Genomic DNA, 72,089 nt, shown 5'->3' on the forward strand with positions numbered 1-72,089 from the left:
GTGTAATCCCGTAGATACAGAAATGAAATTAAATGAAAGGTGATTTCCCGGTAAGGCACTTTCCTGTTTTTTGAATTATAGCAGTATAGCAACTCCACTTTGCCCACCCAGATGGGACCAAACATATTCTGGGTCTTGCCCCATGAACAAAGAGTGAAACACTTCCAATGGAGACAGTTTCATAAGCTAATATGGTTCTTAAACAGACCAGGCTCTGGTCCCATTAACTGTCATCTTGGGACCCTTTAGTTTGTATTAATTTGATAGACTGACAATTTCATTATTATTATTAATATTAATATTATTATTATTACATATAACAAATGCTTGCTGCTGTAATTAAAATGTCCATGCTGATTTCTCTTTGCAGCTATACCTCCCCTACATACAGTACGTCTGACTTGGAACCTGCAAGGCAGGAGGAAGAGAGGAAGGCCTAGAGCCCCACCTGGAGAAGAACCACAGAGCAGGAGGCGCAAGGATTGTCATGGCAACAACTGGAGCAGAGGGCATAAGACCGAAGGGGGTGGAGGAGTTTCATCAATGGCCTATGTTCCTCAGGGAATTCAAAGGCCTAAATATAGCTACGTCTAACGTGACGTGAGGTCAAACACAGAGAGATGTGAGCTCCTCAGCATTCACTGACCACAGTCTGAAGAAGACACTTCTCTGGCTGACATCACTTCAACACATTGATACAGGTACCTTTTCTGTTGTTATCTACACAGTTTATAGCAACGATTGATTGAATACTTTATTAACAGTTTCCAAAAAAGGGTCAGTGGTACGATTATACAAATGGTGCTAAAAGGACAACACAAACAAGAGGGCTTGCTATGGGAGTATAGAGCTATTGAGCACTTTTTTATCATAAATATATCACTCACACTCTAGTAAGACCTATTGTTATGGGTTTATATTTTTTCTCTTTTCCCTACATTTAGAAAATATGTATTTTAAAAGATTTTCACAAAACATTGTAAAATAAATCTCGATCAAAACTTTTAAAAGATAAACAAAATTTCCATCAATAAACAAAAATCTAATAAATCCCATGAATAAAAAAAAGAAACATGTTAAGAAGTATAGAAAATTGCAGATCTACAAGCTCACAACGTATCATGATGTGATACGTTGTGAGCTTGTAGATCTGCTATTTTCACTTTGGATCACAAGCTAAATTTTAACAAAAAAAAATCACCTCCTGCACAAACAGATGTAACTGTATAAGATAATTAAGAAATCATAACAAAGCACATACCTTTGTTTTCTTATTTTATGTTTTAGGATGATGGAGATGATGATCACAACTGCTGATCACAACTGCTATTACAATAAAGAGATGGATCTGTCTGTTGTAAACGGCTCTTTCTGGGAGGACAATGAGGAGTACAGGGATAAACACACTGAAGGTGACGAGGATGAACTCTACACATCCCTCAAGATCGTGTCCCTCACCATTTACAGCCTGGTCTTTGTGCTCGGCGTGCTGGGGAACGGTGTTGTCATCTGGGTGACAGGCTTCAAAATGAAGAAAACCATCAACACTGTTTGGTATCTCAACCTCGCTGTGGCCAACTTCCTCTTCACAACTTCTCTGCCCCTGAGAATCACAAAAACAGCTATAGATTACCACTGGCCCTTTGGCAAATCTATGTGCAAACTGAACCCTGCTGTTCTCTATGTGAACATGTATGTCAGCCTCTTCATTCTGATGGTCATCAGTGTTGACAGATGTGTTTGTGTGGTGTGGCCAGTGTGGGCCAAGAACCACCGCAGTGTCAGAAAGGTGTTTTGTGTGAGTCTGGGTGTCTGGGTTATGGCCTTAGCTCTCAGCTCCCCTTACTTCATCTTTATGGACACAGTGCCCTCCTTCCGTGATAAGGACATCATCTGGTGCGTTTACAGAATAATTTCACTCAATCAGGTTGCGGCCCTGATCATCACTCGCTTCCTCATGGGATTCGTGGTCCCTTTCACCGTCATCGTCTCCTGCTATTCTGTCATCATCTACCGGCGCAGGAGAAATCGCTCGCTGGCCAGCCACTCAGGTCGCCCCTTCAAAATCATAGCAGCTGTTATCACCACATTTTTTATGTGCTGGGCCCCCTTTCACATCATGCAACTAATTGTGTTGGTAAATATCTTGGTGGGATATCACAGTGAAACGGTGGATAACGTGTACGTCATTGGGTTTTCCATAGCATTCTGCCTGGCATTTCTCAACAGCTGCCTGAACCCGCTGTTGTACGTGTTCATGGGTCAGGATTTCAAGGATGTATTTCGCAGGTCTATCCTGAAAGTGTTGGAGAAAGCCTTTAATGAAGAGCTGCCTCAGACCAACACTTCCACAAACCCAGGGACCACCAGTCATAGCAAAGAGAATTCCTTTTCTAAGGCACAGGTGTAGGCAGTGGTGGACGAAGTACTGAACCCTTACTTGAGTCAAAGTATAGATACTGCAGATCAAATATTACTCCCCTACAAGTGAAAAGTTGCTCAGTTAAATTTGTACTTGAGTTAAAGTTCTGGAGTTCATACTTTAAAAAATACTTAAGTATTTCAAAGCACAAATTACAAAGTACATTTTCTTTACAATATCAATTAAATTGATATTGAAATTTAGACATTTTTCAAAAAACATCCTAAGATTTTCAATAAATCGATTTGAGGCATTTTGTTCCTGTTGCTAAATTAGACCTGCTGGTGGCGCTATAACAGGCCAATGTGAAAGGGGTGGCATTTCTTCCTCAGCCTAGTGGGAATGTGCGTGTAAAATTTCACGTAAATCGCAAGCTGAGAACGTGTGAGCACGTTTTAGCAGTCATCTGCATGACAACACATTATCACAAGGATGTAAGCATAGCACAGCTACTCTACCACTTCTAGGCAGATATTTAACATCTTTCTATTCTACTCCAGTAGCCACTCCTAGCCTCCAGTAGTAGTGTATAAGAACAGGCAATTGTTTTGGTTTATTTTTGTCTTCTTCTCCTACTTAAAAAAGTAAAGACGAATGTCACAGTTATGGAATGAAAACCTTAAAACGCTGGCATATCAACTGAATATAAATAATATAGGTATTGTTGATAAGGCTTATGCCTTTAGAATGATATGATTGCAGCACACCACTGAGTGGCGCTGTTTGACTGTGAAATGTGTGGTTTTTATAGATGTTTCTGGACATCCACTGACCAACTTCCAACTTGCCACAGATGATTGTGACTTAGTTATAGCGGAGTATGAGAAAAATGGACACAGACTTAGAAAAGCTCCCTATAGGTACAATGTAGCTACAATGTAAAAACACCAAGATAAACTATTTCATAACTACAGTGTTAGTTTTATCACTTTGTTTTTTATTGTCTCCATATTAAATCACAAACCAAAAAATAAAAAAGGCTAGATGGATATAATGTTCGGTGCCTCACACGCACACGCACACGCACACGCACACACACACACACACACACACACACACACACACACACACACACATACGCGCGCACACACACAAGCGCACACACACAAGCGCGTGCACACACACACACACACACACACACACACACACACACACACACACACACACACACACACACACACACACACAGCACACCGCAAGAGCTATAAGGCAGTAGTTCTACTGTACAAGTGATGATTAAAGCAGTTATGCAAGGGAAGGGATAATTGACGGCCAGCCAGGTCATTGTTGAGAAATAAAACCCGACAGGGGGATTAGGCACCGAAGCGTAGCTTATTACACGGTTACTTAATAAATGAATTAATACATTTTCCCAAAAAATATACCCTATACAATATGTCATGGTATATAGAACAGTGGGGGGGGGGGAGATTTTCTTAAATGGCTAAGAACTACGGTGAAAAAATACAAAAAGGAATCTCCTTTAATGCAGAAGAAAACACAAAAATGATGCTAATCAACAGTACACAGTCCAATAAGTTCTTTAGACATTTAGAGACATTTAGAAAATAAAACAATGTTACCAGAAATGTAGCCAGCCAACCCTAATGTTCCAGTAACCAAAATATGTACCTATACACCATACAGTAAACCAGGAGTTTTCAACTGATTGTGAACCAGGGACCACCGCACTGACTAAGAATCAACCTGGGGACCACTGTTGTGTTGGGTGGGGATATGGACTAAGATAAGTGGTCTAGACTACTAGTGGTCCATGGCATAATTAGGCCTGCAGGTGGTCCATGGGAAAATGTTCTAAAATGTAAATACATAACAAAAAAATACCTTTGTTAAATGTATTAAAATAATATTGAATAAGTCCATTAATGTAAGAAAACATTTGAATTAATAGGTGTGGTGTGGGAGAAAAAGCTTACAATTAAATAATGACTGTTAAGGGCTTGATTTAGTTTGTTATACTGATTTATATCTTATGTATGAGTGAGCAGACAAATGCGATTATATGGGCACATTTCCTAATAATGATGACTCAATCAGGCAATCCGGTACACTTCCCCTTCTTGAGATTTTCTGTGGAATTTCTTGACCTCCGACTTCCCAGTAACTGACAACATTGGCACATCATCATAGGTCACCTCAGGTCATTTAGTGTACTGTTCCGTGGAATAAAATATCCACTTTTACTTTCTTACATAACTAGATGCATGGTCAGGGACCACATGCAATACCTTCACGGACCACCAGTGGTCCACGGACCACCTGTTGAAAACCCCTCCAGTAAACCACTGTTTCTCAACAGCTGGTCTGGGGACCACCAGGGGTTCAAATGGACACTTACAGGTCTGTAACTTAAAGAGTATTCAAATGGAACCAAATGGATCCTTATTGGTCCATGTCCGGACGGCTGCACCCCATTACTGACACGGCCCTAGGTAGACAACCCAGAGATCTGCACTCCAAGGAGCGCACTTTTCTAGTATTTATAGGCATTATAAATATGATCACCAATTTTGTAGTTACAAGTAAATAGCTAATAATGTTTTATCATCATCATATTCCTGCCAAATACAAAATCAATGGCCAAAACAAACAAACATTTAAAATAGGTTTTGTGACTGTGCATGATTACAAAAAACTCTAAGTTCAACATATTCTTTTGGATATTTTTCATCATCATTTCGATCTTGGAGAATGAGGGGGAAAAGCTGTTTACAATTGTGCTCTTTAAAATCTATTAAAATATAACCCTATACCTGTGCCTCAGAAACATTATTATCTTTGCTATGACTGGTGATCCCTGCGTTTGTGGAAGTGTTGGTCTGAGGCAGCTCTTCAGTGAAGACTTTCTCCATCACTTTCAGGATAGAATTGCGGAATACATCCTTGAATTCCTGACCCATGAAAACGTACAACAGCGGGTTCAGGCAGCTGTTGAGAAATGCCAGGCAGACAGCTATGGGAAACCCAATGTTGACCACATTATCCAGTGTTTCACTGTGCTCTTTGAAATTCACCAACATAATCTGTCCTATGATGTGATAAGGCACCCAGCACAGGAACAAGGTGGTGATAACAGCTGCTATGATTTTGAAGGGGCGACCTGAATGGCTGTCCAGCGAGCGATACCCCCTGAGTCGGTAGATGATGACAGAATAGCAGGAGACGATGACGGTGAAAGGGACCACGAATCCCATGACGAACTGAGTGTTGATCATGGCCCCAAGTCGAAACTTCCACAACTGAAACTCTGCGGATGTACTGTAGTCATCTGTGAGTGCATAGTTGTCGAAGCAGATGGTGATGTCCTTATCACGGAATGAGGGCCGTGTGGTCTTAAAAATGAAGTAAGGTGAGCTGAAAACTAAGGCCAGTACCCAGACACCCAGACTCACACAAGATGCTTTTTTGACACTGCGATGTTTCTGGGCCCACACGGGCCACACCACACATACACATCTGTCAACACTGATGAGCATCAGAATGTAGACGCTGGCAAACATGTTCGTGAGGAGAACGATATAGTTCAGTTTGCACATGAATTTGCCAAAAGGCCAGTGGAAGTCCAGAGCTGTTTCTGTCATGGTCAGGGGCAGGAATGCTGTAACGAGAAAGTCGGCCACAGCGAGGTTGAGATACCAAACAGCGTTGATGGTTTTCTTCATTTTGAAGCCTGTCACCCAGATGACAACACCGTTCCCCAACACGCCGAGCACAAAGACCAGGCTGAAAATGACGAGTGACACGATCTTGAGGGATTTTTCCATCGCCATCGTCCTAAAACAACAAAACAAAGGGAGGCCATAACCATTTATAATGGCCTAAATAATGTTGATGAATCATTTCACCACATCAATATTTACAACTCTTAATTAAAGATAAGTGATATATTTATGTTAAAGTAAGTGTTAAATAGCTGGGTCATTCCTAGTATTCAGTGCCATTTGTGTCCCCATGATGTAATACAGCATATCTTGTGTAAAATAAGCAATAAAACAAATTCCAAAAAGCTTATCTTATACTTTTAAAGTCTCTCTACCATAGAACACAATGTACCTCAGGGTGAATTAAAATAATTACTTTATTTGAGTAGAGGTAAGCTAAAATGCCATGTCCCCAATCATGTTTACTCAGCTTCAGTTACAAATATGTAATAACATTCAAACAAAATAAAAACATTGTCATTGTTATTATAATATTAGTTCTAATGTTACTCACCAAATGGTATTAGTTGTGATAAATGTATTTTTAATGCTTAACATCTTGAAATCAATGTGTGTCCCTGTGTTGACTGTCCCCCCTGTTACATTGATGCAAATCCACCTGTACCCTGTCCCCTGACTATTCCTCTAGTCACATGACATCAGAAAGTAGCATATATTTTGATAGGAAACCTTATACCAGAAGAAGTATAAGTATCACTATTGAATTTGCCTTTTTATCAATGTTTTAGGTTGTATTACTGATGTGGTAAAGCATAACATGTCCACCCTGTTATGCTTAACTATAGAGGAAAATTGATACTTTCATTATTCTGAAAATATGGTTCATACATATATAAAAGTCCTTACTCAGTGTCCACAATGTGCTACCATTACCTATGTGCTATTATTACATGAGGAGTAATGGCCATCTTTAGCATAAAATGTTGCCCCCTGTTATTGTCCAAAAACATAACAGGGTGGACACATTGTTACATTGGGTGGACAAAAAGAGTTAATTATTAATGGAAAGGATCTTTGCATTCTTTGTTCAGATTAATGTTTATAATAATTGTATAAGCTTAATTGAATTTAATCAAATGTTTTAGGTTTTTCCTTGCTTATTGGTTTAATGTCCACCCTGTTATGTACTGTCCACCCTGTTATCCGTCCACCCTGTTACAGTGCAGTGTTTTTCCGTCACAATTCAATGAACTCAACAAATAGTATGCATATTATTTTGGTAATATGCAGGGAAGCGATTGGTAACACGATTAAAAGATTGAAATTACATTATGCCTTAATAAAAATATGTCCTTTATAAGATAATAATTGTTTATAATTACTTTGATAAAAACTACATTAGCATGGCAAAGGAAGGGACATCTGATCTCTTTGAAAATGTAAACATTATAATAATTATGCATTGAAAACACTATTTAATAGATATACATGTCCTGCAACAAGGGGGACATTTGTCCCACTTCATGTGATGAATTTTGTCATAATTATTAGGGAATAATTAATTAAGCTGGACAAATATGTTTTTCTGACAGCTGAACATGCCGTCTTTCAGAAAAATGTTAAAATCCTGTAAAATTGTATTACTCTTTGAAGAAAGTTACTAGGCTGAAATGGCACCGAATAGTAGGAATGACCCAGCTCTATATTACAATAGCAATCATACAAAAAGAAAAAATATACATACCTGTATTCAATGTGTTGAAGTTATGTCAGCCAGAGAAGTGTCTTCTTTAAACTGTGGTCAGTGAATGCTGAGGAGCTTACATCTCTATGAAGGTCTGATGAAATGTCTGACGTCACGTCAGACGTATGCAAGGGAAGGCTTGGAAGACTACTCAACATGCACACAGAAATCATCCTCGGAATTACAGCAGCACCCATTAGTTCTTTATTAAAAATAATAATAATAATAATAATAAATAACCCTAACCGAAAATAAATAATACAAGTAACAATACGTAACAATAACTAACGGTTTTTCATTCTGTTGGAGGAAACCGATGACAAAAACATAAAAGAGAGAAGTATGTCAATTTTACCATCAACTTCCTTTTGTGTTCCTTAAGTAGATCATATCACGTGTACAAAAAAAGTGACAAAATAATCATCAGTATCAGTAGTAACACGAAATAATGAATTAAATAATGAATAAAATGTAACTAAGAAGGAATGATTTCAAATGTCTCAACAAGGTGAAGGTCCGGAGGGCACTTGCCTGGAGTGTCTTTTCTGGGATGAAGAGAGTGTGGAAATCTGACATGGGAGAAGACTTCAAGAGGTGGGTGTTTGTGGCTACAGTAGAATGTGCAGTACAACCACAACTAATGACATCAGTACAATGAGTTTGTTAACCGGCGCTGTGAGACTAAAGATATACAATATCTTCTACTATAATGTTTCTGTTACTTGGGATGGGAAATGTATTCGTTATCAGCAACAACTATGCAGCAAGGGTGAATATAGGGAACTTAAAGGTAGGGTAAGTGATTTGCGTTGGTTAAAATAATTGTCAAATAGCTCTATATTCTGATAGTACTCATTGCTATAGGGTGTTTGTTTAGTATTAGGAGTCTCCTTGTCTCTCCACCTCTTTATTAAACAGAAAATGCATTTTCGTTTCAGTTTCAGTTTCATTTCCAATTTTATCCAACCAGGACAGAGAACTCAATCAGGATACAGATTAAACAAGTGAAATTGGAAGTGATGACACTAAGAAATGAGCAGACAAAATTGGAACTGGAACACTATATAAATTAAGCTTAAAAATGAGTACTTTCTCCTGATTGGCTGAGATTTTGACTACCGAAAAATGTATTTTCTGTTTATTAAAGAGCTGGAGAGACAGGGAGACATCTGTTACTGAAAAAACACTCTATAGCAATGATTACTATCAGAATATAGTATTTTAACCTTTTAACAAAATACTTTTTGTTTTAACCAAAAAATATCACTTACCCTACCTTTAAGGGGTTAAATACTTTTTGTTAACCCCTCCTCAAGTAACTTGTTTTTTTGCTTACCTGCCAAGTTACTTGGTACTGTAAGACACTTTGTGACAAACCACAAATCATTTAACTTCAGAGAAAAAGAAGGAACTGAAATCTCTGCCACATATAGACGTATAAGTGTAGGCCGCAAATGAAACAGGACACAGGATCAACTGCTGTCAGCAATATGTATTTTAAGTATTTGTCTCGTCAACAACATGCACCGTGATGGTGAAAGAGGGGAACTTGAAAAGACACTTTCAGACAAACCACAGATCATTTGACTACATTTGTCCAGCCAAAAGTGAACTGAGAAAAATAAATAAGGAAATGAAATCTCAACCATACATGGAAACGGATTATGTTATCAGTATCTGGAAGGTGCTGTAAGGGATATGTTTTTGTTTAATTCTTCATTATAAAAAAAAAGAGATCAGTTTCAGAGTTAATAATATTCCATATAATTATTCCATATTATTGTAACCTGTCTATATTTCAGTGGTTCTCAAAGTGGGGTCCGGGATCCCCTGGGGTCCTTGAGGCTTTCCAGGTGGTCCCCAATGTGAAAGAAAAACCCATTTTGGAACATTTTTGAAACATTTTAAAAATACAAATACGATAGCTCAGGCAAGCACAGCAGGCAGTGTACACCCCATTAACAAAAATTCAAATGCATCTTATGCCCTTGAAGGCTTCAATGTTAATGCAATAACTCTGTGTATGCTCTGCTTCTGGGGGGTTAGTGATCTCAGATTCTGTGTTATGCTTGCACGGATAATCTGTAGTATCATAGGAGCAGAGCCACAACACCAAACTGAATGCAATAGCATTGCAATAAATGGTAAATGGTTAGCCGTAAACACTGCATTCTCTCTGTTCAATAAAATCTATTGTTAAAAAGTTAAAGCTCTACATTCTGCTAGTAACTAAAAATGAAATAACTTCAACTGAAACTTGGGCCTGTCTGATCACTGTGACCTTAAACCGGGTTTATCCCTAATCCAGGTTTCATGAAATAGACCCCAGCAGGACAGGTGAGGAGGCAAACAGCAGGACATACACATGCAGGTACACACAGTAATATCAATTTAGGTCTGGCAGTGTGTATGTATGTAGCGTGAGACCACATAAATATAGGCTACAGGCTGATTACTGAAGTGGCCACAGGTGAGCAGTAGTCAGGGAGCTGATGAGCTGATGAGGTAGTGGAGACAGGTGTGTAACTGGGAATGAGGTGAGATTGCAATGTGGGAGTGGTCGGCGTACAAAGACAGAAAGCAGGCAGAGACACAGATAGGTGTAGACACAGAATGTGACAGATACTTCACGTCTTTCTTCTCTACAGGGAGAAGTGTAGAAGCCTACACTCAATTAGACTACTCCAGTATGTAGGCCTACGTATAAGAACAGGGAGATTTTGACATTGTTCTGCCACTTCAAAAAGTAAAGACAAATGGCACAGTTATGGAATGAAAGCCTTAAAACACAGAATATTATGAAGGATATAGGTCAATGACTTGTTGAAAAGGCTTACTTATTCCTTTAGAATGACATGGTTGCAGGACACCACTGAGTGGTGCTGTTGGACTGTGAGATGAAGGTTTTATAGATGTTTCTGGACATCTGCTGGTGCGACCACTTTCACACTCGCCACAGACGGTCCTGAGTATACTGTAGGTGGATTATGAGACAAATGGGCCCTTCGGCACAGACTTAGAAAAGCACCCCATACCATGTAGGCTAATGACTTTATTGTCTTCATATTAAATAGACCGTCTCAGAAACCTCAAAGATAAATGCTGGATATAATGATGTTTGGTGTCTCACATGCCCGCACGCAGGCACACACACACACACACACACACACACACACACACACACACACACACACACACACACACACACACACACACACACACACACACACACACACACACACACACAAACACACAGAGAAGAATAAGCTGGACGGTTGCCAACCGTCCCTTGAAATATGGAATCGGCCCTTATTTGGAAACTAAAAGACTTGTCTCTTATTGAACAGATAAGGGACACACTTTATTCCTTATTTTTTGGGGAACCAATCAATGACACACACAGAGTTCAGTGACAGATCAAAAATGACAGATCTACAACGTGTTGCATTGAGAGCTTGTAGATCTATTTCTGGCTAATGTTCCCCGTAGAATGTGGATGCTGGGACCCCAATAGACACTGTAAAATACTATGTGTAAATTTTACTCTGAGAGTGTACACTCTCAGAATTACAGTCCCGTAAGGGTCCATTAGGACCCCTGGTGGACCCCGGACCCTACGTTGAGAACCAGTGAAGTAAACCCAACCTGTAATAGAACAGGATCACATTCACCAGGTGTCAGATGAATATTTAATCATAATAATAATAATGATAAGGGTAATAATAATAATAGTTATTATTATTGTCATTATTATTATAAAATCTCAGATCGATATAACGCTTTTCTAAGTACTCAAACTCATTTTAGGGAGGAGTGGGGTTGAATAGAATCAACTTTTTTAAGGAAGAAAACACTATTATATTCCAAAATGAAAGTTCATGTTAATAAGTGATCATGATAACAGCCAATCAGAATCATCTTTATTGTCACATCACAGGTTTACAGGTGTACAGAAGTGGCTGAAATTATTTTCTTCATACAAGCTCCAACAAAATCGTTTTCATTCTATTCATGCTACTCTTACTGCATGTTCAATGATACATGTTCTTAAAGGATTGGGATGTCAAAGTAGCCTACCCATTTTGTGAAATGGCCATTGTGTCTATATTATAATATCATGTGAAATATTTTCTATTGTCCACATTGTAATGTGTACATAATATGTGCAAGAAAATCACGTTTTTGCGACAAACAGTGACATCCTGTGGGTTAAAGTGACTACACCATGAATGTTAACTTTTTCTTCTTTTTTGTGTGTTTTTGGTCTCCCCTACCTCTCTTCTATCCCAAAAAATACCCCAGTTTGAGCACTCTGGCTTTCACAGCATATCTGGGGTTTTATGTAAATTGGTCTCAAAACAGGTCAACCTGATTTGCCCCCGAAAGTGACGTCACTAGCAGTACAATCCCTCCCGTTTTTCAGTTCCAACATAAAAATAAAAATAAAATAATGTGTTAAATATGTTTTTTAAATTAATGGTGTAGATCCTTTAAGTGAAATTGTTCTGTGTTGTTCAGAGGTCCCTCAATTGTGTGATTACAATTTGGGCTAGATCGGACAATGTGATCGTGATTATGTTAGCGATTTTTGTGAATTTTGTGAATTTTGGACATGATCTGTAGGCTACCGAAAAGTGTGTTTTTGAAGAAAAATCTTGTTAGGCAGAAATGAACGTGTCCTATGGGCAGTTGTTTCATTATCCCAGGAATCCAGGGAATATACACTTTTGATTCTACTCATACCTGTGCCTCAGACAAGGCAATCTCTTGATTGGTGGTCCCTGGATTTGTGGAAGTGTTGGTCTGAGACAGCTCTTCAGTGAAGGCTTTCTCCATCACTTTCAGGATAGACTTGCGAAATACATCCTTGAAATCCTGACCCATGAACACGTACAACAGCGGGTTCAGGCAGCTGTTGAGAGATGCCAGGCAGAGTGCTATGGGTAACCCAATGTTGATCACATTATACACCATTTCACTGTAATTTCCCATCAAGATATTCACCAACTGAATCTGATCTATGATGTGAATGGGGGCCCAGCAAAGGAAAAAAGTGGTGATAACAGCTGCTATGATTTTGAAGGGGCGACCTGAGTGGCTGGCCAAGGAGCGATTCCTCCTCAGCCGGTAGATGATGACAGAATAGCAGGAGACGATGACGGTGAAAGGGACCACGAATCCCATGAGGAAGCGAGTGTTGATCATGGCCCCACGTCGAAACGTCCACAACTGCATCACTGTGGATGTACTGTAGTCTTCGGTCAGTACAAAGTTGTCGAAGCACATGGTAATGTTCTCATCATGGAAGGTAAATGTGTCATAAGAGATGAAGTAAGGGGAGCTGAGAGCCAAGGCCAGAACCCAGACACCCAGAATCACACAAGACGCCTTTCTGACACTGCGGTGTTTCTGGGCCCACACTGGCCACACCACACATACACATCTGTCAACACTGATGACCATCAGAATGTAGACGCTGGCAAACAAGTTCAGGAAGAGAACGGTATAGTTCAGTTTGCACATGAATTTACCAAAAAGCCAGTGGCCGTCCATAGCTGTTGTTGTGATTCTCAGGGGCAGAGAAGCTGTGAAGAGGAAGTCGGCCACAGCGAGGTTGAGATACCAAACGGTGTTGATGGTTTTCTTCATTTTGAAGCCCGTCACCCAGATGACAACTCCGTTCCCCAACACACCGAGCACAAAGACCAGGCTGAGAATGGTGAGGAACACTATCTTGGGGGATTTGTTGAGTTCATCCATGTAACCTTGATTATCTTCATACTCGTAATATTCATACTCAAAGTAAGAGTCATTTCTCTCTTTATTGTGATAGACAGCAGTTGTGGTCATAATCTCCATCTTCCTAAAAACCTAAAATAACAAAACAAAGGGAGGTTACATGCTTTGTTTTATCACACGTAGGGCTAAGTAAGACTCCATAACCCTTTACAACGGCCTACATAATGTTGATGAATAATTTCACCACATACATTTTTACAACTCTTAAAGGTAGGGTAAGTGATATTTTTTGGTTAAAACAAAAAGTATTTTGTTAAAAGGTTAAAGCACTATATTCTGATAGTAATCATTGCTATAGAGTGTTTGTTCAGTAACAGGAGTCTCCCCGTCTCTCCAGCTCTTTAATAAACAGAAAATACATTTTCCGGTAGGTGTCAAAATCTCAGCCAATCAGGAGAAAGTACCCATTTTTAAGCTTCATTTTAATAGTGTTCCAGTTCCAATTTGCCTGCTTATTTCTTAGTGTCATCACTTCCAATTTCACTTGTTTAATCTATATCCCGATTGAGTTCTCTATCCTGATTGAATAAAATTGGAAATGAAACTGAAAGGAAAATGCATTTTCTGTTTTATAAAGAGCTGGAGAGACAAGGAGACTCCTTTTACTGAACAAACACAATGAGTACTATCAGAATATAGAACTATTTAACACTTATTTTAACCAAAGACGTCTACTCAGGCTTTTGTGAGCACCCCAGACGGTTTTTAAGTTACTTGATTCAGTATTTAGATATTTTATATTATTTTGACCCTTATTCAGACCCTTCCTATACAAACCCTGATCAAATTAATATCAAATATCTAAATACTGAATCAAGCAACTTCAAAACTGTCTGGGGTGCTCACAAAAGCCTGAGTAGACATAAAAAAAAAAATAGATACCTGTTTCAATGTGTTGAAGTGATGTGAGCCAGAGAAGTGTCTTCTTCAAACTGTGGTCAGTGACTGCTGAGCTCTTATTTATGAAGGTCTGATTAAATAAATACAAAGAAATGACCCTCTAAAGAAGTGACCGCACACTCCTCAGATAAAGGATGACTTGCACATTGCGTTCCGCTTATGCTTCCTCATAGCACTTGTCTGGATAAAAATGTGTCATTTTCTTACCATGTATATTGTCTTTGCCTGCCTGCCAGTTACTTGGTAAGACACTTTGGGTGCGTTCGGAAATAGGGGAAATACAGCACTGAGCGCACTGGCCAATACAAACTAACTTCACCAGAAGCCATATACGTATACATTTACTGTAAATGCTATATACTACGTAATATGTAATATTTTTGTGGTCCAGAAACGTCATTGAACCTTTCTGGACAAATGTACAGTCACAACGTTTCCTCTGGGGATTGGGTTGCAGCTAGTATGTATCAGTGGTGGAAAGTAACTACAGTATGTGAATGTACTCAAGTTCTCTACTTGAGTACACTTTTTTTTTTCCTTCTTCTGTTTCACCTTGCTGGAGTATTTCTAATTGTCTATACTTTTACTTCTACTCCACTACATCTCAGAGGCAAATATTGTACTTTTACTCCTCTACAATTATTTGAAAACTTTTTTTATTATGATTTTATTAATGATTTTTATTCTTATTACAAAACATATTAACCACTTCAGCCCTATATACTTAGGCTATTTGAAAAAACAACAAATTAATTATAATTGTTAAAAATATGAGCACTTCTTCTAGCAATGGTATGTATTTGCCTCATCAGCAACAACCTGCACCATGATGGTGAAAAAAGGGGGAGGCATGCGTTAATCCGACAGACCTTTTCTCCGACTATGTGGCATCCGCGTGCGGTTAGGGTTAGGGTGCGGGTTTGGTTCGGGTTTACTGTTTAATGTCTGTCGGACTAACGTATTGCACCCGAAAAAAGGTAACTTGGAAAGACATGACAAACCAGAAAGCATTTGACAAGACTTCACCAGAAGAGAAAAACGCTGACGTTGACAGACATTTCAGACAAACCACAAATCATTACTACATTTTTCCAGCCAACAGTGAACTGAGAACAAGAATAAGAAAGCATATCACACATATATCTTTTATTTTTGTCCTGTATTGAAAAGGTTTTGGGAGACAGTGCAGGTAAATATTACAAATACATTGTGCTTAAAGAAACCGATCCACAGACTGATCACCTCCATGTGCATAAACTAACATACTTTTAAGATGGTCAACATTTCTGTTATAAATCTTTTTTTTTGAGAGGTCTCATGTAATATTCTAATATTTTTAGATTAGGATTTGTTTTATTTTCATGAGCTGTATTCTATAACCATCAAGGTCAAAACAAAAAAAGGTTTTAAATATTTCGATGTATTATTTTAAATATGTGCTATGAATCTAGAATATATGAAAGTTTCACTTTTTGAATTATATTACGGAAGAAGATTTATTTTTCCACGATATACACAGGATTTTTGAGAAGGATCTGTATACAACATTAATTCATTCATTCATTCATTCGTTTCATTCATCCATTCATTTATTTAGGAAAATATATACGTACATGTGGTTTACAAGTCACTTTTGTTTTTGCCCCGCCACATCACTCACCATGTTCCTCTTTTACCACGGATTTGAACCCGATTTCCTGCAAGTGCTGACCATCAGGTCAAAATTTATGTCAGAACCTGTGTCTAGGTGAGACATGACCTTTGGCACAATCTAAATCTCTCAATAGAAGAGCAGGGAGACAAACTGCAACCGCCCACATTGTGTAAGTTATATTGTATTAACATACTCCACTCTAAAAAGTTACATAGTGGGGCATTAATGTAATTAGTGAAAAGAATAAAATTCAGATCAACGGTCAACTATACACAGCGAAGAAAAAGTTAAAAAAGTTAAACAAAACACACATGGCATCAATGAGTCCCTTTTAAAAGCGTCAACGGACTGTGGCGCTCTCAGATGGTCAGGGAGGGCATTCCACAGCCGAGGAGCAGCTGAGCAGAAGGCCCGGTCCTCCATGGTGCGGAGCTTCGTCTTGTGGGGTTTGAGTGTGTTTGATTTTCCTGAGCCGGTGGAGGTCGGGGGTTCAAGGAGTTCCTTAAGACAGGAGGGGGCATTGCTGTGGATGCACTGATGGGTAAGGAGGGAGACCATGTACTCTATCCTAAAGGAGACGGGAAGAGAGTGTATAGCAAATGGAGTATGGGAGTGATATGTTCATATTTCCGCACTCTCATCAGGATCCTAGCCTAGTCTTCTACTGTTGGTCAGTGGGAGCTAACCAGTACAACCAATTTCCATGAGGTCGGTCATGGTTTGAGTTGTTTGCTCATGTGCACCTCGACGTTTGACTTTACCAGCTGGTGCAAGGATTTCAACTGGCAACCTTCTATACACGTCTTGGTTATGAAAAACGGTTTCCTAAGCAAAATGCACAACCACAACTAATGACATCACTAGAATACATTTGTTAACGGACGCTGTGAGACAAAAAAATGTACAATATATTTTATTTGCTATAATGTTTCTGTCATGTGGAATGGGAAATGTATTCGTTATCAGCAACAACTATGCAGCAATGGTGAATTTTGCTTACCTGCCAAGTTACTTGGTACTGTAACACACTTTGTGACAAACCACAAATCATTTCAGAGGAAAAGAATAATAAGGAACTGAAATCTCTGCCACATATAGACGTACGTATAAGTGTAGGCCGCAAATGAAAAAGGACACAGGATCAACTGCTGTCAGCAATATGTATTTTAAGTATTTGTCTCGTCAGCAACATGCACAGTGATGGTGAGACTGGAACTTGAAAAGACACTTTCAGACAAACCACAGATCATTTGACTACATTTGTCCAGCCAAAAGTGAACTGAGAAAAATAAATAAATAAATAAAATCTCAACCATTCATGGAAACGGGTTATCAGTATCTTGAAGGTGCTGTAAGTGATATGTTTTTGTTTAAATCTTCATTGTAAAAAAAAAGGTCAGTTTCAGAGTTAATAATATCCTCCTATAATTTGACAAACCTCTGTGGTCGAGTGTGTGTGTGTGTGTGTGTGTGTGTGTGTGTGTGTGTGTGTGTGTGTGTGTGTGTGTGTGTTGGCGACGAGGGACGGGTGTTTGTGTGTGTTCTGTGCCTCCACGGCGCGGCGACGGGATGTCCGTGTGTGTACACAATACAGAGTACAAACTCACTTTCCATTCCTGATAAACTGTCTGTTCACAGCGCATAAGCCAAACTGCACACTTTGGGTGTTCATATCCCCCTACGGGTATGGTCTAGTTCCATAATTATACCATATTATTGTAACCTGTCTATATTTCAGTGGTTCTCAAAGTGGGGTCCGGTACCCCCTGGGGTCCTTGAGGGTTTTCCAGGTGGTCCCCAATGTGAAAAAAAACACACATTTTGGAATATTTTTGAAACATTTGAAAAACACAAATATTGTATGGGGGTCGCTGGCACAAAATTATTTTCAGATGGGGGTCCGTGGCCAAATACATATCAATCAATTTGGGATTGCCATGAAAATTCTTGAGAACCACTACTTTCAGCTGTCAGGGTAGAGACATGAGCAAAATTCATCAAGCGCAGCAATAGCTCAGGTAGGCACAGCAGGCAGGATGTTTACACGCCATAAAACATTTTTTTAAATGCATATTATGCCCTTGAAGGCTTCAATGTTAAAGGGGCTACACCATGAATTTCATTTTTTTTTTAGGTTTTTTGTATTTTTTGGGCTCCCCAGTGTCTCTTGTACCCAAATTTTTTTTTTTTTTTAACATTCAGTCATTCATGCTCATTTCATGGATTTCCTGAATGGGCGTGTCTGAACAGGCCATTTCAGAATGGCAGGGCAAGTGATGTCACTTGCCCTGATTTTGCATTGATGATGGCCAGACAGAATTGCTCAGTAGCTCCCCCCTGCCCAATAGGACGTTTTGGTATTGCAGCTGAAAAAGCTTGGAATGACAGACAGTCAGATTGTGAGAAAAAATATCTGGATGTTTTTTTAGGCTTACAACCTGTTTAAAACGTATTAGGGGGCAATATTTATATATAATATTTTTTTTTTTAATTCATGGTGTAGCCCCTTTAATGCAATGACTCTGTGTATTATGCTCTGCTTCTTGGGGTTAGTGATCTCAGATTCGGTGTCATGCTTGCACGGATAATCTGTAGTATCATAGGAGCAGAGCCACAACACCAAACTGAATGCAATACCATTGCAATAAAATGGTTAATGGTTACCGTAATCCTGACCAAAGTGTCTAACTGAATTATTGATTTGTGTCTGATTGTCCCTGGCAGTAAACGCTGCATTCTCTGTTCAATAAAATCTATTGTTAAAAAGTTAAAGCTCTATATTCTACTAGTAACTAAAAATGAGATAACTTTGATGCCATTTTCTAGGTTTCATAAAGACAAGACTTTCCACTAGAGTGTGAACACATACTGTAGTTTTAGCAGTTTTAGCTTGACTTTGTGACTTTGTCATAAAAGCACAGCTATTCTACCACTTCTAGGCAGATACTATAACGGTGCACGTCAGGTGAGAGGACCCAGAGGCAGAACAAGGCAGGCAGGCAGGTCAAATCCAGTATTTATTAAACAGTGAACACACAACAGATTTACATCAGTGAGGAGGCGCACAGCAGGACATATACATGCAGGTACACACAGTATCATCAACTTCTAACAGTAAGTGTGTGTGTGTGTGTGTGTGTGTGTGTGTGTGTGTGTAGAGTGAGACCACTATAGCCTACAGGCTGATTACTGAAGTGGGCACAGGTGAGCAGTAGTCAGGGAGCTGATGAGCTGATGAGGTAGTGGAGACAGGTGTGTAACTGGGAATGAAGCGATATTGCAATGTGGGAGTGGCCGGAGTAGAAAGACAGAAAGCAGGCAGAGACAAGTTAGACAACTCCAGTATGTACGTATAAGAACAGGGAGATTTTGTCATTGTTCTGCCACTTAAAAAAGTAAACACAAATGTCACGGTTATGGAATGAAAGCCTTAAAACACCGAATATTATGAAGGATATAGGTCAGTGACTTGTTGAAAAGGCTTACTTATTCCTTTAGAATGACATGGTTGCAGGACACCACTGAGTGGTGCTGTTGGACTGTGAGATGAAGGTTTTATAGATGTTTCTGGACATCTGCTGGTGCGACCAATTTCAAACTCACCACAGACGGTTCTGTTGTAGAGTTATGACTTAGTTATGAGTATAGGTGGATTATGAGACAAATGGGCCCCTGGGCACAGACTTAGAAAAGCAATCCATACCATGTAGGCTAATGACTTTATTGTCTTCATATTAAATAAACAGAAACCTCAAAGATAAATGCTGGATATAATGATGTTTGGTGTCTCACACGCACGCACGCAGGCACACACACACACACACACACACACACACACACACACACACACACACACACACACACACACACACACACACACACACACACACACACACACACACACACACACACAGATAAGGGACACACTTTATTCCGTAATTTTTTGGTAACCAATCAATGACACACATCTTTCAAGTTCAAACAGCTCATATACATATCCTATAATGCAGGTTGTCAATAACTGGACCTGAGTTGTCAAAAATGACAGATCTACAACGTGTTGCATTGCGAGCTTGTAGATCTATTTCTGGCAAATGATCCCCATAGAATGTGGATGCTGGGACCCCAATAGACACTGTAAAATACTATGTGTACATTTTACTCTGAGTGTGAGAGTGCACACTCTCAGAATTACAGTCCCGTATGGGTCCATTAGGACCTCTGGTGGTCCCCGGACCCTACGTTGAGAACCAGTGAAGTAGCCTAAACCCAACCTGTAATAGAACAGGATCACATTCACCAGGTATTATTGTCATTATTATTATAAAATCTTAGATGGATATAACGCTTTTCTAGGTACTCAAACTCATTTTAGGGGAAAGTGGGGTTGAAAATAATCAAATTGTTTAAGGAAGAAAACACTATTATATCCCAAAATGAATGTTCATGTTAATAAGTTATTGGTCATGATAACACTCAATCATCTTTATTGTCACATCACAGGTTTACAGGTGTAAAGGAGTGGATGAAATGATTTTCTTAATACAAGCTCCAACAAAAACATTTTTATTCTAGTGTTTGCTACTTTTAAGGCATGTTCGGTGCTAAATGTTCTTAATGCATTTGGATGTCAAAGTAGCCTACACATTTTTTGACATGGGCATTGCGTCTATATTATAACATCATGTGAAACATTTTCCATTGTCCACACTGTAATTTGTACATAATATGGGCAAGAAAATCATGTTTTTCCGAACAAACAATGACATCCTGTGGGTTTAAGTGAAGTTGATGTGTTGTTCAGAGGCCCCTCAATGTGTGATTACAATTAGGGCTAGATCGGACAATGTGATTGTGATTTTTGTAGCAATTTGTGTGAGTTTTGGACAAAATCTGAAGGTTAGCGAAAAGTATGTTTTTTAAGAAAAATCAAGTTATCCAATAATCCAGGGAAAGTACACTTTTGATTCTGTGCCTCAGGCAAAGCAGTCTCTTGACTGGTGGTCCCTGGGTTTGTGGAAGTGTTGGTCTCAGGCAGCTCTTCAGAGAAGGCTTTCTCCAACACTTTCAAAATAGAATTGCGAGCTACATCCTTGAAATCCTGACCCATGAACACATACAACACTGGGTTCAGGCAGCTGTTGATAACTGCCAGGCTGGAAGCTAAGGGTAACCCAATGTTGACCACATTTTGTATTATTTCTTTGTTTATCTCCTCTATGAGATTCACAAAAATAATTTGTTCCATGATGTGAAAGGGGACCCAGCACAGGAAAAATGCAGTGATAACAGCGGCTATGATTTTGAAGGGGCGACCTGAGTGGCTGGCCAGTGAGCGATTCCTTCTGAGCCGGTAGATGATGACAGAATAGCAGAAGACGATGACGGTGAAAGGGACCACGAATCCCATGAGGAAGCGAGTGATGATCATGGCCCCACGTCGAAACTTCCACAACTGCCACACTGCAGGTGTGTAGTCAACAGTGAGTACAAAGTTGTCGAGGCACCCAATGATGTCCTTATCACGAAATGAGGGCCGTACGTCCTTAAAGATGAAGTAAGGGGAGCTGAAAACTAAGGCCAGAACCCAGACACACAGACTCACACAAGATGCTTTTCTGACACTGCGGTGGTTCTGGGCCCACACTGGCCACACCACACATACATATCTGTCAACACTGATGACCATCAGAATGTAGACGCTGGCAAACGTGTTCATGAGGAGAGTGATAATGTTCAGTTTGCACAATAATTCTCCAAAAGGCCAGCGGTAGTCCAGAGCTCTTTCTGTGATGGTCAGGGGCAGGAACGCTGCAACGAGGAAGTCGGCGACAGCGAGGTTGAGATACCAAACAGTGTTGATGGTTTTCTTCATTTTGAAGCCCGTCACCCAGATGACAACACCGTTCCCCAACACGCCGAGTACAAAGACCAGGCTGAAAATGACGAGGGACACGACCTTGAGGGATTTGTAGAGTTCATCCTCATAGAAAGAGCCGTTTCCACCAGACACCATGGTTTCATTGTGATGGACAGCAGGCATGTTCATAATCTCCATTGTCCTGAAAAGTACAATAACAAAACAAAGGTGCATGCCTTGTTTCATCACACCATTTCTCAATTGTCTTAATTTCATCCTACATATGGCTCAGTAAGAATCCATAAGCATTTGTCACTGTCGGGCAGAAACCAGCTATCTCCATCTGTCAACTCTTTTATTGTATAATAAATCTTTGCTATTGAACAACCTATACGTCTGTGTGTGGGTTTTACAAATATTGAACCAATGAAAAGTATCAAAAAAGCACTTCTGACTAAACCTCCTAACTCCATTGGATCCTCAAACTGTCGGGAAAAAAACACCTATTCTCCAACTTGTGGAGATAGGTGGTTTGTCCCCCATTGATTAGAATGACAAAGTCAGACGGAAAAAAACTATCTCCACATTAATGGTCAGAAACCTTCTAACTCCACTTGAGCTTTATTTTGGTAAAGTGACGATAATATAAGGACACATTCAAGTATCTGAGAATCTATAAAGTCACCGTACCAACTTTGACAAGGCAGTATTGAGGTTTTTTCTTTTTTCATTTCCTGAAAAGTTAATATTTTGGACATAGCCACAGTTTTTTTTTGGACAGTTTCTGCCTGACAGCAGAGATTTATAATGTCCTAAATACAATTGATGAATAATTTCACACATCGACACATGTATAACCCTTAATTATAGGGTAAGCGACATATATGTTAAAATAAGTGTTCTATATTCCCATAATCAATGGTCTTAAACTGTCTAGATAAATAAAAAAAGAAGAATAGATACCTGTTTCAATGTGTTGAAGTGATGTCAGCCAGAGAAGTGTCTTCTTCAAACTGTGGTCAGTGAATGCTGAGGAGATCTTATCTCTATGAAGGTCTGATGACATGTCTGACCTTGCTGTAGCCTACTGCACAAGATTATGACACTCATGGCAGTTTTTTCATTCTGTGGGGGGAAACTGATTACAAACAGATAAAAGAGAGAAGTATAACTCTGTTACACAAGCTGTCAATTTGATCATCAATGTCCTGTTTAAATGTGTTGTCCAGTAGATCATATCACGTGACGTGGACAAAAAGTGTCAATATAATTATCCAAGCAATTACACAAGATAATGAATAAAATGTAACTAAGGTGTACAAAATAATGCATGCTTGAGAATGTCTCACATGAAAAGGAAAAAGACCAAAAAAAAACAATGTTTAAGTGGATTGACTGGATTCTCATAATAACATCTTTGAGCTTTCATTTTATTCATGTGACAGCCATGATGGGGCAGGCGACAGAGACAAGCTACAGTTGGACTCCAGCCAAGGTTCTTATGGTGAGACAAAAAAGTATGAGATCCTCGCGGGCGTCCTACAGGGTGACATCCTGGCCCCCTTCCTGTTTATTGGACCTATGGACCATGCCCTGAGACATGCACATAATCAGTGGCAGGGAGGAAACACTGGGGTTGACGCTGGTAGAGGAAGACTAAGGGCTCGTACACACTGTAGAATATTTGCTCTGATTATGCTGTCGGTGACCTTTTTTGGCGCTCGCCGACAAAACCCCCCGATCTGACGCAAGCTTTGATCGCCAAGGTTTTGCTCGCTGTGTGTGAAAGGCTCGGGCCGCGATAATAGTGCTCGGCGATGCCTTTCCAGGTTTGATATTTGGCTCTGTCGCTGACTGGAAATCATACAGTATTCATGGAGTTCTGATCACTCTGCGAGAAGATCCGTGCCAAAGCCAATGAAAGCACAGTATAGGGAGGGTCGCTGCGTGCAGAGAGACAGAGAGAGAGAGAGAGGGGGAGAGAGAGAGGGGGAGAGGGAGAGAGAGACTCTGCTTGCTGTAACCGAGTAGGGGAAATGATATTCTCCTCTGATTGAATGTAGACACTTTCATATGTTGAAGCACGGCGCAGGATTTTGTGGGGCCTTTTCCCGACCACAATGATATATGACAGCCGATTTCAAGAATGAGTAGTGTAGTGTGAAATGCTTAACGATCAGATGACTCCCCGATCACTTTAAAAGTCCTACAGTGTGTACCTGTCCGAAGCGAGTACAGCCCATCACGTTTACCGACCTCGACTATGCAGATGACATTGACCTGGTCTCGGACACAGTAGAGAAAGGAATAGAGCTACTGACAGTGCAAATTTAGTGCAGGAAAATCGGCCTCAAGATCAATGCCAAGAAGTGAGGAGGACGCATACCACTGATGTTGATACACTGGGGCGCGACAGCGGAGCTAACAACGCTGCAAAGCTCAAGATGACGCTAGACAATTCACACAAAGGCTCTGGCCATGCCTGAGCACTTGGGTAATAAACCGTTTTTCCATCTATTGATTTCACTGATGGTAATTCTATACAGTATTATGAATAAAATCCTCCCTATTTCTGTGGACTTGTTTCATTCGATGGCCTTGCTGCCCTGGCATTTAGCCTTTGTGCACCAAAGACCACGATCATGGCCTCTGCCCCTGCCCTGTGTGCATGATATTTTTATACAACTAGATTCTGACAAGTCTGACAGGAAAAGATGTGCTGTGATTGGCCAGTAGTCACTTTGAGTGGCAGTTGGGGCAAACGCTCACCCCAAAACATGATTTACGATTCTGTGCGTATCGGTACATAACTCAGACAGCACTGCGTCGGCTCAAGCAAACTTCGCAACGTTCGGCACGGCGACTCGCTCGCTTTAGCTCGCTCGGCGGTGCCTCTCGTGGCTCGAGTTCGCTTGAGACTGCGCCCCTCCGTCGCAGTCAAAAATGATACTTTATCGGGCAAAAATAATTGGCTGCGGTCGTTGGAAAAAGACTGTCGGCAGCTAGATTCGATCACGGGAGGTTGGGGTTGGACGTCCAACCATTCTCTCTGTTCAGTGTGTGTTGGTACAGAGACCTGCATAGATGACGCAGAGAGACAGGAAGTTGTTTGCAAGGCACAGTTATTTCTCATCACTGAACATGATGTACAGTACAGCCTCTGCTGTGACCACATTCTCTGCTCTAGTGCCGTTCTCTCAACTTACAAAATTAATTAAATTATGAATGAACAACCTAGTAAGCTCTATTTATATAGCTTACAGTGAAGCTTATAGTGAAAATAGCTTATCTACAAGCTCACAGCAGGTTTTATATATATATATATATATATATATATATATATATATATATATATATATATATATATATTCTCTTAAATTATGTCGGGAAAATATATTTCAAAACATCAAAGTGTTGACTGTTAAACCATGTAACCTCCCACAGTTTTTTTTTTTTTAGACGTCTGAGTTGACATCTGACGGAGTCTGACCTTAGGATATAGATACCTGTACAGTATTTCAATCAGAAACACTCACGTCAAAGTAGATTTAACCATTTATTGCAACAAATGGAATACAGTTAAGCTTGGCGTTAAAGCTCAGCTCTTGGGAGATATTCCCTGAATTTAGTCGAAGCAGCCTGCTAAGCATATATTCAGGGAATGCTAAGCAAATCCCCCATAGGGATACAATGTCAACAATAAGCAGTACATTGACATATTAGTTTGAAATAGCAGATATACATGATAATCCCAAGTATTTGAGCCTATACCAGACTCTAATCAAAAGGTGGAGGCTGGGGTGGAGGAGGAGCTAGCAGAATGCATTGGTCAGCAACCAAGTCCAAGACGGAAATAGCAAGAGTCGCATTCTCCGGTTTATTTCCCGTTTCTGCGTGACGTAGGTGGACGCCTTTTTAGGAGACAGGAAGCAGCTTGGAGTCTATTGATTCCAATGGAAGAGTGAAAGTGAACACAGCTTCTGAACCATTCTTTAGCTCCATGGCCACTGAACAAATTATTGGACCCAATCGTCACAAGACACACAATATGTACAAGATTTTCATACTAAAATGGCTTTTTTTAGAGACACAAATTAGGAGGAAATCAACTTTGTTATCGACCTTTCTCTATCCCAGCAACACACTCTTGCGAGATTTGGGAAGATATCTGAAGGGTCCATCTGCAGTCTGACGGACGAGACATAGAGGGCTCTGTCCCTTATATTATATTTTATCATTGTATAATTGTAATATAATTATAATCATATAATTAAAATGTAATTTTCTGAAACAGTTTTCTCTACCATGAGTCATTTAATGAACAACAACTTTAAAAATAGCTGAATCATTTTAATTAGTTTCTCTGACACAGTGGAAAATTTAGATTTGATTTAAAATATAACATCACACACAGGTCTGGTAAGAGATCTATCCTGCTTTCAGAGCTCCTTGAAGCATGGCAGTTTCCCAGCTTTGTGGATGTAGAGCAAAGGATGAACATGACATCATGGCTATTGTATATGTGATGTAAAAAGCAACTGGGCTGAGATTGATTAGTGAAGATAGAAGATAAATGATACAGCACACTGTAGTCAGTAACATTACTATCAAGCTGATCAGAATATGTCTAAAAGCTCTTCTCTTCATGTTGTTTCCCTCCCCACTGTCCCTCTGTCCTTCTCCTGGTCCAGGCTGTTTCAGAGCTCTGAGGACCGAAAAGCAGCAGAAAGACACCACAGAAATGCACACTATGGCAAAGCCCAGAAAGATGTATGACAACACTGTTTCTGACGAAAAATATAACGAGCTGAATGCAAAAACCATCAGCCAGACAACGCAGCAACAGCCCACCCTGTACCGAAGAGCTTTGTACCTGAGAAATAATACAGGGTGAACCACCGCTATGTACTGTAACGCTCCACACAGATACAACACTGGAACAATGGAACAGAGAACCAGCAAAAAAAAAACAGCAAAGGAATCAACCATTTGATAAATTAAGTTGCCTGTGAAGCGCCATGCAAAGTAAAAGACATGCAGAGGCCAGTGAAACGATGATCATAGATGCAGTCAGGTTGAGATAAAAGAACTCTGAGGCTATTGTCCCACCAACTCCACTGAGTATCAGCCACACAACGTAGCTGTTAGTGGGGAGACTCAGGATGAGGTAGATATAGTTGATAGCAGTTAGCCAAGAGCAAGACATATATGTTTTTTAGTGCAGTTGACTGAATATAACAATGTCACAACCAAACATTTTAAACAACTCTTCTCAATGTTGTTCTGAAACATGTGTTAATGCCCATGGTGCGGGTAACTTCCCCATCTGTGATGTAAAATAAATGCTGATGGGTACATACAGTATAGGTTTTGGAGCAACATCTGCTGCCTCCAGACAAGGTCTTTTTCAGGGACGTCCCTGCTTATTTCAGCAAGACAATGCCGAGCCACATTCTGCACTGTTACAATAGCATGATCTCGTCGTAAAAGAGTGCAGGTACTAGATTGTCCTGACTGCAGTCCAGACCCGTCCCCCATTCACAGCGTCCTGACTTTTTTGGAACTATATTTTCAGGCCGATATGCAGCCCTCTAATCCAGTCCTATATTGTGCTGATCAGAGCAATGGTTGCAGTGTTATGGCCTTTTGAACTGTTATACTACTGTAACACTGCAGTACCGCTTCATATGTGTGCAATGTAGTCTTTTTTGGTGTGACTGTTCTCATACTGTAGCAGCAGATAAATACATAAGAAGAATAGATACCTGTTTCAAAGTGTTGAAGTGATGTACGCCAGAGAAGTGTCTTCTTCAAACTGTGATCAGTGAATGTTGAGGCGTTCTTATCTCTGTGAAGGTCTGATGACATGTCTGACGTCTATATTCATGTCTGTGTACTGCACAGGATTATGATGCTATCTTTAATGGCAGTTGTTCGTTCTGTGGGAGGAAACTGATTACAAACAGATACAAGAAAGAAGTACTGTATAACTATGTCACACAAGCTGTCAATTTGATCATCAATTTTAAATTGATGATCAAATTGACAGCAAGTTTAAATTGACTAAAAGTAGCAATATAACTATCCAAAGTAATTACACAAAATAATGAATTAAATGTAACTAAAGTGTACACTAATGCATGCTTGAGAATGTCTCACAGAAAAAAACATTCAAGTGGATTGACTGGATTCTCATCATAACATTTTATTTATGTCTCACCCATGATGGTGCAAGTGACAGTAACAAGCTACTTCATACTGTTGGACTCGAGCTATGGTGAGACTAAAGACTATGAGTGTGTGTGACTGAGTGTGTGACTGTGTGTGCGTTTTAGGATTAAGGTTTAGGATTAAGGTTAGGTTTAGACTTACACACACACACACACACACACACACACACACACACAGGTGCACGCCCGCATGCACGCACACACAAATCATTTTTACACAGAGAGATAAACAGGGCGATAACACACCCAAGGCCCAAAGGGAGCTCTAAGGTTGAGAGCTAAGGCAGTAGGCCGACTGTACAAGTGAAGAAAAGCAGTTATTACCGTATATAATATGTCATGGTAAATGAATGCAAAAAAACACATAGGCCTAATGATGCTAATCAACAGTACACAGTCCAATAAGTACTGTACTCTAAAATATGTGACCACCACAAGGTTTATCAACATGCATGCAACTACAGGCAACAGTCTCAGACAAGAGTCCATAAAGAGGACAGACAAATGATGACAAGAAATGTATAAAATGAAACAATGTAGCCAGCAGTGTAGCCAGACAACCAGTAACCAAAATACATACCTAGACCGATACACAAAACCACTGTTTCTCAACATCTGGTCTGTAGTACGGTCTAAAGGAAGCTCACCAGACATGGGTGTGTGTATGTGTGTGCACGTAGGTGTGCACGTGGGTGACTCTTTGAAAGTTAAGAAAGTCAGTGTGTGTGTACAGTGTATGTGTGTGCACGCAAGGTGATTCTTAGAAGTCAGACGCCTATAGGTGATTCTTAGAAGTCAGTGTGTCTGTATGTGTGTGCGTGTGTATGTGTGGCTTTTCCAACAGCCACCCACACACACAAAAAAGCTTACTTTGCACCTTGCACCGACATTATCAGCATGGCCATATATGGGCATACTGGGGGGTTAAATTTCCCCCAAGTCTTCTGTCTTATACTTGAGCATAATTCAGTAAATGCAATTATACTGCATATTATCAGCAATTATCCATGAGTATTATACATCAAATCATTAATAACATCAGGTCAAATAAATGAGAAAATCAAATGATTCACGTTTGCATTAAATCTATCAAATCTTGGGTACTCTCTGATCTCACTGATCAGTCATATATGCAGGCTGTAGGTCACGTACGCAGCGGGTGCAGCTCACATACAGGAAATGCAAAACCACAAGGCCTCTGCCTGCTGCAAACCTTCGAGTGCACCCCAGCAGTCATTTGAACCAGTCAATATCATATTCTTTCTTTAGGCAAATCAAGTGATAAAAAAATGTGAAGCCTATATCCTAAAGTGAGCTGTTCAACATAAATTACGTTCTAATACATTTCCATATGTTCAACACTATGCTTAAACCTAACCTCAACCTCACATATGCCTAACCGTAACCTCAAACTAATATAAGGTTTGTCAGGAAACATTTTGGAAGGGGGAAAAAAATATCATCTGAATGTAGTTGCATTCCAGTAATACGCATGCCAGACTTCAAAGTATTCCCGTTTTGGTGCATGGATTTCCCCTAGTGCCCACTCTTCCAAGCTGCCCAGTTTTCCCTACTTGCCCAGAATTCTTTGGTGCACATCCTTCCTGTTACCCTCAGGGAGCATACAAATGGAATCAAATGGAGCCTTATTGGTCCATGTCCTGACGGCTGCACACAGGCCTGGGTAGACAACCCAGCCTGGCAGAGATCTGCACTCCAAGGAGCGCACTTTTCTAAGAATATACAATAGGCATTATAAACATTAATCTTCTTTATTATTCTTTATTCTTTATTAGGATCCCCATTAGCTTCTACGAAGTGGTCGCTAGTCTTTCTGGGGTCCACACAAAAATATGAATACAATAAAAACAGACAATAGTTAAAATTGTGCAATATAAGTATAACTAAAACAAAAAAGGCAAAACAGACAAAATATATAATGAGCAAAATAGTGAAGTGAAGTCGCTCTGCATATAAAACAGAGATGACAATAAGTCAGTCACAAATACAGTGTTAAAAAAATACACAGATTTATTTTTATGAATACGGTACAAAAATAGTGAAAAACACAATTACATCTATAAAGGACTCATCAATTTATGTTAAAGTAACTTTTTAAAAGAAAATCTACAGCTGGTGTTTAACATATTCTCTTGGATATTTTTCGTCATCGTTTCAATCTTTGAGAATGTACTGAGAAAAAAGATCTGTTTACAATTGTGCTAAAATAGATACAAAGATAAACCTACACCTGTGCCTCAGAAAAGGAATTCTCTTTGCTATGACTGGTGGTCCCTGGGTTTGTGTAAGTTTTGGTCTGAGGCAGCTCTATCAGAGAAGGTTTTCTCCAACACTTTCAAAATAGAATTGCGAGCTACATCCTTGAAATCCTTACCCATGAACACGTACAACACTGGGTTCAGGCAGCTGTTGATAACTGCCAGGCTGGAAGCTACGGGTAACCCAACGTTGACCACATTCTTTATTATTTCTTTGTTTATCTTCTGTATGACATTCACAAAAATAATTTGTTCCATGATGTGAAAGGGGACCCAGCAAATGAAGAAAGTGGTGATAACAGCTGCTATGATTTTGAAGGGGCGACCTGAGTGGCTGGCCAGAGACCGATTCCTCCTGAGCCGGTAGATGATGACAGAATAGCAGGAGACGATGACGGTGAAAGGGACCACGAATCCCATGAGGAAGCGAGTGATGATCATGGCCCCACGTCGAAACTTCCACAACTGCCACACTGCAGGTGTGTAGTCATCAGTGAGTACAAAGTTGTCGAGGCACCCAATGATGTCCTTATCACGAAATGAGGGCCGTACGTCCTTAAAGATGAAGTAAGGGGAGCTGAAAACTAAGGCCAGGACCCAGACACCCAGACTCACACAAGATGCTTTTCTGACACTGCGGTGGTTCTGGGCCCACACTGGCCACACCACACATACACATCTGTCAACACTGATGATCATCAGAATGTAGACGCTGGCAAACATGTTCGTGAGGAGAGTGATAATGTTCAGTTTGCACATGAATTTGCCAAAAGGCCAGCCGGAGTCCAGAGCTCTTTCTGTGATGGTCAGGGGCAGGAACGCTGCAACGAGGAAGTCGGCCACAGCGAGGTTGAGATACCAAACGGTGTTGATGGTTTTCTTCATTTTGAAGCCCGTCACCCAGATGACAACACCGTTCCCCAACACGCCGAGTACAAAGACCAGGCTGAAAATGATGAGGGACACGATCTTGAGGGATTTGTAGAGTTCATCCTCATAGAAAGAGCCGTTTCCACCAGACACCGTGGTTTCATTGTGATGGACAGCAGTTGTGTTCATAATCTCCATTGTCCTGAAAAGTATAATAACAAAACAAAGGTGCATGCCTTGTTTCATCACACCATTTCTCAATTGTCTTAATTTCATCCTGCATATGGCTCAGTAAGACTCCATAAGAATTGTGTCACTGTCGGGCAGAAACCATCTCCATTTTTCAACTTTTTTATTTTATTTTACTCAGGGGATATTAAAAAAATCTTGGAATAAATTCCTTACCAAAAAAAATCTTCACCAATGTGTTTGTAAAGGTGTCTAGTAACACATCTCACAAAGACTGAAATGCAGTCCCCCTAGGAGAATTTTTGACAGCTCCTTAAAGTTGGGGTACCCACCATAACCTTGGTTTTAAAAAAATCCCCCCAAAAATCTAAATTTAATTCTGTTTTAAGTAGCATGTGAGGTGTCAAACTAGGGTGTTTTTATGATTCTGAATCCATTGCAAGCATTTGTTTTGCACCAAAACCACTCCTTGGGCTAAAAACGGCCCAATCTCAATGGGCTTTTTACACAAAAAGTATACCTGGAAAAGGATGGCTATGGCCGTTTTTAGCCCAAGGAGTGGTTTTGGTATTTCTTGAAAAGTTAATATTTTGGACATAGCTGGTTTCTGCACGACAGCAGAGATTTATAATGTCCTAAATACAATTGATGAATATCATGGGCATTTACAAGCCTTAATTATAGGGCAAGTGACATATTTATGTTAAAATAAGTGTTCTATATTCCCAGAGCAATCAATGGCTTAAACTGTCTACCGGTAGATACATAAAAAAAAGAAATAGATACCTGTTTCAATGTGTTGAAGTGATGTCAGCCAGAGAAGTGTCTTCTTCAAACTGTGGTCAGTGAATGCTGAAGAGCTATTATATCTATGAAGGTCTGATGAAATGTCTGACGTCAATATTTATGTACGTACTGCACACTATTATGACACTATCTCATATTGATAAACCATGCTGTACTGCACAGGATTATGACACTACTGGAAGTTTTTCATTTTGTGGGAGGAAACTGATTACAAACAGATAAAAGAGAGAAGTATAACTATGTTACACAAGCTGTCAATTTGATCATCAACGTCCTGTTTAAATGTGTTGTCCAGTAGGAAAAAAAGTGTCAATATAATTATCCAAGCGATTACACAAATGAATGAATTAAATGTAACTAAGGTGTGCAAAATAATGCATGCTTGAGAATGTCTCACATGAAAAGGAAAAAGACCAAAAAAAAACATGTGACAGCCATGATGGGGCAGGCGACAGAGACAAGCTACAGTTGGATTCCAGCCAAGGTTCTTATGGTGAGACTAAAGTATGAGATCCTCGCGGGCGTTCTGCAGGGTGATATCCTGGCCCCCTTCCTGTTTATTGGACCTATGGACCATGCCCTGAGACATGCACGTAATCAGTGGCAGGGAGGAAACACTGGGGTCGACGCTGGTAGAGGAAAACTAAGGGCTAGTACACACTGTAGGATATTTGCTCCGATTATGCTGTAGGGGACCTTTTTTGGCATTGGTCTGACGCAGCTTTGGTCGCTGTGTGTGAAAGGCTCGGGCCGCGATAATAGTGGTCGCGATGCCTTCCCAAGCATTTCTAGATATCTAGCAGGTTTGATATTTGGCTCTGTCGCCGACTGGACATCATACAGTATTCGTGGAGCTGTGATCACTCTGCGAGGAGATCCGTGCCGATGCCAATGAAAGCACAGTATAGGGAGGAGAGAGGGGGAGAGAGAAAGGGGGAGAGAGAAAGGGGGAGAGAGAGAGAGAAAGAGAGACTCAGCTCGCTGTACCCAGTAGGGGAAAGGATGTTCTCCTCTGATTGAATGTAGACATAATATTCATATCTTGAAGCACGGTGCAGGATTTTGTGGGGCCTTTTCCCGACCACCAATGGCCTATTTAATACTGCCCGTGCCCACAAGATGTTGGAACGTGCAGGATCCTGCTGCCGTTGCAGGGCTCAACTCTTGGCATTGTGCTGTGAAATATCCTGCAGTTTGTGATCTCTTGTCGGCGATCAATCGTATAGTGTGAAAACCACAACGATATACAGTATGACAGCCGATTTCAAGAGAGAGACTCCTGTAGTGTGAAATGCTTAACGGTCAGATGACTCCCCGATCACTTTAAAAGTCCTACAGTGTGTACCTGTCCTAAGCACATCCTATCACGTTGACCGACGACTATGCAGATGACATTGACCTGGTCTCGGACACAGTAGAGAAATGGAATAGAGCTACTGACAGTAGCCTACAAATTTAGTGCAGGATGATGCTAGACATGAGGGTGTGGAGGGCAGCGGTTCAGGAGTCCGTTGTTGGCTTGTTGCACCTATAAACTACAGTAGGGCATTAGCTTTTCTATGAGCAGGCTTGAACACCTTATTCCTGGCCACGCCCAGGAAGTAGGTAGAAAGTAGGGGGGGGTGGGGAGCATAGATATAGAAACCTAGATACCTCATTGGCCTCTACAGTTCGTTGGAGCGACCTGTATTGCGGCCGCCATTTTAGAGGAGGCACGCTGCCATTTAAAGTGACTACTGGCCAATCACAGCGTGTTGACCACTGACCAATCACAGCGCGCCTAACTGCCTAGTTGCTGCGCGGCTGTCTCTTAAAGGGTTAAGGGCTGGGTTACGAAAAGACCCGCCACCTGCCTCTGATTGGCCTACCGAACGCCCCCTTCTGTGACACACGCGGAAGCTTGCCTCTTCTAAAATGGTGCCCGAGATACAGATGCCTCACAGCCAGAGGAGGCGTCTCATAGACATATAAAGGTAGACGCCTCCTCCGGCTCTGAGGCGTCTGTATCTCGGGCGCGCACCAGCTTCCGCCCTCAGTCGCGTGCGTCACAGAAGGGGACGTTCGGTAGGCCAATCAGAGGCCTATACTGAACTCCCCTTCTGTGACGCATGCGACTGAGGGCGGAAGCAATACATACATACAGATGTGCCATTTCAAAACTTCAAATGTCCTGCCATCGGCAAGACAGTACATTTTCAGGGGATTCCCAGGGCAATAAGAGGGACAAAGAAGGGCATTTAAAATGCTGAATTATTTTGATGATCACTGCTTTTATGATGCAAATTTTACAGCCTCACAGCTAGAACGTCCTGGGTTCGATTCCTGCCCGGGGACGCTGTGGGCGCTGGGGGCGTGTTCTCTCCTCTGCGTCATCAGTGCCCATACCCTACAGTAGGTGGGGTTGGCGAAAGGGCCTTTCTGTGTGGAGTTTGCATGTTCTCCCCGTGTCCCCTAGGGTAGGTACCCTCACAAAAAAACATGCTGTAATCCTGGTCTCTATACTGCCTCCCCCTGGTCAACCGGGGTACCTGATGGAGGGGGAAAGAACTGGTTGGAATAACGTGTTCTTTCCATGCGCTACGTCCTACCGGGGAAACTCCCCCCTGTCAGGTGATAAGTGGCCTGCTCACTCCTCATGCATTGCAGGAGGCATGAGCTCAGTTCTGGCCTCTCCCCAGGTTGGCAGTGGCCAGTGGGAGAGTAGCGCTCAGGATTACATAGGCAATTGGCACTGGGAGAAAAAATCGGTTACAAAATAGTGGGATAAATAGAAAAAAAGGAAGTTGTAAAACTTAGCCTAGTCGCTTTTTTGAGGGCTTGTTTTCATAGACCTGGCCACTTGTTTCTCTTGCAAAATCTGGCAACACACTGATTACCTGCATTACACCTGTAGCCTACTAGGGAGGAAGAGGACAGATATTGATATGAAGCAGCAGAAAAGGGCAATGGCGCCACTCGGAAAAGGGCCAAGAATAAGGTGAATAGATGCTTACGTGCCATATTTTGAGCTAAAATGATATTTTTCTCCTACTTCAAAGAGTAAATACAAATGTCACATTCATGGAATGAAAACCTTAAAACACTGACATATCAACAGAATATTATACATTAAGAATGACAGGATTGAAGCACACAACTGAGTGGTTTTATAGACATTTCTGGACACATAACAGACGGCTCTCGAGTTATGAGCATAATATTGTGCCACAGGTACACTGACTTGCAGTCACCACCACTATATTCAGTGTGTGTTGGTACAGAGACCTGCATAGATGACGCAGAGAGACAGGATGTTGTTTGCAAGGCACAGTTATTTCTCATCACTGAACATGATGTACAGTACAGCCTCTAATGTGACCACATCCTCTGCTCTAATATATTCTCTCAACTTACAAAATGTATGAAATTTTGAATTAACCACTTAGTAAGCTCTATTTATATAGCTTACAGTGAAGCTTATAGTGAAAATAGCCGATCTACACGCTCACAACATGTTTCATATATACACACACACACACACACACACACACACACACACACACACACACACACACACACACACACACACACACACACACACACACACACACACACACACACACAGAGTCTGACGGACATTAGGATATAGATAAACCTGTTTATGCCTGATTAAATCATGTTTGTTTAGAAATCTGATGGAATTTGTTATCAATACACATGGTTAGTTTTTTTCAATTATTTTCTGGCAGAGTGCAAGTTTGTAAAACAAAGGAAACCAGAACAAAACATTGTATAAATATATGTAATTCATATATATATATACATTCTTTAAGATTATAGTTTCACCAAACTTTTTTTTTATTAGTGTGTTAATAAATGATCATTTGAAATGTTTTGGTAGGACATGATTTGTCCCAATTCTCAAGAATGGGTGATATATACTATTTTTAAAAACAATTACACATTATTTGATAGACAGTAGACTGATGTGCTTTAATAATAATATCTTAGGTTCTGATGTGCTTTAATAATAATATCTTAGGTTTTTGCGCTTTTCTAAGTAGTCTTGTCACTTTACAGGAGAGAGAGAGAGAGAGAGAGAGAGAGAGAGAGAGAGAGAGAGAGAGAGAAGAATCAACTTTATTGGGAAAAAATAAGTGATTAGTCTTGATAACAATCACAATCAGCTTTATTGTCACATCACAGGTTTACAGGTTCACCTTAAATATTCTATTTACGCTGCTTTTACTGTTCAATGAGACATGTTGTTAAAGCAATGGGATGTCAAAGAACCCATTTTGTGACGGGACATTGCGTCTATATCGGCGGTTCCTAGCCTTTTCGGGATCAGGGCCCACTTGAAAATCTAGAAAGTGTTCGTGGCCCACCCATCTGACCACTTCACACCACTTTCGGCTGCTGTGTTAAGTGGTCAGTTGGGTGGGCTGCGTGCATTTCCAGAGCATGTTCAGTTTATTGATCAATCAATTGATTCAGTTCTGGCTTGGATCAATGGAACTAGTATACTTTAAGCTCCCACTTATCTGTATGACAAAAAAATAGAAGATTTTAAAGAATATATACATATTTAAAATATTAATGTCATATTCTCATTAAAATCTTAATGTTTTGCCAATTATTTGGGGCCTCACTTGCAATATCCCCCGGGTTGAGAATCTTTGGTCTATATTATAACACAACCTTATAACACAACCTTGATCCATTGGTGCTGGGTAATTATAGACCAATCTCTAATCTGCCATTTCTGGGAAAGGTCTTAGAAAAAACTATCTTTCATCAACTGGATGTGTTCCTACAGAACAATAAGGTTCATAACAAATTCCAATCTGGCTTCAGGAAAGGTCATAGCACAGAAACAGCACTTGTAAAAGTAATTAATGATCTTAGGGTGTCCGCTGACAACAAAAATATATCTGTTCTCCTACTCCTTGACTTAACCGCTGCTTTTGACACGATTGATCACAAAATTCTACTACAACGCATGGAGTACTGGATTGGTTTGTCAGGCACAGCCTTGTCTTGGTTTTACTCTTGCCTAACAGGCAGAAGCTATTTTGTCAGCCTAGCTAATTTTGACTCAGACAAACATGACATCTGTTCTGGTATTCCACAGGGCTCAATTCTGGGTCCCTTATTGTTCTCCCTGTATATACTACCACTGGGAGAACTCATCGCCGATCACGGAGTGAACTTCCATTTCTATGCTGATGATACCCAGCTGTATCTTTCGGTAGCTCCAGACGACCCCTGCGCTCTAGACCCATTGTTGACCTGTCTGTCCAGTATAAAATGCTGGATGAGTGAGAACTTTCTTAAGCTAAATGAGGATAAAACAGAAATTCTCATAATTGGCTCCAGTGAGCAGAGAGAATTAATAATAAGTAGACTTGGTAACCTGGCTGTAGAAAGTAACACCACAGTAAAGAACCTGGGGGTTATTATCGACTCTGAATTGAATTTTAATGCACACATTAATCATGTCACCAAGATTGCTTTCTTTCATCTTAGAAATATTGCGCGAATTAGAGACTATCTGTCGTTAGACGACGCAAAAACGCTGATCCACGCTTTTGTTTTCTCTCGGCTTGATTACTGCAATGCACTCTACTCTGGCCTTCCTAAGAAAACAACTGACAGATTACAACTTGTTCAAAATGCGGCAGCCAGAATTTTAACTAAAACTAGAATGAGAGAACATATCACTCCAGTTCTAGCTTCACTACACTGGCTCCCGGTTGTTTTTAGGATTGATTTTAAAATTCTTTTAATAGTTTATAAAGCTCTAAATGGTCTGGCACCTTCCTACCTCTATGACTGCCTAGAGAGACATGATCCAAACCGGACCCTCAGGTCTTCAAGTGCTGACCTACTCGAGGTGCCTAAAATGACATATAAAAAATACGGTGAAGCAGCATTCTGCTTTTACGGACCAACAGTGTGGAATAAACTCCCATTACACCTAAAACAGGCAGCCTCTGTCGATAGCTTTAAAGCACAGCTCAAGACCTATTTCTTCACTCTTGCTTTTAGCTGACTCTTTGGTTGATTTTTAAGTCCTCACTGTATTGCCTATTTTAATGTTTTATGTTTTTGCTTTTATTTTATTTTATTTTTTGTTTGCTTTATTGTTAAATTGGTTGTAACTGTAACTGTATTCTTGCTCTGTAAAGCACTTTGCGCTGCATTTCATGTCATGAAAGGTGCTATACAAATAAAGTTTATTATTATTATTATTATCATGTGAAGCATGAGCTGTACTCTGGTCCTGCATTTATTGTTTTAGTTTTAACCACATAAACACTGGCGTCCATATTTTTATTAACATTCATCTAAAATATTCTGTTTTTCAAGATTTGTCCACATTTTCCATTGTCCGCATCATTTGTATATAGTATGGTGAAAGAAAAATCATGTTTCTGCAGCCACCTGGATGGAACTGTCTGCCACAGTACTGAACTGATACATACACCCCAAATGCGTTGATTTGCGAATACGTTTTAGACATACATTTAAACGAAAACAGTGCAAAGCCAATAGTATATGTAATGTTTTGCCGTGCCAAATTTATTGATCTTCGTAAATATATTCTTATTCTGAATTTGATGCCAGCAACATCTTTCAAAAGAAGTTGGGACATGGGGCAGCAAAAGGAACCAGGAAAGTTGAGGATTTGAATGCTCAAAAAACGATTAACGAGGTTAATTGGAAACAGGTGATAGTGTAATGACTGGGTGTAAAAGGCTCAGTCAGTCACAAGCAAGAATGGGGTGAAGTTCACCAGTTTGTGAACAACTGTGTGGGCAAATAGTGAAAAAGTTTTAAAACATTCTCAACACAAAATTGCTAAGAATGTAGGGCTTTTACCACTTACAGTTCATAATAAAAAAAATCAAAGAAATCTCTGCACAATATAGAAAGTTTTTATAGGGGCAAGGCCAAAAACCAACATTGAATGCCTGTGACCTTTGATCCCTCAGGTGGCACTGCATTAACAACTGATATCATTGTCTCCACCAGGCCGAAAGGCATGGCAGAGACAATGATCCCTGGAAGCCAGAGCAGAACCTCTGCCCCAAAGTTTTCACATGGGCCTTTAAGCGCCACCAGCAGGCCGATTTGCGCAAAACAAATATTTTGACAGTTCTCTTACAGATTTTGTCCAAAAAACCTGCAAATCGGTACACAGTATCTCTATGGTCATTATACGAAACGGGTCTTTCAGATTTTTCATATTCCTAACCCTAACCCTGATTGGCTAAAATTGGCTTCCAAAGTTTGCATGAGTAGTCCATTTTGAACAAAATGCCTCAAATCATGAACACAGCTTGCAATTCCTGTGAAATTTTGCACGGACATTCCCACTAGGCCCAGGAAGATATGCCACTTCAAATTTTTCAAATCTGCCTCATGGTGGCGCTATAACAGGCCGATTTGTGTTTTTACCTATAACTGCACCGATCAGTGTAAAACTTTGTTCGCACACTCTCTAGAGAACAAGGAAAAACCTTTGCCTTGTATTTTTCACATTTGCCTTTTATAGCGCCACCAGTCTTATGTAGAATACATTTTTTGATATTAAGTCTTCAGATTTTATCCATATTTCACGCAAATCGGTACACATGATCTCTATAGTCATGTGATCAAGACGGATTTCTTTGATTTTTCATATTCTATCCTGATTGGCTAAGATTGTCATCTAAAGTTTGCAGGAGTGGCCCGTCTTGAACAAAATGTCGCAAATCATAATCGCAGTGTCCGATTGCGGTGAAACTTGGCACGCACATTCGCACTACGTTGAGGAACAAATGCCACCCTTTTAACATTGCCAAATCATAGCGCCACCACCAGGAGGCCGATTTTTGCAACACTTTTCTTTTTTATATTAGGCCTACTCCTAAAAATGTTGTCCAACATCATGCAAATCGGTACAAATTATCTCTATAGTCAAGTGATCAGGATGGTTCCGTCCGATTTTTCATATTCCATGCTGATTGGCAAATTCCGAACATTGCTGGCCTACAATAACCTGACCTGGCGGAGACCTGTGCTCCGTGGAGCACTTTTTCTAGTTCTGTAGTGGATTACTGTATGAGCTCGGGAACACTTTGGAAAACCATTGTCAGTCAACACAGACATTGTGTCCCCTGGGAGGAAAAGGACGATCCAGATTGGTATCGATTTTTGGTATTCAAAAGCCACCATCATGTGATAGTATTGGGTTGTGTTAATGCCCATGGTACGGGTAACTTCCCCATCTGTGATGTAACATAAATGCTGAAAAGTACATATAGGTTTTGGAGCAACATCTGCTGCCTCCAGACAAGGTATTTTTCAGGGACGTCCCTGCTTATTTCAGCAAGACAATGCCGAGCCACATTCTGCACAGTTAAAATAGCACGATCTCGTAGTAAAAGAGTGCAGGTACTAGATTGTCCTGATTGCAGTCCAGACCCGTCCCCCATTCACAGCGTCCCGACTTTTTTGGAACTATATTTTCAGGCCGATATGCAGCCCTCTAATCCAGTCCTATATTGTGCTGATCAGAGCAATGGTTGCAGTGTTATGGCCTTTTGAACTGTTATACTACTGTAACACTGCAGTACCGCTCCATATGTGTGCAATGTAGTCTTTTTTGGTGTGACTGTTCTCATAGCAGCAGATAAATACATAAGAAGAATAGATACCTGTTTCAAAGTGTTGAAGTGATGTACGCCAGAGAAGTGTCTTCTTCAAACTGTGATCAGTGAATGTTGAGGCGTTCTTATCTCTGTGAAGGTCTGATGACATGTCTGACGTCTATATTCATGTCTGTGTACTGCACAGGATTATGATGCTATCTTTAATGGCAGTTGTTCGTTCTGTGGGAGGAAACTGATTACAAACAGATACAAGAAAGAAGTACTGTATAACTATGTTACACAAGCTGTCAATTTGATCATCAATTTCCTGTTTAAATTGACTAAAAGTAGCAATATAACTGTCCAAAGTAATTACACAAAATAATGAATTAAATGTAACTAAAGTGTACACTAATGCATGCTTGAGAATGTCTCACAGAAAAAAACATTAAAGTGGATTGACTGGATTCTCATCATAACATTTTATTTATGTCTCACCCATGATGGTGCAAGTGACAGTAACAAGCTACTTCATACTGTTGGACTCGAGCTATGGTGAGACTAAAGACTATGAGTGTGACTGTGTGTGTGACTGAGTGTGTGCGTTAGGTTTAGGCATCGTTTTACTGAAGTTAGGTTTAGGATTAAGGTTAGGTTCAGACTTACACACACACACACACACACACACACACACACACACACACACACACACACACACACACAGGTGCACGCCCGCATGCACGCACACACAAATCATTTTTACACAGAAAGAGAAACAGGGCGATAACACACCCAAGGCCCAAAGGGAGCTCTAAGGTTGAGAGCTAAGGCAGTAGGCCGACTGTACAAGTGAAGAAAAGCAGTTATTACCGTATACAATATGTCATGGTAAATGAATGCAAAAAAACACATAGGCCTAATGATGCTAATCAACACAGTCCAATAAGTACTGTATTCTAAAATATGTGACCACCACAAGGTTTATCAACATACATGCAACTACAGGCAACAGTCTCAGACAAGAGTCCATAAAGAGGACAGACAAATGATGACAAGAAATGTATAAAATGAAACAATGTAGCCAGCAATGTAGCCAGTCAACCAGTAACCAAAATACATACCTAGACCGATACACAAAACCACTGTTTCTCAACGTCTGGTCTGTAGTACGGTCTAAAGGAAGCTCACCAGACATGGGTGTGTGTATGTGTGTGCACGTAGGTGTGCACGTGGGTGACTCTTCGAAAGTTAAGAAAGTCAGTGTGTGTGTGTATGTGTGTGCACGCTAGGTGATTCTTAGAAGTCAGACGCCTATAGGTGATTCTTAGAAGTCAGTGTGTCTGTATGTGTGTGTGTGTGTGTGTGTGTGTGTGTGTGTGTGTGTGTGTGTGTGTGTGTGTGTGTGTGTGTGTGTGTGTGTGTGTGTGTATGTGTGGCTTTTCCAACATCCACCCACACACACAAAAAACGCTTACTTTGCACCTTGCACCGACATTATCAGCATGGCCATATATGGGCATACTGGGGGTTAAATTTCCCCCAAGTCTTATGACTTATATTTGAGCATAATTCAGTAAATGCAATTATACTGCATATTATCAGCAATTATCCATGAGTATTATACATCAAATCATTAATAACATCAGGTCAAATAAATGAGAAAATCAAATGATTCACGTTTGCATTAAATCTATCAAATCTTGGGTACTTCCAGAATTCTTTGGTGCACATCCTTCCTGTTACCCTCAGGGAGAATACAAATGGAATCAAATGGACCCTTATTGGTCCATGTCCTGACGGCTGCACACAGGCCTGGGTAGACAACCCAGCCTGTCAGAGATCTGCACTCCAAGGAGCGCACTTTTCTAAGAATATACAATAGGCATTGTAAACATTCATCTTTATTATTCTTTATTCTTTATTAGGATCCCCATTAGCTTCTACGAAGCGGTCGCTAGTCTTCCTGGGGTCCACATAAAAATATGAATACAATAAAAACAGACAATAGTTAAAATTGTGCAATATAAGTATAACTAAAACAAAAAAGTCAAAACAGACAAAATATAGTAATGAGCAAAATAGTGAAGTCGCTCTGCATATAAAACAGAGATGACAATAAGTCAGTCACAAATACAGTGTTAAAAAAATACACAGATTTATTTTTATGAATACGGTACAAAAATAGTGAAAAACACAATTACATCTATAAAGGACTCATCAATTTATGTTAAAGTAACTTTTTAAAAGAAAATCTACAGCTGGTGTTTAACATATTCTCTTGGATATTTTTCATCATCGTTTCAATCTTTGAGAATGTACTGAGAAAAAAGATCTGTTTACAATTGTGCTAAAATAGATACAAAGATAAACCTACACCTGTGCCTCAGGAAAGGAATTCTCTTTGCTATGACTGGTGGTCCCTGGGTTTGTGGAAGTGTTGGTTTGAGGCAGCTCTTCAGTGAAGGCTTTCTCCAACACTTTCAGGATAGACTTGCGAGCTACATCCTTGAAATCCTGACCCATGAACACGTACAACACTGGGTTCAGACAGCTGTTGATAAATGCCAGGCTGAAAACTACGGGTAACCCAATTTTGACAACATTATCCAGTACTTTACTGTCCTTTATGATATTCACCAACAGAATTTGTTCCATGATGTGAAGGGGGGCCCAACAGAGGAAAAAAGCGATGATAACAGCTCCTATGATTTTGAAGGGGCGACCTGAGTGGCTGGCCAGAGATCGATTCCTTTTGAGCCGGTAGATGATGACAGAATAGCAGGAGACGATGACGGTGAAAGGGACCACGAATCCCATGAGGAAGCGAGTGATGAGCATTGCACCAAGTCGAAACGACCCCAACTGTTTCCCTGCGGGTATACTGTAGTCATCGGTGAGTGCATAGTTGTTGTAGCACTCAATGATGTCCTTATCACGGAAGGAGGGCTGTGTGGTCCTAAAGATGAAGTAAGGGGAGCTGTAAACTAAGGCCAGAACCCAGACACCCAGACTCACATAAGATGCCTTTCTGACACTGCGGTGGTTCTTGGCCCACACTGGCCACACCACACATACACATCTGTCAACACTGATGACCATCAGAATGTAGACGCTGGCATACATGTTTGTGAAGAGAGTGATAATGTTCAGTTTGCACATGAATTTTCCAAAAGGCCAGTGGAAGTCCATAGCGATTTCTGTGATGATCAGGGGCAGGAACGCTGCAGCGAGGAAGTCGGCCACAGCGAGGTTGAGATACCAAACAGTGTTGATGGTTTTCTTCATTTTGAAGCCTGTCACCCAGATGACAACACCGTTCCCCAACACGCCGAGCACAAAGACCAGGCTGAAAATGACAAGGGACACGATCTTGAGGGATTTGTAGAGTTCACCCTCCCAGAGAGAGCCGTTTCCACCAGACACTGTGGTTTCATTGTGATAGACAGCAGTTGTGTTCATAATCTCCATATTCCTGAAAAGTATAATAACAAAACAGTTTGTTTCATCACACCATTTCTTAATTGTCTTAATTTCTTCCTACATATGGCTCAGTAAGGTGCATTTTGTCAGAAACCAGCTACTGTATCTTAATTTTTCAACTTTTGTAATGTTATTTGAATAATCAGTGTCTGTTTGTGGGTTTTACAAATATTGAACCAATGAAAAGTATCAAAAAAGCGCTTTTGACTAAACCTCCTAACTCCATTGGATCCTCAAACTGTCGTAAAAAACACCTAACTCCAACTTGTGGAGCTAGGTGGTTTGTCCCCCATTGATTAGAATGGGGGGAAAAACCTATCTCCACATTAATGGTCAAAAACCTTCTAACTCCACTTGAGCTGTATTTGGGTAACGTGATGATAATATAAGTACACATTCAAGTATCTGTCAATCCATAAAGTCACTGTACACATCGACATTTATAACCCTTAATTATAGGGCAAGTGACATATTTATGTTAAAAAAGTGTAGCAATCAATGTCTTAAACTGTCTAGATAAATAAAATAAAAGAAGAATAGATACCTGTTTCAATGTGTTGAAGTGATGTCAGCCAGAGAAGTGTCTTCTTCAAACTGTGGTCAGTGAATGCTGAGGAGCTCTTATATCTAGGAAGGTCTGATGAAATGTCTGACATCTATATGTATGTCTGTGTACTGCACAGGATTATGAAACTATCTCATATTTATAAACCATACAGTATTGTACTGCACAGGATTATGAAACTTCCTCATATTTATAAAACATACATTATTTGTACTGCACAGGATTATGAAACTTCCTCATATTTATAAAATATACAGTATTTGTACTGCACAGGATTATGAAACTATGTTTACGTGACAGGGTTGGTTTTGCAGTGTCCATGGAGTTGTTATTACAGGTTGGCTGTTTATTAGAAACGGGTGTGCACCTGGGAGTGCAGCGTTTAAAAGGCGGGCTGCAGTGCAGAGAAACAAGAGAGCTGTGGAGAGGAGTAGAGGGTAGGGACGGAGACCTGGCTGGAAGGAAGGAGAGCGGCCATGGACGGTGGCTGGAGTCGGGGCATCGAGGACAGGGACACCCCAGCCGGGGAAATGGTTGCTTGGCACCAGGCGGGGTGTGCCCTGTCCACCCGTCAGAGGACCCGTCCGTGCAGGGGCTGAGGGAGGACGCCAGTGGCGAGAAGGCCAGAGAACGCACCGCACAACTCAGACACGCAGGACGACACAGAGCGAGGTGCAAACGAAATGGACCGAGCCGTTCCAACAGAGCAGCGGTGCAGCAAAGGAAGGGAGGCAGCAGCCGGGTTGGAACGGGCGTAGATCGGAGGAGTGAAAGAGGGGAAGCTATACTAGTGCCCCCTCTTGTCACCCCCTCTTGTCACTTGATGCGTGTGGAGCTGTATTTGTTTTAACCTTTTTTTTATAGTTATTGTTTCTTTATGTTATTAGCTGCTCAGCCCCCACTTAAAGACTCCGTTTGGGACAATTCATGTATTTTGTGGAACACTAGTCCTCACCTGGCCGTATGATAATCAGTGCATGCTTTTATATTGTTTTAAACGTAATACTTCAGAGTTCTTATTTTTGTGTGCAGTGATTTGAGAGTGTTATGGGCAGTAGGCCATTGTGGGACAGTAAACTGATCTGAATTATTTCTTGACCCCTTAAGGAGATCCCCTGGGAGAAAAAGGACTGAAGCTGATATATATATATAGTACCATGTGGACATTGCCTCTAATGGGACTGTGACATCTAATATTCTATGTTTTACTTTTTTTTTAATTAAATCTGTTAATTGCACGCTGATTTGTTGTGGTTTAATTCTGTAAAATAACTTGTTAGTTTGATGTAATCGGTTGCTGTAATTTACACTGATTTTGGTGGAGTCCTGGGCTCCATAACAGGTGGCATAGTCGGCTACTTTAAATTATTATTAATTTCAACCTTGCCACATTTACCGACAGTTTTTCATTCTGTGGGAGGAAACTGATTAATATACTGTAAAAGACAGAAGTATAACTGTGTTACACAAGCTGTCAATTAGATCATCAACTTCCTGTCTTGTGTCTTGTGAAATGTCTTGTGGAGTCTCTTGTTGGCTAGTCCGCACTCACGCATCGCATAGAATCAAATCGTATCGCACCTATGAGTACAGGGCATTAGCTTTTCTATTGTAGGCCTATAGATGCTTAGTGCCACAATAACTATTTTCAACTGCAAGAGGATCGACAGTGCACATATACCACCCCATAAACACACCAGCAGCTCAACAGGATTTTAGAGCTTCCAATGCTGTTTTGCACTTGCTTTTTGCATGCACATCTAAAGCCCTATAGATTAACTGACAGGATAAACATGCACTTAAAAAGGCATATAAGATATTTCTTGTGGCATCTACAAAGTGAGTCCAGGCTATTTATGTTATCAGTAGGACTTTTGGGGCTCTGTTATTGACAAGAATGACTAAGCCCATTGTCGAGAAATGCAAAGTTAATAAGAGCGACAATTCACGCAAAGGCTCTGGCCAGGTGCCCCCTGAGCAGTTGGGTAATAAAGCGTTTTTACATTTATTCATTTCACTTGATGGTTATTCTGTGTACAATATTACTCCCTATTTCTGTGGACTTGTTTCATTCGATGGCCTTGCTTAGTGCTAATTTTGGAAGTGGGGTAGCACACCTCTGAAGCCCCATATATATTTCTATATATATCATTTATATACACACACACTTAGAGAAACAATTACGTTTTACTTTTTTTGGGGGGTGGGGGGGTTGTAATGTTGGGGCCCTTTAGTTTGTCTGTATTTGATAGACAGTAGACTGATGTGCTTTAATAATAATATCTTAGATTCACATAGCGATGTCAAAGAACACGTTTTGTGACGGGACATTGTGTCTATATGGACGGTTCTCAGGGCCCACTTGAAAATCTTGAAAGTGTTCGCGGCCCACTGTTACGGCCCTCAAACACCAAAAAGCCATACCATAATAAGTAAAAAAGACAAAGTCAGGTCAAAAGTAGAATGAACTTTTATTTTAAAGTCAATAGCACACATGAAGTGTCTTTAATTCTTGGTAGACAAAACACTGAGCAGCTGACAAGAGACAAGAACCAAACTAAGACCTAACTAAATATCCTAAACAACAAAAGAAAACAGATGGGCTGGTCAGAATCAAAAGTGGAGAGTCTGGTGAGCCAAGCACTATGTGCCCGTCGTCTCACCAGACTGCCATAAACTACCAAAACCTAAAACTAAACTAAACTAACAAATAAAGGAAATACACCAAACCATTCTTACAACCAGCCCATCAAAACTGAACTAAAGAAAGCCCAAATTAACTAAGGCCTCAGGCAACTCATGTGCTCTACTGGGGTGCTGGGGAGATCATGAGAACTGGCAACAGCTCCTCTTTATATCCTGGGCCCTAATCATGAATGAGACACAGCTGAGACAGGGAGGGGCAACCTCAGGTGAGTGACAGGAGTGTCTAGCCATAGACCAGCAGCAGGCAAGGCAGCGTAGACACTATGAAGAACAAATAAACATGAATACACAAATAATAATAGTAAGCTCTGAGAAGTGCATATGCAAGCATACTGTATAACACCCACCCATTTGACCACTTCACACCACTTGCAGGCTGCCGTGTTAAGTGGTCAGATAGGTGGGCTGCGTGCATTTCCAGCGCTTGTTTAGTTTAATAATCAATATTTATTCCGTTCCGGCTTGGCTTAATGGAAATAACATAGTATACGTTAAGCTCCTATTTATCGGTATGACAAAAACATTTTTCAAGGTTTTAAAGGAAAAAAATACGATGAAGTATGTATACATCTTCAGTGTCAGTGTCCAGACTGATGGGGCATGTTTATAAATCTGATCTCATTTCAATCCACCTATACTGTAGGAATGTGATTCAAATCTGATTTGAAAACAGCAGTTTCCATTGTGTTTTTTAGTTTTAGTTTTTTGTTTCCTTTGCTGTTCAGACTTGATAAAAAGAAATACAAAATCTGATGCGTGCGTAATGCTGTACTCTTTTGGAGAAGTGTTCACTCTCGGACCGCCTGCAATGTAATGGCTTATTCAGTGTTAGCAGTAAACTGTAGGCTACAACATGTTAAAGTGTAATGTCAACAGCAGCAGTGGTGGAAAAAGTACACATTTTTTACCTAGGTAAAAGTATCAATACTGCAATGTAGAAATGCTCTGTTACAAGTAAAAGTCCGGAATTCAAAATTTGGAGCAAAAGTACAAAAGTAATGGTATCAAAACGAACTTAAAGTACCAGAAGCAAAAATGTCCCATTTCACACGTTTTAAAAAATATAAAAATCTTTTGAAAATAGCAGATCTACAAGCTCACAGCGACGCGTTGTGAGCTTGTAGATCAGCTATTTTCAAATGGCCAAAATGCATATAGGGCTGAAGTGGTTAATGTATGTTTTGTAATAATAATCAAAATCTACAAAGTAATTAGTAACTAAAGTTTTCAAATAATTGTAATGGAGTAAAAGTACAATATTTGGATTGGCGATGTAGTGGAGTAAAAATATTGGATATTGGAAATACCCAAGTAAATTACAAATACCTCAAAATTGTACTTAAGTACAGTACTTGAGTAAATGTTCTTGGTTACTTTACACCACTGGACAGCAGTTGGTTCAATACAAAACCTTTCATGGCTGGTTTTACCTTCATTCGGTGTTGTTGGAAAAGGTGCTTCGGTTTCACATTTTTCTCTCTTGTTCTCCTTTGGATGTAGTCACAGTCTAAATGGTCACATGTCTGCTAAATACTTTGGACGTCCGTAGACAGCAGAAGCCAGTTGAGGAAGTCAAAAAAGTAATCCATGCAAGTTTAACGTCAGCGAACTTGTGTCATTCTGTGATTCTGTTGCACGGGTCTCTGTTACTACAGGATATGCGTCGACACGCGTATTGTTCTTTTCTTTATCTCAGTACAAAAAAATGAAAGACAACACGTGTCGTAGTCGTAAGCTCCTCTTTCTTTACCATCTAAAACAAACAAACTCAGCTGATACGACATCAGAGGCATCGTTGCCCCCCCCCCCCCCCCCCCAGCCCGAACATAATGTTTGTATTAAATAAAAGTTTGATGTATTGTCTTTACAAAACATTGTATTGTCTTCACAATTATAATAATAATATATTCTTTTCAGCTTCATTTTCTGCTAATAATAATATCTCTGATTTATAAGTCACTTTACTGGTAGATAAAATAATAAACTTTATTAGAAAAAGAAAAACAGTATAATGTACGTATTTATATCCCAGAATGTCAACTTAGAGGCACTATGGTCATTGCCTATAAGTGATTTCATAACAATCAGAATCATCTTTATTGTCACATCACAGGTGTAAAGTGAAAGTGTAAAGAGGTGGGGGAAATAATGTTTTCATACAAGCCCCAACAGAACCTTTTCTATTACATTTAGACTAATATATTCAATGATTGCATCTACAGTAGATTCTACTGTATATTATAACACCATGCATGCAAAGCATGATCTGTACTCTGGTCCTGAATTTATAGTTTTTCTTTTAATCAAATGAACACTGACATCGATCTATTTTAGTAAAAGTCTTCAAAATATTACGTTTTTCACGATTTCCATTGTCCACATAATATGATAATTGGTGCATTTATATAGCACTTTTATCCAAAGCGCCTTAGGTTGTGCATTACAGTCCCATTCATACACTGATGGCGGAGGAAACCATGCAAGGCACCAACCTGCTCATCGGGAGGAATTAGGGGTTCAGCGTCTGGCTTATGAACACTTCGACATTAACTCTCGGGGAGCCCCCCAACCCGGGATCGAACTGGGAACCTTGCGGTTTTCAGTCCACTCTTCCTAGCTACTCTACCCTTGAGCCACTGCCGCACCTGTTTAGAGGCCACTCTAAGTTACACTTTATGCCAGATAATGTATTTATGATTTGTGTCATTTGATGCAATCACATGACTCCACAGATAATGTGTAGTGATTTGTGTGAGATTTGGGCAAATTCTGTAGGAGTAACAAAACACAAACCAAACAAAAATAGCTTGTAGATCTGTTGTTTTCCCTGTTGATTTATTGAACATTTCTGGAAAATCTTGCAATGTGTTTTGATTTTTTTTTTCAAATTTTCAAAAGAGCAATGCATTGATATTGAAAAGAAAATGTACTTTGTAATTTGTACTTTGAAATACTTACGTATTTTTAAAAGCATGTACTCCAGTACTTTAACTCAAGTACAAATGTAACTGAGCAACTTTCACTTGGAGGGGAGTAATATTTGATCAGGAGTATCTATACTTTGACTCACGTACTGGGGTTCAGACTTTTCCCACCACTGCCTACAACTGTGCCTTAGTAAAAGGACTTATCTTTTCTGGTGATCCCTGGCTTTGTGGAAGTGTTGGTCTGAGGCAGCTCTTCATTGAAGGCTTTCTCCAACACTCTCAGGATAGAAAGTTTGCGAACTTCATCCTTGAAACCTTTACCCATGAACACGTACAACAGCGGGTTCAGGCAGCTGTTGAGAGATGCCAGGCAGAATGCTATGGGAAACCCAATGACGTACACATTATCCAACATTTTACTGTGATATCCCACCAAGATATTTACCAACACAATTAGTTCCATGATGTGAAAGGGGGCCCAGCACATAACAAATGCGGTAATAATAGCTGCTATGATTTTGAAGGGGCAACCTGAGTGGCTGGCCAGCGAGCGATTTCTCCTGATGACAGAATAGCAGAAGACGATGACGGTGAGAGGGAACATGAATCCCATGAAGAACTGAGTTAGGAAAAAGATCCCAAACTGACTGAATGTAAAGTACTCAAATCACTCAATATTGTGCAGGAAGGAGGGCCCCTCCATGAAGATGAAGTAAGGGGAACTGAGAGCCAAGGCCAGAACCCAGACACAGACTCACACAAGATGCCTGTGTGACACTGTGGTGGTTCCACACTGGCCACACCACACATACACATCTGTCAACACTGATGCCCATCAGAATGTAGACGCTGGCATACATGTTCAGGAAGAGAACGGTAAAGTTCAGTTTGCACATGAAATGGCCATAAGGCCAGAGGTCGTCCAGAGCTCTTTCTGTGATGGTCAGGGGCAGGAATGCTGTAACGAGAAAGTCGGCCACAGCGAGGTTGAGATACCAAACAGTGTTGAGGGTTTTCTTCATTTTGAAGCCCGTCACCCAGATGACGACACCGTTCCCCAACACGCCGAGCACAAAGACCAGGCTGTAAATGACGAGGGGCACAATTTTGAGGTATTTGTAGAGTTCATCCTCCCAGAAAGACCTGTTTCCACCAGCCAGATCAGTTGTGGTCATATTCTCCATCGTCCTAAAACCTAAAATAACAAAACAAAGGTATGTGCTTTGTTATGATTTCTTAATTGTCTTAAAGGTGCAGTAGGTGACTTTCTTTTTTGTTAAAATAAGTGCTAAATAGCTGCATATATTTGGATAGTAATCATTTCTATAGAGTGTTCAGTAACAGGGGTCTCCCGGTCTCTACTGCTTTTTAGTAAATAGAACATGCATTTTCAGGTCGGGATACCAATTGTATCCAATCAGGAGAAAGAACTCGTACAGCATACAGGATAAACAATGTATCCTGCATGCTGTACAGGGAGAGAGAGACTGGGAGCCCCATGTTACTGAACAAACGCTCTAGTCTATAACAATGATTACTATCACAAAATAGAGCTTAAGCTTTCTCACAAAGAACGTTATGTTTTATTATCCTCTAGGCTAGGGCTCAGTATGACTCCATAAGCATTTATAATGGCCTATATACAGTTACTCTTACTTAGAGCTCTCTATTCCCATAGCAATTATTGCTATAGACTGTCTAGATAAAAACAGAAAAGCTACCTGTTTCGATGTAAGTAAGTAAGTAAATGTTATTTATATAGCACATTTCACAGAGGAGTCTCACAAAGTGCTTTACATACATCAAATAAAAACAACACAAAACAAAAGGCTGTACAAATTTCTCTCAGGTGTGATAATAACACAGGTAAGTAAAATAAAATCATGCAATGACAACAAACGCCTGTTCAAAAAGAAGCGTTTTGAGTTTGATTTTAAAAATGTCAACCGAGGCTGCATCTCTCAGGGCTTGGGGGAGAGCATTCCACAGTTTGGGGGCTACGGCTTGAAAAGCCCTGTCACCCTGGGTTCTAAGGTTGGTGATTGGGGTCTTTAACAGACCCTGTTCCACAGACCTTAGGGCCCTTTCTGGGACATAGCGTGGGACCAGATCGGTCAGGTAACTTGGAGCCTGACCATGTAGGGACCTATAGGCGATCACCAGGACTTTAAACTGGACTCTGAATTTTATGGGGAGCCAATGTAAGGCGGCTAAGACTGGAGTGATGTGGGACCTTCTGTTTGTTTTGGTTAACAATCTGGCGGCAGCATTTTGAATTATTTGGAGGCGGTCCATGGTGGATTTGCTGAGGCAGGTGAAAAGTGAATTGCAGTAGTCCAAACGTGATGAGATAAATGCGTGAATGATCATTTCTAATTCGGGATGGGAGACTATGGATCTGAGCTTTACAATGTTTCTGAGGTGAAAGAAGCATGTCCGGGTTATAGAGTTGATGTGAGTATCAAGGTGCATTGATTGGTCAAACTGTACACCGAGGTTTCTGACATTCTGGCGGATGTTTTGTCTAAGGGGCCCCATATGTGTGTTGAAGTGAAGTGTCTTCTTCAAACTGTGGTCAGTGAATGCTGAGGAGCTCACATATCTCGGTTTCTGACGTCACGTCAGACGTATGCAGGGGAGCTATGGCTGCAAAGAGAAATCAGCATGGAAATTAAAATTACAAAAAAAAACTCAATAAAACAGGTAGGTGCCTTACCGGGAAATCACCTTTCTTTTAATTTTTGTACCTACGGGAATACACAGACAGTACAGTATATCCCCTGTAGATACACTCTGTACATGTACAATAGTGTTTGAAATAATGTATCTAATACACACATTTAATATACAGTAGTGTATTTAAGCTTCCTTTGGTAGTTTTCAGGTTTAAATTATTGTAAGCATTGTATTTTTTACTTTATTTTTCCCCAATACCTTATTCAGTTTGTGTAGAACCAAACTACTGTATATTGCTTTAACCACATGAACCCTAGCGTCCCTTTTTGGGGTGAACATTCTGTGAAAATAGCAGATCTACAAGCTCACAACACTAATAATACATTCACTTGATCGAAAAGTTATTGAATCGCATTAGTTTTTTTACTCCAGAAATGACAGTTGGCCTAAATGCTGAGGATTGTGCACTGACTTTGACGGTCATCAAATTATTGGCTTAGGAATGCGACAAATACATTAAAAAGTCTCCATGAATTCAACGCTTCTTGGGGTGTGTGTAATTGATAGAAAATACATATTATTTTTGGCTGAACTTTTCCTTTAAAGCTGTAATGTAACTTTCCTCTTTTGACCTGAATCGTGAGCATCAGGTCAAAATTTGTGTCAGATCCTGTGTCTAGGTGAGACATGACCTCACACAGGGTAACTGATCAGCCAAAGTGCAGTTACCCTGTGTGTGTGTGTGTGTGTGTGTGTGTGTGTGTGTGTGTGTGTGTGTGTGTGTGTGTGTGTGTGTGTGTGTGTGTGTGTGTGTGTGTGTGTGTGTGTGTGTGTGTGTGTGTGTGTGTGTGTGTGTGTGTGTGTGTGTGTGTGTGTGTGTGTGTGTGTAAAGAACTGGGTCAAATGAACGTGTGAACGCCACAGCTGTTAATGCATTATGACCAATCAAACGATGCCAGCTGTGAAGACTCCCTCATGTGGAGCAGATAAAAAGACAGACAGCCAAAAGTCTGCAGGTCACACAGACAGCAACACACACCCTTCAAGAAAAGAAGACCCCAATCCAAGATCCACTGACACAGAGACCACCTCTGGCTGACATGCTGCTGATTCCTCAACTCCTATGCTTGCTGGGCCTGGCACTAGGTACAGAAAAAATAATGGTTCTTATATGATTCTTTAGAACAGTGGTTCTCAAACGTGAAGGACCCCCAAATTTATATATGTATCAGTGGACCCCCATCTGAAGATATTTTGAGCCAGGGACCCCATACAAGATTTTTATTGTTAAAATGTGTTTTATTTGTAATTTATTTTTAAATACTTTGAGAACCACTGCTTTAGAATGGCATATACTGTATTCCATATGGTTCCATAATGTCCATATGGTTGCATCTTATGTGTAAACTCATGTACAGTACATGCCGCTTTTTATGCTATGATATCTGTGATCTTTCTTTTGATGTGTTTTCTTTTCAGTTTTCTCCCTCTCTCTGCCCCCCCCCTGTTTCTTTCATGAAAACTACAAATGATGGAGCTTGCAAAAATCCAGAATTTCACCCTCTTCTTTACAACCTGTGATGTGACAGTCAAAAAATTATTCTGATACCACAAAGAACCATCACCTACTAAAGAAGAATTGTATTTAGTGAATGGTTCATGTTGCTTATATGTTTGTAGAGAACTTTTTTTCTTTTTTTTCTTTGAGGAACCATAAATGATTAATCAAAGAATCACGGTTCTTTGAGCCACCTTTTAAGAGGGTAGTTCAAAAAAGTACTCACGCCATGTAGCCTTGAATTACTGGAGATTTATTTTGTCTCATTCCTGACCAGGAAAACATCTGTGTCATTTTAGATTTTAGCATTGGCTATTCAAGAATAGCAGATCTACAAGCTTCGTGCGTGCTTGCGAGCTTGTACATCTGCTAATTTGTAACATTTTTTTAAAATTTGTGAAAGTGTGAGAACTACTGATTTAAAAGGCATTTGTAGAATCGGCCTCAGGTCTTAATAGGTTAATTACATATTAATATTTACATTTAGTATTGCGCTTGTTAAGATTGGCCTCCAATTTACTTAAATGTTGGAATATTTGATCAGGAATGTGACAAAAAAAAATCTTCATGAATTCAAGGCTTAATGAGGTGAGTAATTGATATACTGATGAGTGAACAATTGAGTAACTTGATAGGGGAAAATAAACATATTTTCTTATTTGCCACTACGCGTCATACTGTGAGCTTGTAGATCTGCTATTTTCAACAAAGAGATTTGGTGTACAAGGAAAAAGGAGAGGAACCCGTATGAGACATTGGTTGAAGTACAGTATACTGTATAGGGGTTTTAAGTGGTTAATAGTTCTTTAGAGAACCTTGGTTCTTTTAATGGCATCACTCTGTAGAACAAGTTTCGGTTCCATTTGTCTACACACATGTCTGTGTGTAGGCACCGTGCACGCTGCTCCCTTGGCTGAAATGAAGCTAGAGCGTGGAAAGTGTCCAATGTTCTGGTTCGGCTTCAACGGTCGCTGCTACAAGTACATTGCTTCACATATGAGCTGGGTCACAGCAGAGCAGAACTGTTTGTCTCAAGATGCCAACCTGGTGTCCATCCACAGTGAAGAGGAGCACAACTTTGTTCAAACCCTGATCGTGAACTTTGACCCATATCAGGGACCCACCTGGTTTGGACTGAGTGACACTCAGCAGGAGGGTGTGTGGATGTGGTCTGACGGCTCCAGAGTGAACTACACCTCGTGGTATGACACTCAGCCTAATGGTGCTAGAACTGAAAACTGTGTTACAAACGGTGTAACTAAATGGAATGACACAGCATGTTCTCGTACTTTTCCTTCTGTTTGTGCACTTCGAACTGTCTGTACTTGTACTGGGTCTCCACCATAAAAAGTGCATTCAATACATTCATGTGTTTACTGGTGCAATCCATTTCAGTGTGTCTCCATTTGTGACCAAGAGACCCTTCATAGACATTGATCCTATATTAACACATTGTGTGCCAGAGGTTTATTGAAATAGGGTACGTTCAGTGCCAGCATATCTTCCATCCACTTACGTTGATCACCAAAAGTAAAAATATGGAGATAACAGGTTTCTGCCCAACAGCAACGATACGTAGCAACATAGGTTTTTCAGAAAACTGTTAGGTTTTAGAAGGCATTTGTAGAATCGGCCTCAGGTCTTAATGGGTTAAATGACCAGTCTAAAAATAAGGAGAAACAGAAAACAGCCCAGAGGACATTTGTCCAAAACCTCCTTTGGAAAAAGATTGAGAGTATATAAAAGTAATTTGCAATGCTTAATATAGCATTCAAATAATGAAATCTGTGTGTTGTAATTATGCTCTCAATGATTTGTTCTGATGATCTTTGTCCATAGATTGTCTGTTGACTCTCGGTTTATTAGGAAGCAGGCCTACAGTCTGCTGACCAGCACTGTGCAACCCATTGTGTCCAAAGTCCGGCCCGGGGACAAGTTGGACAACTGTGGCACGGGGGCTGATTTTATATGGCCCCATGGCTTCCTTTATAACATTTATTATTTACGTCCTGCCAGTATAGGGCATAGCAGTGGCGGCCACAGATAGAAACCCCATTCAGATTTCCAAAAATATTTATATACTAAACTAAACTAAAAAAATATTATTTTAAGCCTGGAACCAAGCCATCCAGGCTACTGGTGAATCATGACCATCAAATACTTGATTCTGTGTCAAAAACATATTTGAAAATCCGCAAAAAAAAAAAGGGTATTTAAAAACGATTCAGCCTTTTTTCCACATGTATGCTCTGACGAGCCTCATCACATGGCGAACTCCAGTACACGATGACTCACACCCAGCTCACAACATTGTGAAGCCAGTAAGCCACCAGTTAAATGGGTGCTCTCTCCTGATTGGCTGAAGATAAGCAACCCACTTGAAAATGAATCATCTGTTTAAAGAGCTGGAGAGACAGGGAGTCCCCTGTTGCTGAACAAACTCTCTACACAGTATATTAGTGATTACTATCAGAAAATTGTGATTTAACCTTTTAACTAAACACTTTTTTGATTTTAACCAGAAAATATCACTTACCCTTCCTTTATCGCTTGATATTTTATTTAAAGCACTTTGAATTTCATTGTTGTTGAAATGTGCAAATAAATTAGCATTGCCGTAATTTTATTTTGCCACCATCTAGTTATTTTTCTGAAATGACGTCTCTGTTATTGGTTTGTGCTCCATGATGCAGAACCCACCTCTATTCACCACCTGCCAGTTAAAACAACAAGCAGGCAGCTTTGACCATGGATGCATGAGTCAATATGTAAAATTCTGCCCCCGACATCAACATGTTTGCACTGAAGCAAGACTCATTGGAGCTGTTGTTGTTATTGTTGTCGCCACAACATCTGACACTACAGCAACAGCTCCAGACTGGACATGTCCTGGATGGACTGCAGTGGTGGAAGAAGTATTGACATTGTTTTACTTAAATAAAAGTATCAATACCGCAGTGTAGAAAAACTCTGGTAATCAAAATGTACTTGAGTAAAAAGTATTGGCATCAAAATGTACTTAAAGTATCAAAAGTAAAAGTACTCATCATGCAGAATGTTTCACAAGTTAGCATATGTCTGAAATGTATACAAATCTTTTGAAAATAGCCAAAGTTTAAATAGGGCTGAAGTGGTAAATGTATGTTTTGTAATAATAATCAAAATCTACAAAGTAACTATAGTTCAGTCAGACAACAATTGGATTGGATTAGAATATATATTTATTAAGCAAGCTTGAGCATAGATATAGGAAGCATAAAGAAGCATAGTTTGGCGTCAGGTCTCTGAATCCATTCACTCCCTGTAAGAATAACAGTAATAATTTTAATAAATGTTACAGGTGGATGCCGGGGAGGCGGTGGGATGAGACTATTCATGGTAGCAGCATACGTAGCAAGCAAAGGCAGCAGATCCAGCAGATCTCAGCAACAGCGCAGCAGCAGCGTTGGCACGACAGCCCAGCAGAAAGCGCAACTAGAATGAACAGGTAGGCAGAGCAATACTTATAACCCACCGACCAGGAGAAAAATGCATGTGACTAGTCACCTGGTCGGATGGCCCAATCCCTGAGTTGCCTGGCCTGAACTAGCTCCGTAAACTGCGCCTCATTAACTACAGTTTTCAAATAATTGTAGTGGAGTAAAAGTACAATATTTATCTCTGAGACGTAGTGTTGTGGAGTAGAAGTAAAAGTATTGAAAATTGGAAAGTAAGTAAATAAAGTAAACATTTTACTGAAGTAGGCCTACAGTACTTGAGTAAATGTACCCTGGCACAAAACATTTTCAGATCTGTGGCCAAATACATATCATTTTGGGGGCGGTACCCGTCCTAATTTCGGCTGTTCGGTGCGGCAGAGATGTTGTGACGTCCCGAACAAATGTCGGCGTGTCAGCAGTGAAGCCAGTTTGGAAGAGACACACAAGCCAAATACCTCTGCAATCTATAGTGACCATTCAACATGTAAACAGAACCTATCGCTAGAAAGGGAAAACCTCCATATACCTCTGTCACAATTTCCCCACAGCGTGTCACGGTCGCAATATCCAGATATTCATTTAACCAACTGTTCCACTTGCAGGCAGCGGTGCTGCTGCCAAATGACCCGAAAAAGCCGCGTTTGAAATCTCTCTCACACACACACGCACACACACAGAGCCGTTCCGACCATTGTGGAATCTGTGTAAAACGTACCCTTCTATCGAATCTCTTACACCAACGTTGTTCAAGTGAAGCAGTTTGTATGCATATTTATTTAAATGATAAAAAACGATTCGTCTTTTTGCTCTCTGGGTCTCCCAAGGGTGTAACGTCCCTGTAGGAAGTGCGGATTTGAAGACAGAGGCTGTATATGTAATATGAATCTATACTGAACAACACGGGACATAATTTATCGGCTAAAATGAATAGTTTGTTTAGAAACAAGCTGCGACACAGTCCAGCAAAGTGTTTCTCTCTCCATTTCACCCCCTCACTCGTCAGCGTGCACCGGCAGCGAGAGGCAGATGTATCCGCTCTGAGGAGCTCAGTGTACGGCCACAAAGGACCCCCAGTATTTACAAGCGACTTCGGCGCGACCCGTGAGTGTGAGCCACATAGTAGTATGAATTGACTTTTATAAAGCCAAAATTAAACCGGGTCAGGGACCCTTCCCGACCTAATTTAATTTCGGCTCTAAAAGTGTACAATGAATCGGCCGAAAACATCGGCCTCAGGTCAATATTTTTTTTTTCTACTGCCTTATTGGTAGTCACAGAAAGACAGGAAATGGGGGAAAGAGAGTACATGTAGCAAACGGTCCGGCCGGGCAAGGAATCGAACCGGGCACTCGCTGTTAGGCATTAGAGCCTATGTCGGATGCACCCCAACCATTCAGGTGTGATTTCATTGTTGAGCTTTCAGACACAACTACACCACATTATGTTCCTTTTACATCTTTTTTTTTTTTTTTTTTTTTAATCATGTTGGGTTTCACAATTGAATACATTACAAACCAACAGTGTAGCTACAGTATGTATCACAGCAAGGTGAGCCATGTAATGTTATAGACTGTATATAACAGCATGTGAACATTTGTGTGCGTTCACATGCTACAATTGTTGAGACCTGTTTGACTGTGCAATGAGGAATTTAGATGAATTTCTAAAACTGGAGCAGCTATTGAATATAGCTCACCAATATTTGGAGAGACTGTGCATCATTGCAAGGTAACTGCACACCCCAAATCTCTACCAAAGTGTCATTGTGCTTTAACTCAATATGTCTTTCCCCCAGCCCATGTACTGTATATATATTTTGGCTGTAATTGAAGCAGATTGAAGCTAATTATTATTACAACGATAAGTCTGATAATATCTTGTGTTTTATTACCTCTTCCCAATATGTGACCCAGCACGACAAACAGAATATGAAAGCAAGGAATCATAGCTACAAATTGACATGTTGGTTGTGCAGTTTGACCCAACAGTTCTGAAGATATGGTGGTTCAAACATATCATGTTGGTCTTTTGTGGTTCAAACATGTTTGAACCACCTGGCATTCCCAGATGATACTAACACTGGCCTGACTCTAGCATGCCTGGTTTAGTTTATGCATTTTAAACACTTTTTAAACCCCAGCATTCATATTCTGGGGGGAGCACAGCAGATCTACAAGCTCACAACGCGTTGACAAGTTGTGAGCTTGTAGATCGGCCATTTTCTCTTAAGGCATTTGGTGCAGATGGAAAACAAGTCATTTGTATCATTAAAATCCCATGCTCAACACAGAGGCAAAAGTGATTTCATTTCACTTACACCCATAGAGGGCGTGTTGTTCATTGTCTTGTCCCGTTTTTCATTCACTGTACATTTCAGACAATATACACAGCAACATATTGCTTCCTCAATAGATTTTTATTTTCCTCCATTGCTTCATGTTCCATCGTAATCACATCACGAAAAAACAGGTTAAATAATTTAGACAGTGGATATTAATCCATCAGACAGCATTTGTTACGACCCCTTTTTGTGGTCTAGGGGAAAACAGGGATGTAAACACATAATTTTAACTTTGATGAGCATTAACAATTAAAGAAAAGTACACTACCAATAATGAAGTTAAGGTTTACAGAAACTGAATAGAAGCATAAGACATCAGGGTGGCCAAGGCCAAAACAACAAACCAAAGACCACACTGAATAATAAATAAATACACTAAAATGCACCAAGTCAAATTACAATTCTAGTCTACCTGACCAACACAAAAACAAATAGGAGAAAAAGTGAATCAAAACAAAGGACAGCACCATACCAGAAGCTTCCCATGTATGTACTGTACTAAAGCACACAGTATAAAGCTACTTTAAGCATGTCATGGTATGACATGTCTATTAATGTTTTATTGGTAATATATGTCTATATTCCATATTGATACGTTTTCCCTACAATGAATTAATGTACAAGCATTCCCGGAGAATGCCACTTCTCAAGCCCCTGGATATTTTTTCGGCATTCTCCTTAACATTTTTACTGATTCTTTGTGCATAATTACAATTCTGTTGTAAGTGAAAATACACAAACAAATAAACAGATATGCACTAAGCATTGCAATATGGCAAAAAGCCAGGTATGGCAATGACAGTTCAGCTCATTTGGTTATGGATGGATTGGGGAGTGAAGTGGAGCATCTCCCAGAATTCTATATGCTGGCTGCTGTCTGATTGGCAATGAATGACGACCAGGTGCTGTCACTCCGCCTCCAATCACCTTTAGCACTGCAGGGGAAAAATAAAGAGAAGCCACCCACACAACCTGCGCCCCAATTTCATAACCATAACATAACTTTATTCTGATTGGTGGATCCTGTACCAAACTCTACACTATAGCCCTTAATAGAGTAATTAAACCACATCAAACCCATGGCCATGTCTAAACTTAACCACCTGCAAGCTATAACCATTTGATCGACCCCTGATCAGTAGACATAGAACACAGATGATCTGAAGTTTCAATATTCACTAACAATCATTTCAGATAAAGTGGTGTCTAATCACCTGCTATAAGATTCAACTTGAGGAGTGCTAATTTCAGCTTTTGTACACTTTTCCTTGTAATTATTAAACACACATGCATTTAGCCTGAGAAACAGTTTGTTTTTATGAATAAAAAACCTACTTATGATTAACAAAAATATATTTTTACATTGTAATTATAATAATCTATAATTGTATTCTCTACCATGAATAATTCAATAACAACGACATAATAAATAGCTGAATATATTTAATACGTTTCTCTAACACAGTGAACGTTTTAGATTACATTTAAAATATAACATTACACACAGGTCTGGTAAGAGATCTATCCTGCTTTCAGGGCCCCTTGAAGCATGGCAGTTTCCCAGCTTTGTGGATGTAGAGCAAAGGATGAACAAACATTGGTATAAAGGCTATTGTATATGTCATGTATTCAGCAACTGGGCTGGAATAATTCAGTAGTTTGGTCAGAATAAAGGGAATATAGCTCATTGAAGTCAGTACCATTACTATCAAGCTGATCAGAATAATTCTAAAAGCCCTTCTCTTCATGTTGTTTCCCTCCCCACTGTCCCTCTGTCCTTCTCCTGGTCCAGGCTGTTTCAGAGCTCTGAGGACCGAGAAGCAGCAGAAAGACACCACAGAAATGCACACAATGCAAAAGCCCAGTAAGATGTATGACAACAGTGTTTTTGACCAAAAATACAACGAGCTGAAGGCAAGCACTATCAGCCAGTCAACACAGCAACAGGCCACCCTGTACCGAAGAGCTTTGTACCTGAGAAACACCACAGGGTGAACCACCGCTATGTAACGCTCCACACAGATACAACACTGGAACGACGGAACAGAGAAGAAGAAAATAAAAAAAGAAAAGTAACAAACCATTTCAAAAATCAAGTTGCGTGTGAAGAGCCATGCAAAGTAGAAGACATCGGTCAGGGAAAAGATGACCGCATATGCAGTCAAGTTGAGATAAAAGAACTCTGAGGCTATCGTCCCACCAGCTCCACTCAGGATCAGCCACACAACGTAGCTGTTGGTGGGGAGACCCAGGGTGAGGTAGATAGAGTTGATAGCCGTTCGAAGTGCCAGTTCCGTGTCGTCTTCTGAGGATATGAAGGGGATGGAGGAGTTGGTGCCATTTTCCAGTGTGTCGTTCATCTTAAGGCTCTGTGTTTGCCCTGTAACCGGTTCAGAAGAGCAAGACATAATGTTTTTTAGTGCAGTTAACTGAATATAACAATGAGACAACTAAACATTTTAAACAACTCTTCTCAACATTCTTCTGAAAACAACAACTAATCTAATGAACAATGACAAGGTTAAAGTGATCTCACGTTTTGGATGCCAGCAGAGTGTCTCAGATCTCCGAGTTGGGTGTTTTGGTGAAGTCTCTTCTTCAGTCACTGTCTACTCACTGTCTACACTATCTACTTTACCTCCTCTAAAAATTCCCCCCCCCTCCTCCTCCTTCCACTGCTTGTTGTACACCTGCACAGATAATCTATGGAAATGTATATTTGATCACCTGACAGTCGCTATCTAAACTTTGGCAGGGTTTCATCAGCCTTTCATATTGGATAACCACAGGCAACAACAATGTGGTTATCATTTGTTTATCCCATGTGGCCTTTATGTGCCCTGGGTTAAGGTTTGATGAATGAAAGAACAGAGCGGGTGACTGACCAGCTTGCACTGGTTAGTCAGTTGCCACCTGGATGGGACTGTCTGCCACAGTACTGAACTGATTCATACACCCCAAATCCGTTGATTTGCGAATACGTTTTAGACATACATTTAAACTAAAACAGCGCAAAGTCATGTAATGTTTTGCTGTGCCAAATGTATTGATCTTTGTAAATATATGCTTATTCTGAATTTGATGCCAGCAACATCTTTCAAAAAAGTTGGGACAGGGGCAGCATAAGGAACCAGGAAAGTTGAGGATTTGAATGCTCAAAAAACGATTAACAAGGTTAATTGGAAACAGGTGATAGTGTCATGACTGGGTGTAAAAGGATGGATAGACTAGAAAAAGTGCTCCTCGGAGCACAAGTCTCCGCCAGGTCAGGTAGATTATTGTGGCCTCCTGGTGGCACTATAATAGGCCAATGTGAAAAGGGTGCCATTTCTTCTTAGGCCTTGCACGACAATAGGACACTGCATTCATGATTTGAGGCATTTTTTTCAAAAGGGACCCATCCTGCAAACTTTGGAAGCCAATGTTAGCCAAGTAGGATGGAATATGAAATATCGGACACATCCATCTTGATCACACGACTATAGAGATACTGTGTACCGATTTGTGTGATTTTTGGACAGAATCTGAAGGAATTAGAGCAAAAAATGAGTTTTTACAAAACCCAGCCTCATGGTGCGCTCTAAAAGGCATATGTGAAAAATGCAGGGCAAAGGTTTTTCCTTGACCTCTAAGGAGTGTGCGTGCAAAGTTTGACGCAGATCGGTGCAGTTATAGCTAAAAACATCAATTGGCCTGTTATAGCGCCACCATGAGGCTGATGTGAACGTTTTCAAATGGCATTTCTTCCTGGGCCAAGTGGGAATCTCTGTGGAAAATTTCACGGAAATCGCATGCTGCGTGCATGATTTGAGGCATTTTGTTCCAAATGAACCAATCTTGCATACTTTGGAAGCCAATTTTAGCCAATCAGGATGGAATATGGAAAATCAGACAGATCCGTGTTGATCACATGGCTATAGAGATACTGTGTACCGATTTGCGTGTTTTTTGGACAAAATCTGTAGGAGTAATAGCAAAAAATGTGTTTTGCAAAAGTCGGCCTCATGGTGAAGCTATGACAGGCTGATCTGAAAAATGTGGGCCAGAGGTTCTGCTGTGGCATCCAGGGAGTGTGTGTGCGCAGTTTCACAGCGACAGGGCCAACGGTGGCGGAGATTAGCTGCTCGCAGACAGAAGGACGGACACACACACACACACACACACACACGGACGGACACACGGACAGACGGACAGGGGGCAAAACATACTCTCTCGCCATGCCTTTCGGCCTGGCGGAGACAAAAATACGTTGTTTTTTTTTGGTGAACTACTCCTTTAATATTTTATGTAAAGCACTTTGAATTGCATTGCTGTTGAAATGTGCTGCGAATAAACTTGCCTTGCCTTACTTTTATGTTGCCACCCTCTAGTTTTTCTTTTGTTGTTTTTTTCCTGAAAGGACATGATGCAGAACCCACCTCTATTCACCACCTGCCAGTTAAAACAACAAGCAGTCAGCTTTGACCAAGGATACATGATTCAACATGTAAAATTCTGCCCCCGAAATCAACATGTTTGCACTGAAGCATGACTCATTGGAGCTGTTGTTGGTATTGTTGTCGCCACAACCATTGGCGTAAAGTAACTTTTACTTTACTGGAGTATTTCCAATTTTCGATATTCCACTCCACTATATCTCCGTGGAAAATATTGTACTTTTACTCCACTACAATTATTTTAAAACTTAAGTTACTGGTTACATTGCAGATATAAATTATTATCTTATAAAACATACATTAACCACTTCAGCCCTATTTTATACCTAGGCTATTTGAAAATAGCAGATCTACAAGCTCACAACGCGGCGCATCGCGACACGTTGTGAGCCTGTAGATCGGCTATTTTCAAACCTTTTAGTACTTTTACGTTTGGCACTTTAAGTATATTTTGATGCCAATACTTTTGTACTTTTGAACACAGGCCTTTTACTTGTAACAGAGTATTTCTACATTGAAGTATTGATACTTTTACTTAAGTAAAACATTTGACTGGCCACAACATACATCTGACACCACAGCATCAGCTCCAGACTGGATATGGACGATGGATCTTATGACACTCCTGTCCTGTCCTATGTGTTTCATTACCTCGGCCCAATACGTTTGAACCACCTCGCATTCCCATGCTATACGTTACAGTAGGTCCTCTCTGAGAGGCACTACATCTCAACACTGGCCTGAAGTGGTGGAAGAAGTACTCACATGTTTTACTTAAGTAAAAGTATCAATACTGCAATGTAGACACGTACTCTGTTAAAAGTAGAAGTCCCGTATTCAAAATGTACTTGAGTAAGAGTACAAAAGAATCGGCATCAAAATATACTTAAAGTGCCAAAAGTAAAAGTACTCATTGTGCAGAATTTCAATTTCACAAGTTCAAATTGTTTAAAAAAATCGTTTGAAAATTGTGAGCTTGTAGATCGACTATTTTCAAATGGCCGATATATATATAGGGCTGGTTAGTGTGTTTTGTAATAATAATCAAAATCTACAAATTAACTAGTAATTAAAGTTTTCATATACTTCTAGTGGAGTAAAAGTACAATATGTTCCTCTGAGATGTAGTGGGTAGAAGTCAAAGTATTGAAAATTGTAAATACTTGTTATGGCAATATTGGACTGTCATATATTGGATCTACCATTTCTTGATTGTATGCATATCACAAGTTGCCATTCGCCTCTCACACACACACACACACACACTGTTGTGTGTGTCCTTTCAGGGGTTAAGGCTTTGTGTTTATTCCTCCGTGTTAAATCAACCCTTTTGATCAAGCTATGTAAATGGCCATGCCAGACCTAATGTTTCTTGGTCATGGGACCCCCTCGGCCTGGCCTGGGAGAGAGGTATAAAGACACTGAGAAAAGATATGAGAGGGACTTCTTCTAAGAGAGCTTGGAGGGAACACCGCGCTCGGAGGAGCACCTAGAGTGAGCTCAGGGTACAGGCCCTCTTCGACTACGGGGGGACAGGACATTGGATCGACTGGATATATATTATTTCATTAACATACTGAAGAAAATAAAAAATACCTCAAAATTGTACCTATAAGTACAGTACTTGAGTATATGTACTTAGTTACTTTACACCTCTGGTTTTAAGTTTGTATACTTAAAGGATACATCAGTATGGGTGTTGTGCCATCTTGTACTTCTACCCATTCCTCAGTGGTCTTTTGTAAAATTGTCAAAAAGTGATTTCACTTAAACCCATATGGGGCGCCACAAATCCTACAAATGTCACTTAAATTCAAAGGAGCTTTATTGGCATAAGAAAACATACGTTTACATTGCCAAAGCAAGTGTCAAAACATGATTAAAAAAAAGAACAATTTGAGAAAGAAATGTCACTGTTGCAGAAACATGACTGTATTTAGCAAGCTAGGTAACTAATGTATTGGAGTGCCCTTTTATAGTCATTCAATGGGAAGCTCCAAGCAATGCTTCTCTTCAAAGCTTTGTTTTGGTTTTCTCTGTACATTTCAGACAATATACATAGGAACATATTGTTTCCTCAATAGATTTTTTTTATTTTCCCCCGTTGCTTCATGTTCCATCAAAATCATATTTATGAATATTAAAAAAATATGAAATAAAAGTATTTAATGTATGAACAGGTTGAATGATTTAGACAGTGGATATTAGTCCGTCAGACATTGGTAAAGGAAAATGCTACAGTATTAACTGGTGTCATAGCATGGCTTGGAGGACACCCTTCCCAGATCCTGTACCAAATTCTACACTAGACACACATTTGTGTCTAGTGTAGTGTGTAGTGTCTAGTGTAATTTTTTTTTAACCAACACACAGAAGTAAAGAGTGTTCAATAGCACTGATTTATGAAAACATTCAGTTTTTTATTGAAAAATTGAGTTAGCTGGTTTCTGCCAGACAGCGATGAATGCAGGGTTATAAAAAGTAGGGGTGCCATTGTTTTGATTACTCCATTGATCAGGCACCAATGCTGCAAGCTTGTGAGCTTGTAGATCGCCTTTTTTCGCTATATTTGAATATAGGGCTTTAAGTTGTTTCTATAAAAGTAAGTGGTAAAACCCTTTTTGTGTGCTCTAGACATTTATTGAGTTTTTTTGTAACATTCTTTTGCACTGAAATGTTATGCTCTTAGTTATAATTCGACTTTTCTTTCAAATGTTCATGCATTTTGCTGTGTGGAGCATTTTGCTGTGTATTATTGCTTAATGCTCCATGTAAATCACTTTGAATGGCTTTGTTGTTTAAATATGTTATACAAATAAACTGACATTCAAATGATGATTAATGTGCAGCTCCATGATGCAGAAGCCACAATGTTTTTTCAATGCAAAATTCATCCCCGACATCAACATGTTTGAACTGCAGCAAGGCTCATTGGAGCTGTTGTTGTCATTGTTGTCAAAGTTCACACAACAGTAACAGCTCCAGAGACTGGCCATATCCTGGATGGACGGCGTTGGTATAAATAAAAAATAAAACAATGCTTAAAATGCTTAGTCAATAAATCTCTGTACAAACACACACTGAACAAAGAGAATGTTCTCGATTCTATGTCTGTAACTGTAGATGCAGTATGCATAATAATCAGGTTTGGAATGTCATCATTTATGGGCAAGGCCAAATTCGTGTCAGATCCTGCAGTGTTTAGGTGAGACATGACCTTTGACACGATGTAAATGTCTCAACAGAAGAGCATGGAGAAGAAATATAACCACCCCAAGGCCGGATCAGCCTAGGCCGTAGGGGGCGAGTACCCTGGGGCACCAGCCAATGAGGGCACATGTATGATAAGAAAATAAAGCTATTACACCTCAAAAGAGAAATTTCAAACTCCTCCTAACTCCTGTCGTATCTAGGCCATACGGAACCGGCAGAAAATAGAATCCATATCCGGGGAGGAAATAAGCCACCGCTCAGAGATCGAGGATTTCATTCTCAACAATTCACTTTATTGTCAGAGTCCTTTAGCAATCCATACATTTGGGTCAAATCAATATATAGCGCATCTTGTCCATAGAATCTGCTTTATTCTGTTGAACGTGGCGTCTGCATGTGATCAGATCACAGAGCCCCGTTTCTCACAAAAACAGGTCCTTATATATCACAGCACTTAGGCCTACACATAAGACTACCTATTTTCTGTATCAATCAATCACAAACAAGCTCTGTCGAAACAATAGGCTTGGGCCAGCCCCTTCTCATGCAATGAATTAACGATCTGCCCCTTCACCCTGACACATGAAAATCTTTCTTTATCCCTATCTATAAAACTGTACTTTCCCATATGCTCACATTATAACATTATTATACAACATTTTATTAGCTTCGAAATAAGTCTAAACATTAACATGTCCGACGTTGTATGAATGATCTAGATAATTCAGATTACTTAAAAGAAACACGCTCTCATCCTGGGTTCCCCAGCTGTTCAGCCCCTCCCTCTGGAGGGAGCATCAATGATGTCGTCATTAACCTCGGACTTAGACACAGAGTGATCATATTATCCCACTTAAGGGTTTTCCCTCGGCTCTATTTTACTAAAACTTAGTCCTATCTATCTGTGAATTTAGAAGAGCCTAAGCATTTTATAATGAATCCTGTATGTTTTACTTATATCGGCTAGCTGGCTTGACTAAAAAGGGACAACTGTTCTAATGTCAACAGGCACTCTTGCATAATATTAGAATGCGCTCTGTGGGAACAAAGAGCTCGGCCGGGTGCGGTGTTTAGATTCACACCTATGACAATAGACAGGATACTTGTAAGTGTTATCTTGATCAACTCACTGCAGCTGGCAGTCACAGTAAGAATCCCCCAAATAGCTTAGTGACTTTTTAGTCTTCTGATGTCATGATACACTTTAACAATTCCTGAGTTCATAATGCATTAATATCATAGTTTCAGTCCATATTCTTATAAGCACAGGACCCGATACACGACACTCCACTTTTTTTCATTTCCTGAAAAATGAACATTTTGGAGTTCCTGCCGGACAGCAGAGATATATGGTGTGTATACTGTATGTACACACACATGTACACACAAGCAGTGCATTGTATTGTATACGGAGCAGGATGCATCCAAATATATTATTTATTATTATTACTATACTTTTATTATGTATCTGATACATTATAAAACCAATGTTATTCATTTAATTCTCTTAAATTAGAGTATATAAATGATATCCTCTCTGGTGTACGTGTACAAAGCACCCTGTATTTATTATTTCCAGTGGTGTAAAGTAACTAAGTACATATACTCAAGTACAATTTTGAGGTATTTTTATGTTTTACTTTACTGGAGTATTTACAATTTTCAGTACTTTCACTTCTACTCCACTACAATAGTACATCTCATCTCAGAGGCAAATATTGTACTTTTTTTACAATTATTTGAAAACTTTTTTTTAATTTTTATTATTTATTATTACAAATTAAACATTCATGAATCACTTCAGCCCTATTTAAGCTTTGGCTATTTGAAAATAGCCGATCTACAAGCTCACAACGCGTCACGGTGCGACGCACCAACACAGAGCCTAAAGTGATTTCACTTAAACCCATATGGGACGCCACAAATCCAAAGGAGCTTTATTGGCATGGGAAAACATGCGTTTACATTTCCAAAGCAAGTCCCAAAACATGATTAAAAAAAAACAATTTAAGAAAGAAATGTCACTGTTGCAGAAACATGACTATATTCAGCAAGCTAGGTAACTAATGTATTGGAGTGCCCTTTTCTCTTTCTCTTCAAAGATAATTACAGCTTTGTTGACAATTCCAGTATTTGTCTATCAAATGAGCTAGTTTGTGTTGTCAGTTGTATTATTTGGTTCTCTCTGTACATTTCAGACAATATACATACAGTAGGAACACATTGTTTCCTCAATAGATTTTTTTAACAAAATATGAATTAAAAGTATTTATTTCATGAACAGGTTGAATTATGTAGACAGTGGATACTAATCCGTCAGACAGCATTGGTAAAGGAAAATGCTACAATATTAACTGGTGTCAGAGCATGGCTTGGAGGAAACCCTTCCCAGACCCTGTACCAAATTCTACACTAGACAGTCATGCATTTAGCCACGTATGATGAACAATAATATATAATTACAATGTAATTATAATCATATAATTAAAATGTAATTTTCTAAAACAGTTTTCTCTTCCATGGGTAATTTAATGAACAACAACTTCACAAATTAATATTCTAATTAGTTTCTCTGACACAGTGGAAGATTTAGATTCAATTTAAAACATAACATCACACACAGGTCTGGTAAGAGATCTATCCTGCTTTCAGAGCCCCTTGAAGCATGGCAGTTTCCCAGCTTTGTGGATGTAGAGCAAAGGATGAACAAGCCCTGACATTGCGCCTATTATATATGTGATGTAAGTCGCAAGTGGGCTGGAATAATTCAGTAGTTTGGTCAGAACATAGGGAATATAGCTCAATGTAGTCAGTAACATTACTATCAAGCTGATCAGAATAATTCTAAAAGCTCTTCTCTTCATGTTGTTTCCCTCCCCACTGTCCCTCTGTCCTTCTCCTGGTCCAGGCTGTTTCAGAGCTTTGAGGACCGAGAAGCAGCAGAAAGACACCACAGAAATGCACACAGTGGCAAAGCCCAGTAAGATGTAATACACCACTGTTAGTGACCAAAAACATAGCGAGCTGAATGCAGATAGCGTCAGCCAGACAACACAGCAACAGGCCACCCTGTACCGAAGAGCTTTGTACCTGAGAAATACCACAGGGTGAACCACCGCTATGTAACGCTCCACACAGATACAACACTGGAACGACGGAACAGAGAAGAGGAAAAAAAAAACAGAAAAGAAATTAACCATGAACAAAATGAAGTTGCCTGTGAAGAGCCATGCAAAGTACAAGACACAGGCCAGTGAAACGATGATCAAAGATGCACTCAGGTTGAGATAAAAGAACTCTGAGGCTATCGTCCCACCAGCTCCACTCAGGATCAGCCACAGAACGTAGCTGTTGGTGGGGAGACCCAGGGTGAGGTAGATACAGCCGAAAGCAGTTTGCAGTGCCAGACCGGTGTCGTCTACTGAGGAGATGAGGGGGATGGAGGAGTTGGTGCCATTTTCCAGTGTGTCATTCATCTTAGGACTCTGTGTTTGCCCTGTAACCCGTTCAGAAGAGAAAGACATACTGTAATGGCTGAATTTGAGAGTGCAGTTGATTGAATATTACAATGACACATCTAAATAGGTTAAACAACTCTTCTCAACATGCTTCTTAAAGCAACAACTATTCTAGTGAACAATGAACACAAGGTT

General features: G+C 40.1%; 7 protein-coding genes across 7 annotated transcripts; 1 reads left to right on the forward strand and 6 right to left on the reverse strand.

Annotated features, from left to right (window-relative positions):
- Window positions 1-1,291: 1,291 nt before the first annotated feature.
- LOC311061619 (chemerin-like receptor 1) lies at window positions 1,292-2,410 on the forward strand (the record flags this gene model as incomplete). Its single annotated transcript, XM_084080312.1, has 1 exon — window positions 1,292-2,410. One exon carries the CDS (start codon window positions 1,292-1,294, stop codon window positions 2,408-2,410), a length of 1,119 nt encoding a protein of 372 aa, XP_083936438.1.
- Window positions 2,411-4,485: 2,075 nt separating this feature from the next.
- On the reverse strand, window positions 4,486-7,900 carry LOC311061575 (C3a anaphylatoxin chemotactic receptor-like). Its single transcript, XM_084080260.1, has 2 exons — window positions 7,850-7,900; window positions 4,486-6,217 (listed from the first exon to the last, which is right to left on the reverse strand). Exon 2 carries the CDS (start codon window positions 6,211-6,213, stop codon window positions 5,191-5,193), a length of 1,023 nt encoding a protein of 340 aa, XP_083936386.1. The 5' UTR covers window positions 6,214-6,217; window positions 7,850-7,900; the 3' UTR covers window positions 4,486-5,190.
- Window positions 7,901-11,812: 3,912 nt separating this feature from the next.
- LOC311061620 (chemerin-like receptor 1) lies at window positions 11,813-13,708 on the reverse strand (the record flags this gene model as incomplete). The annotated part of the gene is made up of 1 exon (XM_084080313.1): window positions 11,813-13,708. The coding sequence occupies one exon, from the start codon at window positions 13,706-13,708 to the stop codon at window positions 12,587-12,589; it is 1,122 nt and encodes a 373-aa protein (XP_083936439.1). The 3' UTR covers window positions 11,813-12,586.
- A 1,921-nt stretch (window positions 13,709-15,629) lies between these two features.
- Window positions 15,630-22,260, reverse strand: LOC311061621 (chemerin-like receptor 1; the record flags this gene model as incomplete). The annotated part of the gene is made up of 3 exons (XM_084080314.1): window positions 15,630-15,654; window positions 16,552-16,770; window positions 21,164-22,260. The coding sequence occupies 3 exons, from the start codon at window positions 22,258-22,260 to the stop codon at window positions 15,630-15,632; spliced, it is 1,341 nt and encodes a 446-aa protein (XP_083936440.1).
- Window positions 22,261-30,520: 8,260 nt separating this feature from the next.
- LOC311061622 (chemerin-like receptor 1) lies at window positions 30,521-31,639 on the reverse strand (the record flags this gene model as incomplete). The annotated part of the gene is made up of 1 exon (XM_084080315.1): window positions 30,521-31,639. The coding sequence occupies one exon, from the start codon at window positions 31,637-31,639 to the stop codon at window positions 30,572-30,574; it is 1,068 nt and encodes a 355-aa protein (XP_083936441.1). The 3' UTR covers window positions 30,521-30,571.
- An 11,786-nt stretch (window positions 31,640-43,425) lies between these two features.
- On the reverse strand, window positions 43,426-44,523 carry LOC311061623 (chemerin-like receptor 1; the record flags this gene model as incomplete). The annotated part of the gene is made up of 1 exon (XM_084080316.1): window positions 43,426-44,523. One exon carries the CDS (start codon window positions 44,521-44,523, stop codon window positions 43,426-43,428), a length of 1,098 nt encoding a protein of 365 aa, XP_083936442.1.
- A 6,397-nt stretch (window positions 44,524-50,920) lies between these two features.
- LOC311061624 (C3a anaphylatoxin chemotactic receptor-like) lies at window positions 50,921-51,917 on the reverse strand (the record flags this gene model as incomplete). Its single annotated transcript, XM_084080317.1, has 3 exons — window positions 50,921-51,111; window positions 51,265-51,352; window positions 51,492-51,917. 3 exons carry the CDS (start codon window positions 51,915-51,917, stop codon window positions 50,921-50,923), a joined length of 705 nt encoding a protein of 234 aa, XP_083936443.1.
- Window positions 51,918-72,089: the final 20,172 nt, after the last annotated feature.

This window comes from Gymnoscopelus microlampas (assembly GCF_963454915.1).
Source record: "Gymnoscopelus microlampas genome assembly, chromosome: 15".
NCBI classification, from domain to species: Eukaryota; Metazoa; Chordata; class Actinopteri; order Myctophiformes; family Myctophidae; genus Gymnoscopelus; species Gymnoscopelus microlampas.

What these genes read in the sequence shown, in the direction of transcription:
- LOC311061575 (XM_084080260.1), bottom strand. Translation starts at nt 6,213, where the DNA reads ATGGCGATGGAAAAATCCCTCAAGATCGTGTCACTCGTCATTTTCAGC.